This window comes from Hibiscus syriacus, unplaced genomic scaffold, assembly GCF_006381635.1.
Source record: "Hibiscus syriacus cultivar Baekdansim isolate YM2019G1 unplaced genomic scaffold, ASM638163v2 tig00112230_pilon, whole genome shotgun sequence".
NCBI lineage: Eukaryota > Viridiplantae > Streptophyta > Magnoliopsida > Malvales > Malvaceae > Hibiscus > Hibiscus syriacus.
Genome location: NW_024063275.1, coordinates 83260 through 155348, shown reverse-complemented (window position 1 = coordinate 155348; position 72089 = coordinate 83260). Strand labels below are relative to the sequence as shown.

At 34.7% G+C, this 72089-nt stretch overlaps 2 protein-coding genes and 1 pseudogene across 3 annotated transcripts; 1 reads left to right on the top strand and 2 right to left on the bottom strand.

The window, feature by feature from the left end:
* Positions 1 to 33292: 33292 nt before the first annotated feature.
* Positions 33293 to 44048, top strand: LOC120176135 (bidirectional sugar transporter SWEET7-like). The gene is made up of 8 exons (XM_039182634.1): positions 33293 to 33326; positions 33772 to 33808; positions 33890 to 34109; positions 34369 to 34527; positions 34610 to 34729; positions 34810 to 34944; positions 41401 to 41404; positions 44038 to 44048. The coding sequence occupies exons 1-8, from the start codon at positions 33293 to 33295 to the stop codon at positions 44040 to 44042; spliced, it is 714 nt and encodes a 237-aa protein (XP_039038565.1). The 3' UTR covers positions 44043 to 44048.
* On the bottom strand, positions 36106 to 53574 carry LOC120176133 (serine/threonine-protein kinase STY13-like). 2 transcript variants are annotated; one of them, XM_039182633.1, is made up of 8 exons: positions 53569 to 53574; positions 51016 to 51020; positions 38752 to 38903; positions 37445 to 37566; positions 36969 to 37165; positions 36667 to 36841; positions 36444 to 36578; positions 36106 to 36338 (listed from the first exon to the last, which is right to left on the bottom strand). In XM_039182633.1, exons 3-8 carry the CDS (start codon positions 38879 to 38881, stop codon positions 36132 to 36134), a joined length of 966 nt encoding a protein of 321 aa, XP_039038564.1. In that variant the 5' UTR covers positions 38882 to 38903; positions 51016 to 51020; positions 53569 to 53574; the 3' UTR covers positions 36106 to 36131. The 2 variants fall into 2 exon arrangements, with proteins under 2 accessions (XP_039038564.1, XP_039038563.1); XM_039182632.1 differs by lacking the exons at positions 51016 to 51020; positions 53569 to 53574 and having other exon boundaries at positions 38752 to 39100.
* Positions 53575 to 57091: 3517 nt separating this feature from the next.
* Positions 57092 to 62412, bottom strand: LOC120176136 (annotated as a pseudogene).
* Between the last annotated feature and the right edge of the window lie 9677 nt (positions 62413 to 72089).

Below are 72089 nucleotides of genomic sequence, written 5' to 3'. Positions count from 1 at the left end.
AACAAGTACCAATACCCTCTCATATTTTAGAATGTCATAGGGGTATCGATACCCCCAGTTGGGTACCGATACCTCCTTGACGAAAAAATTACAGAATGTTATGAGGGTACCGATACCCCAGTAGGATATCGATACTTCCTAAAGGAAAAATGAAACATTAATTCCTTAAATTTGTTTAAGCTATTATAAGTTAATTGTAAGGTTTTGGCATCTGATAATCATTTTGAAAATTATATTTATGTAGATTCAGAGCCTAAACAAGTTCCAGAATAATTGCTCAGTAAGATCGATCGAGGGAAAAGCAAAGAAATATAGGTGAGTGCATATGCATAACATGATTATAGTAGTGTATCCAGTTCTAGACTTGTGATAAGTCTAGATTCAATACATTGACGCATGATTCATTTTATATTATGAAATGTAATAGAAATTCATACTATGTGCATGGTGTAATATGTTTTAAATGAATTTGTATGTGAAGTTATATGTCTATGTGATATATTATATAAATTGAGAAAAGCCCATATTTTGTAGATGAGAACTATAGGTATAGTTGGCATGCCAAGAGTAGAGGATCTACGCGGTCCTTCGGGATATATATGTATTGTTTGGAACATGTATGAGGTCTTTTGAGAAACATATTTGGTCATTAGTATATGTATATAATTCTTAAGGAATTTTCTACGTGGTCCTTAGGGACATCTTATATGGCACTACGGTGCATTTCTACGCGACACTTCGATGCAATTCTATGTGGTACTTCGGTGCATTTAAACGAGCTGTGGTGATAGCATAGTGCACAACCTCACAGTACTCATATACCTTCGGTTCTCAGAATGGTATCATGAGCTAGTGAACTGATTAATATGAACTTACGAGTGTTAATGTGATAAGTCTATGTGTAGGAAACATGGTTATGGATATTGCTTCACTAAGTCGATGACTTAGCGTGTGAGTGTTTCACACGTAGGATCTGAGAAAGTAGACAAGACAAATTAAGCATTTGGACAACATTACTCCTGCAACTATCAGATCAGAAGCAACTTAATTAGTAGGTCATTTTGTTATGTAAATGAATGTTGGCATGAAATTAAACTGTTAAGTTTTGTATGCTCTGAGCATTTTGATGAATTTTGTATAAATCTATGTATATTATTGTATTTTAGTTATATAAATCCAAATGTTTTATTATTATTTTTTAGAATATTGTTTTTGATAGTCAATGTGACATCCTGGACTCGTATCCGGGTTGGGTATGGGTTAAGGGTGTTACATTTAATGGTATCAGAGGTATGGTTTAGCCGGTTCTAGGCATAAACCAGAGTCTATAGAGTCTAGACATAACCACTTCATCACTAACTCATTTATGTATTATATCATTTTATCCTTTATATCTAGAATAGACACAAGTTCTGGAATAGCCACACTTGTATAGTCCATATAATGTTTCTTGATATCTAGAGTAGACTAAAATTAAACAAACAACTTGTGATATCTTATATCAACTTGTTCGAGCATGGACATGCATTTTTAGTCTCACTCAATCAAGTAGCATGTGATATATTTCCTATAATGTAGAAAAGACAAATCATATCTTGATCATTTACACCTCACTACATATATTGTGATATGTTCAATATCAGTCTTTTTAGCTTAACCAGTTACGTATCATGTTTAATTGTATCAAAACATACAACAATATATGTTGAGATAGTAATTATCTCATGTATGAGGATCATACATATAATCATCACCATAAGATATGTTGTGATTGTCACATAATAATCCAAGACACATTCTTATAGCGGTTTAATCCAATATATCATTCTTTAACAACATACTCATCTATCGATTTTGACATCTCTATGTCAATGACAAGTCGTTGTCATCAATCAACTCCATGGTAGTCTTAAACGTATTATTATTATACATGCTCATATAATACTTAACTAAGGATCTTTAAAAATAATCATATTATTATATGGACTTTATTATCTTTCAATTTATGTTAGACATAGAAATACAATTGAAAATAATAATGGCAATGTATTTATTCAATAAAAACGATAAATAAAATGTATCATTACAATCATCTAATGATTAGTCTTTGTATCATTTATGTTTTACACATGATTTAGAGTCGGCCGTAGTCGAGTATTTTAAAAGATTTGATGTCATTAATTGTATAGTGGGTGGTGCTATAGTTGTGCTAATTACAAAAGTTGCATGCTGATTTAAAGAAAAAAGTAGTTAAGTAGCAATAAAGTGATAAAGTTTTTCTGAAAGTATCACTTTGGAAAGAAGTATTGAGGTTTGAACTGAGTTCCACAGTTATTGAACCCTAATAGATTTTATCAGTTAGCTTTTGTCTCTCGAAATAGACAAGACATATAATGTTTTCATGTGTCATTGCTTAGTATCGACCAATGAAATCAATTTCATGTTCTTACTTTGTGAAATGGAGATTCGATTAAATGTTAATTATGAAAAAAGAACCAATGTAGATTGGACTAGAGAAATCTAGAAAACGCGTAACAAAATGATTTCCTTACTTGAAGTATTATGGTAAACGCATAAAATCTTTAACTTCGAGGACGAATTTTATTAAGGGGGAGAATTGTAATACCTCAAATAGTAGGTTGATGACTAATTTGAAATGAATTAAAAATTGGAGGACTAAATTGAATAAAAGCTAAAGTATAAGAAATTACTTAAGTAAGACCAATGTGTAAGAGATGAATTAATGGAAGGGCATTTTGATCTTTTTAAGTGAAATGAATTTAAAACCTATTTAAATTCTAGGGATTTAATAAAATGGGAAAGTAAGTCAAAGAAGCTATTTTTCTTCTTCTTTCTTCTTTCCCATGGGTTTTGCTCTCCTCTATAGCTCCTAAGGTAAACTTTAATTAATCATTTTTTTCATTTCGATTATGGGTAGTTCTTGTAACCTTAAGTGATATATAAGCTTAAATAAAGGTTATATATGATTAAAATTATGAGATGGAAGAAATAATAGAAAATTCAGAAAATGGGTTTTGAAATGATATGTTAAAATATGAGTGTTTATTTAGGTTTATTAGTAGAATTGACTTGTCATAGAGGTAAATGAAAGATTGAAAGCATTGGATGAATGTAAAAACAAGCTAGAGATTTTGGTGTGATTCTTAGAATCAAATGCTCTTGAGGGATATTAGATGTTTTAAGTAATTAAATGAAGGAAAGTTAGTATGGATAAGTAGAGAAGAGTTACATAGCATTTTTGGGGTGTAAATATAAAGAAATTTGGCCCCATTTGGCTAATAATCGGGTTAAAAACTGGAAAATCTGGGCAAGGGTATCGGTACTGATAGAACAATACCGAAACTATAGACTAAAATAGGATGAATTAGCTAAGTAGTATCAATACTGATTCAATTAGCATCGATACCATGGTAAGGGTATCGATACCAAGCATCACCAAAGCTAAAATTGGTATCGATATCGGAAGGGGGTATTGGTACCATAGTATGGTAGTATCGATACCAGGGTAAGGTTATCGATACCAGACAACATCAAACCTAAAATTAGTATCGATACTGGAAGGACATGTCGGTACCATAGTATAGAAGTATCAGTACCAGATTAGTAGTATCGATACTATTGAGCTTGGAACAACCAATTAGGTTGAAATTGTTATAGAAATTGAAATAATGATATTTTGAATATTCTTAAAGTACAAGGTTAAGGAGTATACTAACATTGGTATGTTATGTGTACTTAATGGATACTTGTGTAGATCGGAACCAAGCTCTTGAATCTAGTAAGAAAAGGGAGAACGATAAAGATGTTGATTAGTCAGAAGTCTCTACACTTTATTAGTGGGGATTACTAGGTGAGTATCTTGTTGTAAGTATGTAAGTGGAAGAACATTCAAATTTGAAAGTTTAAATTTATATATGTTTTATAATATTGATTATGTTATTTCTATATGTATGGAAAAAATATTATGAATACGTTTTAGAGTATGAACTGCTATATAATGAATGAATAAAAGAATAATGCATATGGGTGCATTATTGGAATGAAATGATGCCATAGTTGAAATGCATATGGGTGCATTATCAACATAAAAGAATAATGCATATGGGTGCATTATTTGCATGAAAGGATGCCATAGCTGAAATGCATATGGGTGCATTGTCAGCATAAAATAATAATGCATATGGGTGCATTATTGGCATGAAAGGATTACATAGCTGAAATGCATATGGGTGCATTATCAGCATAAAAGAATAATGCATATGGGTGCATTATTGGCATGAAATAATGTCATAGCTGAAATGCATATGGGTGCATTATCAGCATAAAAGAATAATGCATATGGGTGCATTATTGACATGAAAGGATTCCATAGCTGAAATGCATATGGTTGCATTATCAGCATAAAAGAATAATGTATATGGGTGCATTATTGCCATGAAAGGATGCATTAAGGCATGAAATGATGCCATAACTAAAAATGCATGAAATGATGCATTAATGAATGAAAGGATGCCATAACTAAAAATTCATGAAAGGAAGGTTTAAGGCATGAAATGATGCCATAAATAAAATTACATGTATTTATAGTCTCTAGAGAACCCACTATTTTCGATTCCATTTAGACTCTTATTTAGACTCAAATGCTCATTTTTTTCCTGTTTTTGATGTGATTCTTATCCACGATGGTGTCGAAAATTTTGGGATATGGGGTTGTTAGATACGGATGGAACAGGTGGTGGGTTGTGGCTGGGATGAAAACTCTTTGAGCCATCTCGACTGTAGGATGACTTGTTGATCCGACGATCTAGGACATGCGTTGCTGAAGGAAAGGGGATGAAACCTTAGCTCCACTGGCAGGCTTCTCACGTGTTGGGCTTTGTCGGTTGGGCCTAGTGGGACTGCTTTTTTGGGTTAGGTCTGTAAATAAAACAAAAAGAAAAAATAAATATGTATGCGTGATAATGTACACATATAATGATGTAATATATATGTAATGGACACAATGTATATGCCCATCATAGTATATTATAGTATGTATATATATATGTATATAATATAAACGTAACACATATACTTATACAATACAAATAAATACTATATAATATAATTGACTAATATATTTAAATATAATAATAATAGATAAACAAAGTGGGACGAAAATATATGTCTACAGCTGCCCCTCTTTGTCCGTTTTCGTGTAACGAAAATAGGACAAAGATAAAAGAACACAAATTTTTGTTTGGTATGAAAGGGTCCCTGAGTCTAATATCCTCCCTTGTGGAGTTGAAAATTGACTCTGATATTGCATTTAGGAATAACTCCCTGTTAAATTGAGTTGTGGATGACTTCTCCGTCGCGAAGTTGAGTCTTTCTTGAAATGATATCCTTCTTCATGAAATTGAAATCGTAGTTCGAAATTTGAATCGGAAGGTGGCTTCTTGTTAACAAATCATAGTCAACCTTGGTATTCTTCTTGATTTAAAGACCTCAGTTTGAAAATTCAACCGAAAAGTAGTTCATCGACTTTACCATATGGTTGATATGCCCTCGAGCTGAATGGAATCGAACTCGAAGCTTTTTGTTGACAGATGGCCCTTTTCGCCTTGATCTATGTTGTAAATTTGCTTGGGATATAGCTTCTTGTTGCTAAATCGCATCCATCCCAGGTCTTCTTCTGGACTTAAAGACCTTGGTTTAAAATTCAACTGGAAAGTAGTTCATCGTTGCTACTATGTGATTGATATGTCATCGAGCTAAATGGAATATAACTTAAAGGTTTCTGTTGATAGATAGCCCTTCTCGCCTTGAGCTATGCTGTAAATGGCTGGGAGATAACCCCCTATTATTGCAGATGACTCATTTGCTATGAAACTAAGTTAATCCATTTGGGCACTTATCCTTATTCGTGAAGTTGAAATTGTGGATGGCTCATTCGCTGTGAAGTTGAGCTTTGAATTGGATGTCCTTCGTTGTGAAGCTAAAATTTGACCTGAATGAAATTGGTTTTTCATTGTTGTATCACATATGACTCATTTGTCGTGAAGTTGGTTCAATATTTAGGGTACAATATCCTTTATCGTGAAGTTAAAATCGTGGATGTCTAATTCACTGTGAAGTTGAGCTTTGAATTGGATGTCATTCGTTGTGAAGTTGAAATCCACTCTTTTAAATTGCATCGCTTTCGAGTTCAATATCTTTCGATGTGAAGTTGAAATTGACTCTGAATGAAACTGGTTTTTCATTGTTGTGTCACAAATGACTTATTCGTTGTGAAGTTGGGTCAATCTTTTGGGTACGATATCCTTCGTCGTGAAGGTGAAATCGTGGATGACTCCTTCGCTGTGAAGTTCAGCTTTGAATTAGATGCCCTTTGTTGTGAAGTTGAAATCCACTCTTGTAAATTGCATCATTTTCAAGTTTAATATATTTTGCTATAAAGTTGAAATTGACTCTGAATGAAACTGGCTTTTCATTGTTGTGTCATAGATGACTTATTCGTCATGAAGTTGGGTCAATCTTTTAGGTACGATATCCTTCGTCGTGAAGTTAAAATCGTGGATGGCTCATTCATTGTGAAGTTGAGCTTTGAATTGGATGTCCTTCATTGTGAAGCTGAAATTTGACCTGAATGAAATTGATTTTTCATTGTTGTGTCATAGATAACTCATTCGTCGTGAAGTTGGGTTAATCTTTTAGGTACGATATCCTTCGTCATGAAATTAAAATCATGGATGTCTAATTCGCTGTGAAGTTGAGCTTTGAATTGGATGTCATTCGTTGTGAAGTTGAAATCCACTCTTGTAAATTGTATCGTTTTCGAGTTCAATATCTTTCGCTGTGAAGTTGAAATTGACTCTGAATGAAACTGGTTTTTCATTGTTGTGTCACAGATGACTAATTCGTCGTGAAGTTATATCAATCTTTTGGGTACGATATCCTTCGTCGTGAAGTTGAAATCGTGGATGGCACATTCGCTGTGAAGTTGAGCTTTGAATTAGATGTCCTATGTTGTGAAGTTGAAATCCACTCTTGTAAATTGCATCACTTTCGAGTTCAATATCTTTCGCTGTGAAGTTGAAATTGACTCTGAATGAAACTGATTTTTCATTGTTGTGTCACAGATGACTCATTCACCATGAAGTTGGGTCAATCTTTTAGGTACGATATTCTTCATCGTGAAGTTGAAATCGTGGATGGCTCATTCACTGTAATGTTGAGCTTTGAATTAGATGTCTTTCATTGTGAAGTTGAACTCCACTCTTGTAAATTGCATCGCTTTCGAGTTCAATACCTTTCACTCTGAAGTTAAAATTTACTCTCAATGAAACTGGTTTTTCATTGTTGTGTCATAGATGACTAATTTGTTGTGAAGTTAGGTTAATCTTTTGGGTATGATATCCTTCATCGTGAAGTTGAAATCATGGATGGATCATTCGCTGTGAAATTGAGCTTTGAGTTAGATACCTCCATTGTGAAGTCAAAATCCAATCTCGAGTTATAGTGCTTTGCCAAATTGGCTTTGGGTTGGATATCTTTCGTTTTGAAGTTGAAATCCAATCTCGTATAAGTTGTGTCATTTCGAGTTCAATATATTTCGCTTTGAAGTTGAAATCTAGCTCGAAATCTGAACTGGAAAGTTGTTTGTTGATAGACATCTTTTCTCGACTTAAGTTATACTGTAAATTTCCTCTAAATGAAGGATGACCCCCTTCACGGGTCTAAGCCGATCATAATTCTTTAGATGACTCTCCTTCACAGGAAAGCCAAGTGGTATATTCTGTTAGCCGGATATCATCCGTAGTGGAGTTGAAATCTGGCTTGAAAATGTTAACTGGAAATTAGCCACTCGTCGTTGAGTTAAACTGAACTGAATCCGTTCTAAATTGGCTCTTGAACCTGTATGAAGTTAATTCTAAGATATGTCGATCTTTCAATAGGTCAAGTTGGTTTATGTGTAGCTCACTATCGCTAAGTTAAGCAACCACCATCGATCTTTTTTTAAGGTGCTTTTGAATCGAGTATCTTTCGTCTTGAAGTTGAAACTTGACTCTAAAGCTGCAAAAATTATGTATGCGAAAAAATGATAAATATAGTGCTCTTAAGTATGCAAAAATTATGTATGCAACATGAATTAGTTCTTGCTTTATCTCCTGGATGGAGCCTCTTTTTTGTCTGCTGGTCTTTTCTTTGGAATCGATCATGCCCCATTTTCTTCTCGGTTTACTGACAATGTTACAAGGGAGTGTTACAACTTCTACCTTAGACTATTTGCTTTCAATAATTTGAAATGCTCCATTAGTCTAGCATTGTTTATTTTTTCTTCAATAGAGGCAAAATGAGCCTCATCAGCTTCGAGGACCTTTCACATTTGAGACTGTCCTGATTGAAAATATTTTTCTCCTTTATTTTATTTTAGAAATCAAAGAATATGAGAATATAAGAATTTTGTAAAACATTTCCCCTTAATTCAGGCTCACAATTGATTCAAATCATAAACATGAGTTGACAGAAAATCAAAAGAATCAATACCTCTTTAATGCTTTCAGAGTTGTAGCTTTTTTGCCAAATATCCAAATTGATGAGTTGGCTTCAGGTTGGCTTCCTATTTTCTAAGGTTTCGGCCACCAAAATGTTATTTCTTTCTCGGTCCTTTTGAACATTGCAACATGCCCCTCTTTCTTGGCTTGGTATTTTAATCGGATGCGGACAAAATGACGCAACTAGCAAAATCAATTACTAGACCTTCTATTTTGGTTCTCTGAAATCTTCCATTTGTTCAAGCTTCGAAGACTCCTCTAACAAAGGCAGTGCCGAAATATCGATCTAAAAATGAAATTCCTGAGTGCTCGTATAAAATTGAATGTAAAAGGTGTTCCTTAACTCCCTTAGTCCATCTTTACCGAAACTCCTTATTTAGATAAATTTGATTTAATTTTCCATTGTATGGCTAGTTGAATTCATCTTTATTGTAATTTGCCTTTATCAGGCTAGCTGAAGGGTTCATCTCATCACAAAGTCTTCAATTTGACAATTACAATGGAGTAAACACTTAATTGCCAAGTACTCGAGCAATGTCATGGTTTGAATGCAATCTATTCATAAAGCCAGGGCTTTTGAGTTTCCTCTACAACCAATTGATTTAGTGGAATAACTCATCTTTATTCGTATACATATATAATTACATTCTAGGTATACAGATTCAATTTCTTAAGCTTGTTAAGAAGAACCTGTTATAGTCTAGGTGTTGTTGAAAGTCGAAAACTCTCATCTTTAAAATTCAATTTCCAAGCAACTGACCTAAACTAGATTCACCTACTCGACTATTCCATCTGTAAAGATCATGATCATCATTAAACGTCATCAACAAAAGTATGGTCTAGTTTGTTTTGTAATGCCATACGCAAAAGATGCTCCATGTTGTCCGCTACAATACATACCTGAATACCAAGCCTATTGTTCATCCCCTTATGAGAGGAGAAGGCTATATTGCTCTCTGTAAGCGAAGGATATGGTGTTCGAGTGGGAGATTGTTAGAGTATGCCCAAAGACCAATCATATGATGATTGTAATAATATATTTATTTACCGATTTTATAGAATAAAGGCATTGCCACTATTATTTTCAGTTATGTGCTTGTGTTTAACATAAACTGAAAGATAATAAAGTCCATATAATAACATTATTAAAAGATCCATAGTCAAGTATTATTCTGGGCATGGACAATAATAATACGCTTAAGATTAACATGTTATTGATTGATGACAAGGAGTTGTCATTGACATAGAGATGTCAGAATTGATACATGATTATATTGTTAGAGAACAATGTATTGGATTGACCCATCATGAGAATATGTCTTGGATTATTATGTAACGGTCATAACATTGCTCATGGTGATGATTATATGTATGATCCTCAGACTTGAGATCAATGTCATCCCAACATATATTGTTGTATGTTTTGATACAATTAAACATGCCCCGTAACTGGTTGCACTATAAAGACTGTTATTAAATGTATTTCGATATATGTATTGGGGCGTATATGGTTAAGATAGGATTTGTCCTTCCTACATAATAGGAAATATATCATAGGCCACTTGATTGAGAGAGACTAGAAATGCATGGCCATGCTCGAATAAGTTGATATGTGATATCATAAATTATTCGTTAATTATAGTCTACTATAGATATCAAGAAACAATAGATGGGCTATACAAGTGTGACTATTTTAAGACTTGTGCCTATTCTATATATAAAGGACAAAAGGATGTAATACATAAAAGATTTAATCATGAAGATGATATGTCGAATCATAATTTCTTGTAACTTAGGTTACAATGATATATTGCTAGATGTCACTCATTGTATGTAATATTAGAGTTGTTCTAATAATTACTACTAATGTTACAAGAACCTAAAGGGTCACACCCTAGGATTGGAATGTGCAAAAATGAACAATTTGTTGTATATTACTAAAATATATCTAGTGTAGACACCTCATTTTTCCACTATTTCCTACTACCCCAATTAAATACTATTTTTTTATTATTTAAAAACCTCACCATTTCCACTACCCCAATTAAATACTATTTCTTATTATTTAAAAACCCCATCATTTCCCACCATGCACTCATATTTGTTCTCCACGCCAAATACCACCATCACTTACTACTCCACTAAACAACTCATCTCCATTTACCGCTCCACTAAAATGTGTGGACAAGCTCACCACCATATCATGTTTCCACCTAGAACCATTTTTTTATTATATAACCAACCACTATCCCTTGTTTTCTGGGATAAATGTATCCCACTAGTTTATATTTTACCCCATAATTTAGGCTATAAAAGCCGGAATCAATGTGAAAAAGGAGGGGGTTCGAATCCTTGGATTTTCCAGAAAAATATTAAAGCAATAAAACGCACCTATTCGAAAGGTATATTACGTATTTATTTTTTTGTATTATTTGTTTATATTCGAAGTAAAATCGAACATGAAATTAAAAAAGTGAGATTTGTATGTAAAATAGCAAGAAAACCGAGAATATAAAAGAGAAGGAAATTTACCATAGTCGGGAAAATCGTCACGGTCGTCGGAGTGTATGAGAAGTCGAACGTTCGGGTACCTCTGAGGTTTGTTTTAGAGGTTTTTAGGGTCATTTTTGTCTAAGATAACTACCTAAGAGGTTAGATCTATAAAAAATGTTGGTTTTTGGGAATTTTAGGAATTTCGGCCACCATGGGTGGTGGTCGGAGCGGTGGTCGGACAGGATTCGACGGTGACTCGTGATGGCCGGCCAGTGACTCGTGGTGGCCGGCCGAGCCGTGTTGGGAGAGTTTCTCCCTAACACTCTCTCTTTTTTTTTGTGAAGTCTTGATGAAAATGAAAAAAAAAACTAAATGAATGATATTTATAGATGAAGTTTAAGGATTAACTACATCATAAATCCCTATAATTTGTGCGTGTTTTACATGTAACTTAAGGGACTGTTTCTATAATTTTCGTTTTTAGGCTGATTATAACTTTTTTAGAAATATTTTATTTATAGCCCTCTGTATTTTGATATATTTATATTTTGAGCACCAAAATATGTTTTCAGTTCTTTTAGTTCGGCCATAGAGTTTTAATTAATTTAAATTTAGCCCTATGTTTTATTTATATTCATTATTTGCAATTTTAGCCTTTAATATTGAAATTGTTTATTTGGTTTTATTTTAACTTTGGTATGAAATTTGATTATTTGTGATTTAGTCGTATTTTTAAGTTTATTTATAATTTTTTGCATGTTGCTTTCATTTTAGTCTTAATTAATTTCGTATGATAGCCTCATGTACATAACTTGACATAATTACATAAATTGATTAAGGGTAATATTCGAGCATTTTAATATTGTCGTAAAGTGACTCTCTTAATGTATAAGAAAGTTACTTTCGATAATTTTAAAATGAAAGTCTATCCTATAAATGACACCAATCAAAACATATTCATTTTTTAAAATTTGAGGACTGAGGAAAAGATCGTATTCTTTTAATTAAATTCATCGAGAAAAGACAGTTAGATCGAATCTATGGTCTCGTCTCTTGATATTTAATTAATTGAATACCTTTATTCTCATTAAATATTGGTAAATAAATAATTAATCAATTGCTTGATAGTTTTTTTTTTACTTTTGCATGTGTTTTTAAAGGGTTTTCAAAATAATAATGTTCGATCATAAATAATTAAATATTATTATTTTATCTCTAAAAATTATTTTGGGTGTTATTATTTTGAAATTTAGAATGAAATTTTAATATTTTTTATTTCGATTGGAGTAAGAATCGATTGCTTCAAGGTATGATAGATCATTTCTTCTCGATAGGAAATAATTAAATATTATTATTCTTTCATCCAAAATTTTGAAAAATATTATTTTAGGGGAGTATAAATCAAATTAATTTTAAACTTATACATTTTATTACAAAGATAATTAATTAATCGACTAGGTACCGATTTAGGGCACTGTGGGGGTGCTAATCCTTCCCCACGTGTAACAGACTCCCGAACTCATTTTCTGGTAACACGGACCTAAATTTGTTGTTTTAATTAAAATTAATTTTTATTTAAAATGACAAAACGTTTTTGGGTGCCCAATCACACCTTAATCAAAGATTGGTGCGACTCCTCGAACCGTATTTTTATCATAAAGGAATTTCCAAATTTTTGAAACGAGAGGTTTTTTAATCACATTCATTTTTAATTTAAATTTAATCTGAAGAGAATAATTAAAAATTGGTGTGGTTTCCAAAATCTCACCCGGGAAAAAACCGTTTCGACAGCTTGGCGACTCCGCTGGGGACTTTTTTTAGAGAGTCAGGCCGATAATTGATTAATTAATTGTCTTTGCAAATAAAAAATACAAGTTCGTTCTAATTTGGATTTTGATCCCTTGTTTTGTTTTAAATAAGTTTTGTTTGCTTTTTGACTCTTAATTTGCTTAACCACTAAATAGTTGTACTGATCTGTTTGCTAATGTTGTCAGATTAAATAATTGTTCAGGGTCTTGAGTTTTATGTTTAGTGTTGTTTGCTTTGTTTCGATTTTCCTCACACACTGCACAACTGCATTCGCATAACATGAGCTAAACCCCGCTTCGTCCTATTTAAGTAGGAGAAAGTAACTAATCCCTCGTGTGATTTTCACCTCCGTGAGGGATAGTGAAATGCTCCTTGGGCTCACGCCTTATGATCCTCGTGAGGTTTTCACCTCCGCAATGACATAAGGAAGTGTGTCCCCTCAAATTGAACTCAATTCGAAAGCCTGTGATGGGCCAGGATTGAGGGTTCGGTAGCCCAAAGGGGCACCGGCAAAGGACAATTCGAGGACCCTTTACTTTAGAACCGAACCCAACATATAGTGAACATAGAGCCCAAATTTAGGTCGAGCCTGACTTGAAACTTAGGAGTCCCGTGAGGAGGGTACACAAGGAAAAGTTTTTGAGTCATTTATTTTCACTTTTTGAATAAATGTATGCGAACTATAAATCAGGCGGTTAGGATTATTTTCCTGAACAAACATGTGAAATAGATATCATGCAGTTAGGATTTTTGTGAATAACAAAAGCATATGGGTAGAAATCATGACTGGGTAGGATCTACTAAAGCATGATTGGGTAGCTAACATGTAGGGTAGGTTTTATCGATAAATTGATTTATGTTTAGTCAATTCATTTATGATTACTGACCGATTTTCTTTCTTTTTGTTTACTTTATCCTCATCTTGCATTGCACTATTCATTTCATTGGTGTTGATCCATGACTGATGTCCATATAGAAGACTATTATTATGGAACGAATGATTCAAAAAGTAGAGGACAATGCAGACGTCTTGATATGGTCCGAGCAGTCTCAACTAACAAATGGAGACAGTTTATCACCAGGGTATATATCAGAGCTGAGAGGGTATACTCACATCAACGTTTGTCAGAATGATCTGAACGAACTGAAAGAGATTTGGGGAAGATGAGAAGCGTCCGATAAGCAATTGTTCTATCAACTCCATGGTGACATTTCATATCTCCTTGATATCCCGATTGATCAGAATTTGTTTAGAGCTCTAGCTCAGTTTTGGAATCCCGCTTATAGCTGTTTTACATTTGGCCGAGTAGACATGACACCTACTATAGAGGAGTATCGTGCCTTGATTCGCTGTCCGAGGTTCCAAGTAGACAAAGTATACACCAAACCCCTAAATACTCCTTCATTTAAGAAGAAACTTATTCTGATGACTGGCATGAGTGAAGAATGGGTTATGAGAGGCATAAAAAAGAAAGGAGACCGCGAATGCGTTACTTGGACCCTTATGAGAGATTTGATTGACTGTCATCCTGATCGAAGAAAAAAGATTGACTTCTTTGCTCTAGGTATCTATGGATTGGTTATTTTCCCGAGAGTTCTCGGGCATATTGATGTATCAGTGGTAGACCTGTTCGAAAGATTGGATAGACATGTGGATCCTGTTCCAGCTATTCTGGCAGAAACATTTCGTTCCCTGAGCTCTTGCCGAAGAGAAGGGGAAGGACGATTCATAGGTTGTGCACCATTATTGTTAACCTGGATCCTTAGTCATTTCAAACACGTCGAGAGAGCACCTGGTCGGGTCTTCTTAAATGGTTTTTCACCGTTGAAGGATTTCATTTCTCGGCAGTGGCCTGGGGGTTTTACTGAGTAAAAGTGGATGATCATTTTCAAAAGTATCCGAGACAGTGACATATTATGGCGTACTTCATGGAATGTCTCATCTGACATATTGTATCGATGTGGAGATAGAGATTGGGTTCCATTACCTGGTATTTGGGGATCTGTAGGGTATGCCCCATTATTGGTTTCCCGACAATTTGGGTCGAGACAGTTTATTCCGGCAACAAGGGAGTTATCTAAGTCTGAGTTCGTATTCAGGGGAGAACTGTATAAGAATAAAGTTAAAGGGGTCACTGATGCTTGGAGACACACCCATCGGGTAAATCTCTTTACTTTTGAGTCAAGGCTATCTCGAGGATACGAGGAGTGGAGAAGCAACCGAGTTAATGATAATATTCCAATAGGCAATCAAGAGAATATCCAATCTATGGAAGAACACCTCAGGGTGATCCCGTCTCCACTCGAGCAAGCCAGGCTTGATTTTGAGGCAGAAAGGAAACAATGGAGAGTAACTTTGTAAAAGCTAGAAGATGAAGTGTATTAGAAAGGGCTGGAGATTGACATCCAAAAGAGTCGGGCTGATCGGATTGAAAAAGTGGAGAAGCAACTTAGATTGGATTTCAATGACCTCCATTTATCACACCAGCGAATGATCAAAGATCAGGCATCTGCTAGCTCTAGTAAGTCTTCTACTGAATGGAGGCAAGAAGTGGCAGGACTGAAAAGAGAAGTTGGGGAAAGCAATGAAGAACTCAAACGGAGTAGACATCAGGCCAAATTACTCTTGAGAGACAAAAATGCCCTTGAACAACAATTGCAAGAGAATCAGACCCAGAATGAGAAATTAAAGAATAGGGTCTTGAGCTTAGAGACTGTTTTGCAACGATATCGAAGTCGAGAAAGTAGTTCACATGCTGAAGTGGAAAGATTGACGAAGCATGCGAATGAACTCGAGGCCTTAGTTCAAGATTTGCAAAGAAGAGCAAATGAACTTTCATTGGTCCCTTATGAAGGAGTTATGCAATGACGCTATCGTTGGGAGCAGGCTCAGCGGAGAGTTAAGCAAAGGGAGGATCTCATTGCAAGATACCTACAACAAGCTCAAGGAGTGGCTCAGCACTTGGTTGATCTGTCATAGGAAGCTGATAATGTGATTGAAGAACTAGATCCAGAGGCAGAAGAAAACCAGAAGATAGTGGAATTACTGGGACATATCCAACAATTAGGAGATATAGCTCTATTGTATCTGTGATCTGTTTAATCCTTGTAATTGAGCTTCGTTTCCTATATAAAAAGTTGTTCTAAGGAATCGTCCCAGAATCAACACCTTGTATTGCATTCATCTTGCATCTACATTGCATTTCCTTTTATGAATAACATTCTAATCACATTTTTCACACCTCATTAATAAAACACCATGATTAATAAAAAATATTGTGGCAGAATACTGGACACTTATAAGCATCCATACAACACGCGAAAAAGGCAATGGATGATAGAATTGTCAATATAGAGAAGGTTCAAGCTGAAATGCAAGAGAATTTAAAGAAAGCGCAAGAGGAAATACGCGAACAGATAATGAAGGCTCAAGACGACATGATGGCAAAGTTGGTTAGTTTGCTACAGGGAAATAGTGTGGTCCAAGGAGAGGCTCCAGTTATCGGTCCTGCTACTGAGGAACCTTTATATCCCCCTGGCTTCACACTACCGTATATCCACAAACAACAAGCCACGACCATCCAACCGAAAAAAATACAAGTAAACCTACCTGGTTCTTCCACGAACCCACAACCAATTGAAGATGTCCCTGATTTGGATGAGGAAGACAAAAAAGAACATGATTAGGAGATTAAGAAAGAATGGGAACAAATGAAGCATGAATTCCGAGCTATGAAAGAAGATGCTAGCTTATATGGAATTGACGCCTGAGAGCTAAGTCTGGTCCCTGATTTAGTGTTACCACCGAAGTTCAAAGTTCCAGACTTCAAGAAATTTGATGGCACCAGTTGTCCTTCTGCACACATTACCATGTTTTGCAAAAAAATGACAGGCTATGTGGGAAACGATCAGCTATTAATTCATTGTTTTCAAGAGAGCCTGGCAGGCTCAGCAATCCGTTAACACAATCAGCTAAGCCGAGCTCAAATTAAATCTTGGAAGGATTTGGCTAAGGCTTTTCTAGAGCAATATAAGCATGTAAAAGATGTGAGGTCGAACTGAATTTTGTTACAGAGTATGGAAAAAAGATCTAATGAGAGCTTCAGGCAATATGCCCAAAGGTGGAGAGATGTGGTTGTGCAAGTTCATCCACCATTAGAGGAGGAAGAAACCAATATGTTTTTTATAAATACTCTAAGGGCCCCGTTCTTTGGACATCTCTTTGGAAATTCATCCAAGAATTTTGCTAACATAGTTAATGCAGGAGAAATGATCGAGATGTCGATCAAAAGCGGGAAGCTAGACGGGGGAGAATCTAGCCGAAAGCCTCCAGTGAGAAGAAAAGATAATGAGATCAGTAATGTGAAGAAATATGATTCTAATAACATTACAGTATCTCGGCCACCGGCCACTGTGTCGTCAGCATCAAATCCTGTCCAACAAGGAGTGAAAGAACCAAGACAGGAAAGGGAAAGGGTTCAATTTGACCCTATCCTCATGACCTATAAAGAATTATTCCAGATCCTGTATGACAAACATGTGGTGTCACCTTACCACACTTCTCCAATACAACCTCCTTACCCAAAATGGTTTGACATCAATGCTCAATGTGAGTATCATGCGGGGGCATCGGGGCATTCAATTGAAAATTGCATGGCCTTCAAAAAGTTGGTGCATAGATTAAAACAAAGAAATGTTATCAACTTCGGTGATAGTGAGCAGCCTAATGTGGCTCAGAACCCACTAACGAACCATGCAGGAACAGGGGTTAATGTTGTTATTGAAGAAAAAGGGAATAAAGTCATAACCAAAGTCAATGAAGTGAATTCACCCATGCATTGGGTATGGATAGTAATGACATGGAATTTTACCATGAGGTTACGAAAGAGAAAGAGATTGAGATTTGCGCTTCTGAAGACACATCCAAGGGAGTTTACAATACTAACTACCCTTTAGTCATCACACCAAAAGCTCGGACTATAGAAAGGTTAATCCCAAAAGTGATGATCACGCCTCCGTCGTCCTTTCCTTATAAAGACAACAAGCAGGTCCCTTGGAGGTATGGATGCCAAATAGAGAATGTTGAGAGTTCAGAAGATGCTAAGAAAGAGGTGGATGAGGTAGGCCACTTCACCAGAAGTGGAAGATGTTATTCTCCTAACCAAATCAGTGAACCTGAGAAAAGAGTGGCCCCTGATAAAGGAAAAAGGGTCGAGATAATGATGAAAGATGATGAGTCAACAATCAATGAGCCAGTAACAGAGAACGATGCTGTAGAGTTTTTAAAATTTTTGAAGCATAGTGAGTACAGCATCGTCGAGCAACTACACAAGTTGCCAGCTCGTATCTCGATCCTGTCTCTACTATTAAGCTCTGAGGCACATCGAAATGCATTGTTGAATGTTTTGAATCAGACTTTCGTACCGAAAGATGTGCCAGTGGAAAAGATAGATCAACTGGTTGCAAATATTCAGGCGGATAATTTCATCTCTTTCTCTGATGACGAGATCCCATCCGGAATGATGGGCAATCCTAAAGCCCTTCACATTACCATCAGGTGCAAGGGACATGTGTTATCGCGAGTACTAATCGACAATGGATATGCCCTGAATGTGATGCCATTAGTGACATTGAAAAAACTGCCGGTTGATAGTACATACATGAGAAATTGCCAAAGCATCGTTCGAGCTTTTGACATAACAAAGAAGGAGGTGCTGGGGAAGATTGATATTCCTTTAACCATTGGCCCATCAACCTATGAGGTCGAATTCCTTGTAATGGATATAATGCCTTCCTATAACTGCTTGTTAGGAAGGCCTTGGATCCATCAGGCAGGAGTGGTGCCATCCACTTTGCATCAGAAACTCAAATTTGTAATTGAGGGGAGACTGGTATGCCTTAATGCTGAGGAAGATATCATTGCTTCCATATCTACTACCGCTCCATATGTCGAAATAAATGAAGATGCGGTCGAGTGCTCTTTCAGAGCCTTGGAATTCATTAATGCCACATTTGTTGCCGAAAGAACGAAAATTCCAAAGCCTAGGCTATCCATTTGTACCAAAATGGAACTGAAAATGACTATGGGAAGAGGAGCCAAGGTTGGAAGAGGACTGGGAAGCCGCCTACAGGGAAATATTAGTCCAGTTTTTCCTGTTATTAAGCGAGACCGTTTTGGTCTGGGATATCACCCGACCTTAAAAGAAAAGTTGAAAAATGTTCAAAAGAGACAGGAAAGGAGGAAAACCAGGTTAGTCGGGGAAGATATTAAGTGGGAACCCATGAATTTCCCATTGTTGCGTGACACCTTCATATCTGGGGGCCATATGTTTCAGGGCAGTCGATCATCAAAAGAGTCTATTATTGAAAATACCCTGAAGGATTTGGGCATAAATGTTATATCAGAGGAAGGAATCGAAGACAGAAGGGCTATGGGCATCTATCCCGCACCACCAGGCTTTGTGCTAAACAATTGGACTGCAGAAGAATTACCTGTAGTTTACAAAACTATTTCAGAGTAATGCACAAAAACTTTCCCTATTGTTTAAACCCTGAGGCAATAGGTGATCTCTTGTAAGGGGTTAATCTATCTATTTTTTTTAAATAAATGATGCATTCCTCTTAATTCATGAAATGGCAAATATCATCATTTCCACTGTTTTATTTATTTCTTTCTTTATTTCTTTTTTTATATATTATTATTTCATTCTATTTTGATATGGGATAGATTCTCCTGTATTTGTATATGTATATATCCTCCCGTTCGTTATTCTTTCAGGACCTCCGATATCAATAGTATGAATGCTGATGAGTCTGACCTGAAGATAGATTTCGAGTTGCCCATATGTTAAGGGGAAATTGAAGGTTATGATAGTGATGAGGGAAGCCACTTGTCTTCTGAACTACTAAAAATAGTAGAAAGAGAAGATAAACAAATTATACCTCATGAAGAGCCCTTTGAGATCTTGAATCTAGGATCAGAGGAGGATAAAAAGGAGACAAAGATTGGCACCATCATATCTGCTGAGGGACGACAAAGTCTGATTCAGCTGCTTCGAGAGTACAAAGATGTGTTCGCTTGGTCGTATGAGGACATGCCAGGGTTAGATACTGAATTAGTGGTACATAAATTGCCAATAAAGCCTTAATGTAAACTGGTACAACAAAAGCTCAGAAGGATGCGACCCGAAATGTTACTTAAAATTAAAGAAGAAGTAAAGAAACAATTTGATGCTGGGTTCCTAAAAGTAGCCAAGAATCCGGAATGGGTAGCGAATATTGTTCCAGTACCAAATAAAGATGGAAAAGTTCATATGTGTGTCGACTACAGAGATCTTAATCGGGCCAGTCCGAAAGATAATTTCCCGCTGCCACATATAGACACTCTGGTGGACAATACAGCTGGAAACTTTCTATTTTCATTTATGGATGGGTTTTCAGGATACAATCAAATAAAGATGCATCCAGATGATATGGAAAAAACTACATTTTTCACCATGTGGGGTACGTTCTGTTACAAGGTGATGCCGTTCGGACTAAAGAATGCAGGGGCAACTTATCAAAGGGCCATGGTAACACTATTCCATGACATGATGCATAAGGAAATAGAGGTCTATGTCGATGATATGATTATTAAAGCTAAAACGGAGGAAGAACACATCAATAATCTGAGGAAACTCTTCCAAAGATTAAGGAGCTGCCAGTTAAAACTCAATCCAAGCAAGTGTACCTTCGGGGTAACATCGGGAAAACTCTTAGGGTTTGTAGTAAGCAAAAAAGGGATTGAAGTAGATCCTGACAAGGTCAAAGCTATTCAGAATTTACCACCCCCAAAAACACAAAAAGAAGTTCGAGGATTTCTGGGAAGATTAAACTACATTGCTCGATTTATTTCACAATTAACTGAGAAGTGCGATCCTATTTTTCGCCTTCTCCGTAAAAATAACCAGGGGTATGGAATGATGATTGCTAGGGAGCTTTTGAAGCAATAAAAGGATATTTGTCGAATGCCCCAGTATTAATGCCACCAATATCCGGCAAACCATTAATCCTCTACTTATCAATCTTTGAGAATTCAATAGGGTGCGTATTAGGGCATCATGATCAAACTGAGAAAAGAGAAAGAGCAATTTACTACCTCAGCAAAATGTTTACTGATTGCGAGACAAGGTACTCACCAATAGAAAAGTTGTGTTCTGCTTTAGTTTGGACTACCCGAAGGCTCAGACAATATATGTTGTATCACTCTACTTGGCTCATATCTAAACTTGATCCTCTGAAATATCTAATGGATATACCTACTTTATCTGGAAGATTGGCTCGTTGGCAAATCTTATTGTCGGAATTTGATATCCAATATGTAAGCCAAAAAGCAGTTAAAGGAAGTGTTGTGGCCGATTTCATTTCAAGTAGGGTTTCTGAAGAGTATGAACCACTGAACTTTGATTTTCCAGATGAACATTTAATGGTTATTTCAACAGAGAATGCAGTTTCCTTTACTAATGAACAGTGGAAGATGAATTTCGATGGTGCCTCTAATGCTTTAGGGCACGGGATTGGGGCAATTCTCGTCTCACCTTGTGGAAAACACTATCCTTTCACCAGCCGATTGAATTTTGATTGCACAAATAACATGGCTGAATATGAAGCATGTATTCTGGGTCTGAAAGCTGCCATTGAGCGTAAAGTGAAAATACTCGAAGTATACGGAGATTCAGCCCTGGTAATTTATCAACTCAGAGGTGAATGGGAAACAAAAGATACAAAGTTGGTGGAATACCGAAAGTTGGTCTTAGAGCTCATTAAAGAATTCGAGAGGGTGACATTTCATTATCTCCCCAGAGAAGAGAATCAAATGGCGGATGCTCTGGCCACTTTGGCAGCAGCTTTCAAAGTCAATGAATATTCAAGCATGATGGCTATTACGATGGAAGCTTACGGGTACCATTGCTATAGCACAGAAGAGGAAGAAAATGGAAATCCCTGGTATTACGATATCCTGCAATATATTAAAAATCAAAGCTACCCTAAGCATACCATTGAGAATGATAAAAGAACTATTCGAAGAATGGCGGCAGGATATGTGCTTGATGGTGAGGTCTTGTACAAGAAAAGTCATGATCAAGTCTTGTTACGGTGTGTGGATGCCAAAGAAGCCAGAACAATCATTGAAGAGGTGCATGAAGGAGTATGTGGTACCCATGCTAATGGACATGTAATGGCTAAACAAATAATGAGATTTGGATATTATTGGTCAACTCTGGAAACTGATTGTATCAATTTCTCCAGAAAATGTCACAAATGCCAGATTTATGGAGATAAGCTCCACACCCCTCCTCATCCATTACATGTAATGACTTCTCCATGGCCATTCTCTGTGTGGGGCATGGATTTCATTGGGCAAATTTCACCCAAAGCTTCTAATGGCCATCGTTTCATATTTGTGGCAATAGACTATTTCACTAAGTGGGTAGAAGCGGCATCCTATGCAAATGTCACTCAGTCAACAGTTTGCAAGTTCTTGAAGAGAGAAATTATTTGTCGGTATGGGCTACCAGAAAGGATTGTCACTGACAATGCCTTGAATTTAAATAATAAGATGATGGAGTCAGTATGTAAACAATTCCAAATTAAACATCATAATTCCACCACTTATCACCCAAAGATGAATGGAGCAGTAGAGGCAGCCAATAAGAACATCAAGAGGCTCATACAGAAAATGACTGAGACTTATAGAGATTGGCATGAGAAGTTACCATTCGCTCTGTTTGCCTATCGAACTTCAGTGAGGACGTCTACTGGGGCAACTCCATTTTCTTTAGTTTTTGGTATGGAGGCTGTGTTACCCATCGAGGTTGAGATTTCGTCACTACGAGTGCTGTCAGAGGTTAAGTTAGATGAAGCAGAATGGGTGCAAGCTAGGTATGATCAATTGAACCTGATTGAGGAAAAAAGATTAAAAGCTATCTGTCATGGGCAAATGTACCAGAAACGTATGATAAGGGCACATAATAAAAAGGTTTATCCATGAGAGTTTCAAGAAGGAGACTTGGTGCTAAGAAAGATTTTGTCAATTCAGAAAGACTTTCGAGGAAAATGGATGCCAAATTGGGAAGGACCTTATGTGGTAAAGAAGGCCTTTTCTAGAGGAGCTTTGATCCTCTCCGAGATGGATGGACCAGAGTTATCTAACCCTGTGAATGCTGATGCAGTCAAGAAGTATTTCGCCTGAAAAAATGAATGGAAAATGAATGGAAAAAAATGAAAAAAAAAGAAAAAATGAGGAAAAAGGAAAAGAAAAATAAAAGAAAGGTTCAAGATAAAAACCTGTAAATGGCGTCTTGAAACCAGAAAAGGTCTCATGTTGAAAACCCGTAAAGGTTGGCTTGAGAATGGTGTAAATTCAGAATTCGTGCATGGTGGAGGTTCTGAATTAGTTTTGAAAGCTTGATATGATAGTCATGGGTTAGGGTTGGAAATTGAAAAGCTTGGATAACAAGAAAGTAAACGAGACTCAAACGCTGGCTTATGATATCCAACAGTAGGGAATTTGGCCGTACAGGGGGAACTTCACACCCTTACGCATTACCACAATCATCAAGATCCCCTTGATAGAAGCTACACTCAGGTCTTTTTACGGCGTATCATTTCAAAAGCATTCGTACTATTGATGTCTGAGGATGCCTACTGTGTTTTTTTTATTATTATTCCAATTAAAGTTTGCCATGTATTCATCCAAAAACTCTTTATTTATAAATAAAAAGATGTTTTTAACCACGTTGCAAGCATCTTGATTGAAAATAAAAACATGAAGATTAGCTCAGGAAACATGAGTTCATTGTACATTATTGTATAAAAAGTTTTGAAAAATACAGATATTCTGAAGCCGAAAATGGTTTTAGCATAAGGCTTGTGCAATGTCAGACCACAAGAAGTTAAAGCCTTGGGATATACGCGAATACTCAACAATGTGGGATAACTCAAGAGGTTTTGTCACTGATTAAATAGCGGGCAAAGAGTAAAGAGAATTAGCGTCAGGCTCAACCAAAAAATGTCCAACCAGGATTTTCGATCTTGATGAATTGCATTTGATGCCCAAATCAGTTTGAAGTACAAGGACTTTAACAAAAGAAAATTCTCGTTTGAAAAGAAAATACTCTCAAAATAACTGCATCATTGCACACATTTTAGGCATAAACAGGATCATGACATAAAATGCATAATAATGAGTGCTTGCAGGTTCTCTTAAATGAAAGGGCAGAGATGTAAAGACCCAACATAAAAATCACCAATTCCAATTCCATGTTTGGTCGTGGCGAGACAGGCTTCCACAAAAGAAATATCTTCCAAAAATTATTATCATAAGACTTTCAGGTATGTTGTTTTCAAATCCTCAAATATATACTAATAAAGGTTAATGTTTAATTTTCAGGTTTGATCCCAATTCAATGGATCAACTTCTCCATATTTGATATTCCCTTCAGAGTAAGTGGAATATGTCTCTCTTCTTCAAGATTTGATATTCCCTTCAGAGTAAGAGGAACATGTCTCTTTTCTTCAAGATTTGATATTCCCTTCAGAGTAAGTGGAACAAGTCTGCTTCGATTCAATGGATCAATTCCCCCAGATCTGATATTCCCTTTGGAGTAAGCGGAACAAGTCTCTCTTCTTTAAGATTTGATATTCCCTTCAGAGTAAGTGGAACAAGTCTGCTTTGATTCAATGGATCAACTCCCCCAGATCTGATATTCCCTTCAGAGTAAGTGGAATAGGTCTCTCTTCTTCAAGATTTGATATTCCCTTCAGAGTAAGTGGAACAAGTCTGCTTCGATTCAATGGATCAACTCCCCCAGATCTGATATTCTCTTCGTAGTAAGCGGAACAGGTCTCTTTTCTTCAAGATTTGATATTCCCTTCAGAGTAAGTGGAACAAGTCTGCTTCGATTCAATGGATCAATTCCCCCAGATCTAATATTCCCTTCAGAGTAAATGGAACAGGTCTCTCTTCTTCAAGATTTGATATTCCCTTCAGAGTAAGCGGAACAAGTCTCTTCTTCAAGATTTGATATTCCCTTCAGAGTAAGTGGAACAAGTCTGTTTCGATTCAATGGATTAACTCCCCCAGATCTGATATTCCCTTCGGAGTAAGTGGAACATGTCTCTTTTCTTCAAGATTTGATATTCCCTTCAGAGTAAGCGGAACAGATCTCTCTTCTCCAAGATTTGATATTCCCTTCGGAGTAAGCGGAACAAGTCTTTCTTCTTCAAGATTTGATATACCCTTCAGCAAAAGTGGAACAAATCCCTCTCATGCAAGATTTGATATTTCCTGAGTGACAGCGGAACAAGTCTACCCAGATTCAATTTTCCCTGAAGAACAGTGGAATGAATCAACATACTCAGATCTGATATTTCCTGAGTGATAGCGGAACAAATCCCTTATCATATTTCAAACTATGAAGTTGAAAAAGAGAAAAATGCATTGTCTCTTCGTCTTTGCCCTATTCTTGTTGACACAAGAATGAGCAAAGAGGGGCAGCTATAGACACCTCATTTTTCCACTATTTCCTACTACCCCAATTAAATACTATTTTTATTATTATTTAAAAACCTCACCATTTCCACTACCCCAATTAAATACTATTTCTTATTATTTAAAAACCCCATCATTTCCCACCATGCACTCATATTTGCTCTCCACGCCAAATACCACCATCATTTACTACTCCACTAAACAACTCATCTCCATTTACTGCTCCACTAAAACGTGTGGACAAGCTCACCACCATATCATGTTTCCACCTAGAACCATTTTTTTATTATATAACCAACCACTATCCCTTATTTTCTGGGATAAATGTATCCCACTAGTTTATATTTTACCCCATAATTTAGGTTATAAAAGTCGGAATCAATGTAAAAAAAGGAGGGGGTTCGAATCCTTGGATTTTCCAGAAAATATTAAAGCAATAAAATGCACCTATTCGAAAGGTATATTACGTATTTATTTTTTTGTATTATTTGTTTATATTCGAAGTAAAATCGAACATGAAATTAAAAAAGTGAGATTTGTACGTAAAATAGCAAGAAAACCGAGAATATAAAAGAGAAGGAAATTTACCATAGTCGGGAAAATCGTCACGGTCGTCGGAGTGTATGAGAAGTCGAACGTTCGGGTACCTTTGAGGTTCGTTTTAGAGGTTTTTAGGGTCGTTTTTGTCTAAGATAACTACCTAAGAGGTTAGATCTATAAAAAAATGTTGGTATTTGGGAATTTTAGAAATTTCGGCCACCATGGGTGGTGGTCGGAGCGGTGGTCGGACGGGATTCGACGGTGACTCGTGATGGCCGGCCAGTGACTCGTGGTGGCCGGCCAAGCCGTGTTGGGAGAGTTTCTCCCTAACACTCTCTCTCTCTTTTTCTGTGAAGTCTTGATGAAAATGAAAAAAAAAACTAAATGAATGGTAATTATAGATGAAGTTTAAGGGTTAATTACATCATAAATCTCTATAATTTGTGCGTGTTTTACATGTAACTTAAGGGACTGTTTCTGTAATTTTCGTTTTTAGGCTGATTATAATTTTTTTAGAAATATTTTATTTATAGCCCTCTGTATTTTGATATATTTATATTTTGAGCACCAAAATATGTTTTCAGATCTTTTAGTTCGGCCATAGAGTTTTAATTAATTTAAATTTAGCCCTATGTTTTATTTATTTTCATTATTTGCAATTTTAGCCTTTAATGTTGAAATTGTTTATTTTTAATCACTTGTTTATTTGGTTTTATTTTAACTTTGGTATGAAATTTGATTATTTGTGATTTAGTCATATTTTTAAGTTTATTTATAATTTTTTGCATGTTGCTTTCATTTTAGTCTTAATTAATTTCGTATGATAGCCTCATGTACATAACTTGACATAATTACATAAATTGATTAAGGGTAATATTCGAGCATTTTAATATTGTCGTAAAGTGACTGTCTTAACGTATAAGAAAGTTACTTTCGATAATTTTAAAATGAAAGTCTATCCTATAAATGACACCAATCAAAACATATTCATTTTTTAAAATTTGAGGACTGAGGAAAAGATCGTATTCTTTTAATTAAATTCATCGAGAAAAGACAGTTAGATCGAATCTATGGTCTCGTCTCTTGATATTTAATTAATAGAATACCCTTATTCTCATTAAATATTGGTAAATAAATAATTAATCAATTGCTTGATAGTTTTTTTTACTTTTGAATGTGTTTTTAAAGGGTTTTCAAAATAATAATGTTCGATCATAAATAATTAAATATTATTATTTTATCTCTAAAAATTATTTTGGCTGTTATTATTTTAAAATTTAGAATGAAATTTTAATATTTTTTTATTTCGATTGGAGTAAGAATCGATTACTTCAAGGTATGATAGATCATTTCTTCTCGATAGGAAATAATTAAATATTATTATTCTTTCATCCAAAATTTTGGAAAATATTATTTTAGGGGATCATAAATCAAATTAATTTTGAACTTATACATTTTATTACAAAGACAATTAATTAATCGACTAGGTACCGATTTAGGGCACTGTGGGGGTGCTAATCCTTCCCCACGTGTAACAGACTCCCGAACTCATTTTCTGGTAACACGAACCTAAATTTGTTGTTTTAATTAAAATTAATTTTTATTTAAAATGAAAAAACGTTTTTGGGTGCCCAATCACACCTTAATCAAAGATTGGTGGCGACTCCTCGAACTGTATTTTTATCATAAAGGAATTTCCAAATTTTTGAAACGAGAGGATTTTTAATCACATTCATTTTTAATTTAAATTTAATCTGAAAAGAATAATTAAAAATTGGTGTGGTTTCCAAAATCTAGCCCGGGAAAAAATTGTTTCGACATCTAGAGTTAAGATATGTATATTTGATATACATATGATTTTAATTATCCCAAATATAGTAAGTAAGCATTAAAAGAATGTAATTTAGATTACAACTCTTTTAATTGGTATATATAATTCGGAAAAATTAAATAAGTTATTTTTAAAATAAACATTAAAGATTATAATTCAGATTATAAGTCTTTAATGTATATTTAATTAAATTAATTGAAAAATAGTTTATTTATTAATTCGAAATAACTTCAAAAATCCTAAGATGTTAGGGTAATGGATATAAAAGGGTGTGTTAGGTATAGCGGCCGTTTTTTAACACACACATATAAACCTTCAGTCATTTTCTCTCAAAATAGTTTTGGGGAAAACAAATATTGCTCTCAATCGGGTGAACTGAGTAGAGGTCGAGACGTGATTTCGTAGAGGCTTATGATTCGAACCGATCTACACCACCAGCATTCACTGTTGTCCTTGCTGTTTTTCAAGGAACCCGCTGTAAGTATTCGCGTCCCTTCCTCCCGATTTTGGTTTTACGTACTTGGATCGCTGGTGAGACCGTCGAGTTTTGTTTTCGTTGCGTCATGGGGTGCGCCGATGGTCCCAACATCATCTGGGGTAAGGTCAAGGGTCGTTGTTTTACTAATTTTTAATCATGTCACTTTGTCAAAGATCTGTAACTCTAAATCATTTACAGAGTTTTTTAATTCAGTTGATATTCAAATAATTTCAAGTTGTAAATTTGATTCAATGCCCTCCATCTTTAAAGTATCATAAATTCATTTAAATATCCTTACAAAAAGAAATATGAGAAAGTTCAAAAAACAAGTTCAAACATGATGCTGCAAAATGGAATAAAACCTCATTAGGATGCCCCATTATTTCTAGAATGTTGAGTGCCTAATTGGATTAGAGCCTTCATCCACATTTGCTCCCCATTTCTCGATCATTCACTTGCCATGGATCCTTTTGATGTACCCTTAGACGTACAAATTTTTGCTTCGAGAGTGTACTTGCTTTCATCATTTTTATGAGACATCTCTTGTTAGTTAATGTGAATGTAATGAAAAAAAGAAAAATAATGTGAAATATGCAAGAATGCATGATGTATGAAGTTTCGAGGAACTGCTCCAAAAACGTGTATGTTATTATAAATAATCTTTATTGAGACAAAAGTGTTATTTCTTAAGAGCAAAAACATCCTAAAGGTACATTCTAACTAAGTCTTCTAGACCCTGAATAATTTCTAACAGGTTGATTAGTCTTCTGCCTTCGTCTTTCATCGGTTGAATACACTGTCAAACCACTCCAACTTCTCTCCCTAAATCGTGCAAGTGTCAAGCTTGTTCCAAGAAATCTCGAATGATTTCATTTCTAGCTTTCACCATTTGCTAAGCCTATTCCCTAACGGAAACGCCATTGGAGCCCTCCATCTATATGAACTATCAGGAACTCATTAACAATGGCCTCCAATTCAGCTATCATTTTGCCATCATGTTCTTGTTGTCTTTGAAGGGACTCTCCAGGTCAGTAACCTTTTTCTCATATGCCCCTGCAACCTTTACCAACCCATTTTTGAAAAGTTGATTTTTGATGTGCTTGGTGTAAACCCGGTCCATTCTAAGTCCTTCACAATGCAACAGAGTGGTATACTCTTCGATTGTTGGCACCATATCTTCTTGATTGAATTTGACACATAGTTTTCTTGCAGACTGTCTCCCTTTTCCTTCTGAGTCTTTCCTAACCATATTCAGACCTCTGCGTTTTCCACCTCTTGTATTACAACCCCTTTGACCATTAATGCAAACTATTTACATTTAACGAACACGTTTTTATGGATCAACACTTCTTTTGAATGATGTAAATGATAAAAAAATAAAATAAAAAAATAAAGAAAGAAAAAAAAATGAAAAAAGTTAGTGAGATAAAGATAATAATCAAAATAATGATGAAAAAAGTCATACCCCACATGCTTATCATTCCTACCCAAATATGATCTCTATCCCACATGTTAATTTTGAACAAGTCCTAACTTCATATCTTTCTAGTTCACATGCTTTGAACAGAAAGTAAAACAGGAAATAATTCAAGCATCATAGGTTTTGAAATGGAGTTTCGGGGTGGGCTCTAATTCCTTGCAGTCTTTCGATTTAGGTTCTAAAGAAGGTACCCGAGTTCTCCTTTCTGGTGCCCCCTTGGGCTTGTCAGACCCTCAGTCCTAAGTCCATTACAAGCCTATGTGGACCAAGTTAAATTCGTGAGGATACATTCACTTATGTCTATACAGAGAATAAATTCACACGAAGACACAAGGTATATGAATCCCAAAGGTTACTTGCTAGGCCTATACGGAGAATAAATTCCCACGAAGGCGTCGCTTTCACCTCCACTTAAAAGGGTTTGGAGCTCGGGTCTAGAGCCTGATATGAAAATTTTAAAAATTTAAAATCATTGAAAAAACGTTAGTACAACTATTTATTTGAAAAATAACCAAAGATAAACAATGAGAATCGAATAAATAAATTAAAATTTAAACTTGTTATTTTCGCTTAAAAAGACAACCGAAAATTAATTCTGGCCGACTCACTTACATGTCCCCAAAAGAGTCACCAATATGTCGTAACCGTCTTTCGGGTGGGCCCAGAATTGGGCTTGTATTAAATAAAACACGTTAGAGTCGCCACCGATCATTTTAAAAATATTTAGGTTGATCGAACACCATCTTACCTGATTTGCGTTTTACCAGAAATATGACGGATTCGGGAGTTGGTTACACTCAAGGAAGGATTAGCAACCTTGAACTGTCCTTTTGGTACCATTTTAATTTGTCGATTGTCTTAATTGTGAAAATTAAAATTTCCATTGAAATTTAAAAATTCAATTCAAACTTATTACCAAAATAAAAATAAAAAAAATAAAATGAAATAAAAATATAAAAACCCTAAAAAATAGCTAAATTAAAAAGTAAAAATAAATAAAAATGGCTAATATTAAAAAGGAAAATAAATGAAATTAAAAAAAAAGTAAAAACCTAAAAAGTTAGCTAAATTTAAAAAAGGAAAATAAATAAAACCAAAAAATAAACAAAATAAACAAAGAACATTATATAAAAAATGTCGGATTAAAAATACAATGATCTTAAACATATAAAAATTAGATGAAAAATGACCAAATTAAAAAAAAAGAAGTAAATCGAATGGTAGAATTAAAAGGAAAAATGAATGAAATTAACTTAAAATTAAAAGCGCAAAAAAGGGTTTAAAAATAACCAATGGTCTAGCTTTGTAATTAACCCCTATCCAGGTGAAAACACGCGGATCCCGTAGGGGATCCGGTCGGGTCATCGGGTCGTATATATGCCAAAATAAAGAAACAATTCTTCATTTCTTCTCTCCCCCCTCAACAGATCAAATAAAAAATTTCAAAACGCTCTGGAGTGTTCTTCGCAAATGAAGAACTCACGGCCAGTGTTCATGGTGAACCCATAATCCAACCGGCCACCGTTCACAGCGATGAATATTTTTTTTTTTTTACATTTTTTGAAAGCCTTTTCCACCCTCTCTTCAAAAATGATTTTGGTTTTTACAAAAGGGTATCGGGGAGGGCTAGATCTGAGAAAAACTTCTCGAGTACCCTCCCCCTCCGATCATCGGCCGTTCGATTTATGAGGTTTCTTCGAACCAAAAAAAAAAGAAAAAAAGAAAAAAAAAACCCAAACTAGTAAGCAAAACAAGCATGCAAGCCGAAGAAGGAAAAGAAAATACGTTTTTTATTTCGAAGGTTACAAGTTTTCTTTGGCTCCGATTTCTCACTTTTCTTTTCATGTTTACAAGTATGTTTCTTGCTTGATTCTCTCCCTTTTCCTTAGAATAACATTACATGTATTTATAGTCTCTAGAGAACCCAGTATTTTCGGTTCGATTTAGACTCCTATTTAGACTCAAATGATCATTTTTCCTGTTTTTGACGTGATTCTTATCCACGATGGTGTCGAAAATTTTGGGATATGGGGTTGTTGGATACGGCTGGAACGGGTGGTGGGTTGCGGCTGGGATGAAAACTCTTCAAGCCATCTCGACCGTCGGATGGCCCGTTAATCCGATGGTCCAGGACATGCGGCGTTGAAGGAAAAGGGATGGAACCCTAGCTCCACTGGCAGACTTCTCACGTGTTGGGCTTGGTCGGTTGAGCCTAGTGGGATTGCTTTTTCGGGTTTGGCCTGTAAATAAAAACAAAAAGAAAAAAAATATGTATGCGTTATAATGTACACATATAATGATGTAATATATATGTAATGTACACATATAATGATGTAATATATATGTAATGGACACAATGTATATGGCCACCATAGTATATTATAGTATATAGTATAATTTGTATATGTATATAATATAAACGTAACACATATACTTATACAATACGAATAAATACTATATAATATAATAAACTAATATATTTAAATATAACTCGGACGAAAATATATGTCTACATGATCCAAAACCCAATTCGTCTTTTTCGATAAAACTTGAATATGATCTGGCATGATCCGACATAAATATATTTATAAAAAAAATCTTAATTTTATTTGATATGAATATAATTGAAAAAAAATAATATAGAGAGGTATTATTATAATTATATATAAATATATAATATATAATTATATTATTTTCGGATCAAGTCAAGTATACAACCGACTCTTGCAATATTGCATGCACAAAAAAGATATTACATTAATTTTATTATTATATATACGTAAATATATAATATATAGATGTATTATTATAATTATCTCTAAATTGAGGTATTATATTATTTTTATTTTATCTCTAAAATATCTATTAAAAGATATGAGCCTGCCATATCGTGGTTTTTTTTTTTTAAAAAAAAGAATCCAATTCAATAAACTCGGATCAAATCAAAACTCGTAAATTCGAGTCCTTGCTGTTAGTCATTGGATTAGAATGAAGCACTTGCTAGTGGATTTCCGTAATGGGGAAACCGCGTAATCTTTACTTGCTAATTGGGCACTCGAGGAAAGACGAAATCTTCTCGTCGCATGATACAGTGTTTTAGGCATTCCGGTAATGGCAGTGATCGTTATTTCACACAACTCCGACGTCAATATAATATCCTCTAACAACAAACACTCAAACGATTTAAGCGCCGCGTCTCACTGTCCCCAATTATACAAAGCCACGACGCCATGCATATTGCATGCACAAGAAAGATACTAAGCGAGATTTCGAAAACAAGAATTGTGATTTTAATTAGAATTAATGGATAATTAAAATTCCAAAAAAAAACAGAAATTCTGATTTTAATTAGGATTAGTGGATAATTAAAGTATCGTGTTTGAAAAATTATTATTATTTTGTTTAAAAGAGTAAAATCTTATCTCCAAGTATTTCTACTCCAACTAAAAATCTCTCTCCCCCTCTATCTCTATCTCAAATCTATATATATCTTTCAAATCCATTTGCAGCCTTCATCCCTAACATCTTCTGCCTTTCTTCTCTCGCTCGCTGCTAACCTTAAGCTTTTAACATGGGACTTGCTCGCAATGTCATCGGCATTATCGGTAATTAATGCTTCTCTCCTTGAGTTTTTAGGGGATTTGGTTGATTTCGATCATATGATTAGAAGCGAATGCTTTTTGATTTTCAACGAGTTTTAGAAGCTTTTATCAATGGAGATCGCTTTTTTTCTCTAATCATTTCTCCTTTCTTTTTGCTTCAATGAAACTAGAAATATTTATTTTTCCCTTTTTTTGTTGAAGTAAATATGAACTAAAATATTTATATTTATTCGTTAAAAGATGTCGTTTCTTTTTAGCTTTGATCAATGGAGATTTCGTTCTCCCTTTTTTTTTTATGATTCTCATGAGGTTTAAGGTTTTACGTCAATTAATAAATCTATGTAGATGAAAAGACTGTACAGATTTTCTTTCTTACTTTTTTACTCGGTTTATATTTATTTAGTATGAGTATGGAGTATTTGTTTATTTATATTCATTTCTTTTACAGGCAATGTCATCTCTTTTGGCCTCTTTCTTTCGCCAGTGTAATTACAATCTCCCCATGGTATTTTTTTCCTTTTGAATATAGAATCGACTCTAAAAAATTGTTTGATTATTGTGAATAGACCAACTTTCTATCGGATCTATAAGAAGAAGGCAGTGGAGGAGTTTCAGGCGATCCCATACTTGGTCACAGTCATGAACTGCATCGCTTGGTGTTTCTATGGCCTCCCCTTTGTTAAAAAGGACAACATTTTAGTGTTGACCATCAACGCCTTCGGTCTTGTCGTTGAATTGACGTACCTAACCATTTATGTCATTTATGCCAATGATCGGAAGAAGAGGGTATGTATAAATGAACCATTCTCTCCGTAATTATATCGAACAATTTTTGATGTCCTTCACATTTATATGGATTGAACGTAAGCATCGATATTGGTAGAATTTTAGGATGAGAACACATGTTAGATTGAACGTAGGCATCAATATTCGGTAAGGTTTTGGATGTTGGGTTTTCGTTTTCTTACCATCTTTAACAACAGTCTAGCTGATCTAATTCCATTTAGTTTAGCATTTATATTGATTTGTTTGATCAAATTTTCAGCTTACTGTTGCCTATGTCCTCCTTGGTGAAGCGGCATTGACAGTAGTCATTGCTCTGGTGGCAATGCTGGCCTTTCACGGCAGCCACAGAACTCTTTTCGTTGGAGTTATATCTGATATTTTCAACATCTTTATGTACGCCTCACCTCTGGCCATCTGGGTAATATCTCCTCCAAATCCATTGTTCATTCACTTGATTCACTTTTTGTTTTTCATATTAACAATCTTGTTTACATTAAAAGAGAAAAGTGATCACAACAAAGAGTGTGGAGTACATGCCCTTTTGGCTCTCATTGGCTGGATTCTCTAATGGTGTCTGCTGGACCATTTATGGCCTCCTTCCACCTGACATCTTCATCCTGGTATGATGTTCAAAACTGAAATAATATTACAAGCAATGGAAAGAGTGAGAGTTACAATTACAATAATGTGAAAATTGCAGGTATCGAATGGACTAGGAGCAATCTTTGGGTTTATGCAGCTGGTTTTATATGGATACTATTACTTCAAAGGGAAGGACAGTAAAAAGGACAAAAGGCAAGCAGCAGAGGTTCAGCTCTCTAATCAGCCTGCTGGAACGGCCTAAATTCTTTTTACATTTTGAGTTCCAAAGGGGACATAGACTTTACTCTCAATTTTGCTTTATTCTACAATTAGGACAGAGGTTTCTTAGTTTATGGTTTTATGCTTTATGAATTGGTTAGTCTGCCTATCGGCAATGGATATTGGGTTCAATTCATTTTTCCTCGTATGCTTTGTTTGGTAAATCAAAATTTTCGATATGATTTAATGCCAAAAAAATCGATTTGATTTGATTTATAAAATACTAACAAAACTTAAATAATTCAAAATCTTAATAATTAATGAATTAATTTTTAGGTTTGAATTGAGTCTATCAATTCTCTCTCTATTTATATAGCACAAGATCTAATTATATTATGTAAAACTCTTTTAATTTTACATATTTTTAGGATCATTGGATAAGAGAAATTAAAAGTTTAAATTAACAGTAGAAAATAAAAAATATTTACTGGAAAAAAATAAGTCAGGTATAGAACCACCAAGAGCTCGGGAGGGGCTGTGCCTCTTCCCCCAACTCAGCCAAAAATTTGTTTCTTTACCTTTAATTTATATATAAAATTTAAATATTTATAAGATAATTATGAAATTGTCCCCTCAATTTTAGAAAAATTATACTCTTCCCCCCTCAAGTTAACATTCTGGCTCCGTCCTAAAATGAGTTAATCTCAATCTTTGATTTTCATCAATCTACCGACCCTAAAAAGATGTAAAACTATATTAACTTTAAATTTTTTAAAAGAGTTATGATAAATATATGTACATATCGATTAAAAACATTCAGATTAAAATGAATAGTATAATAATATTACAAATATTTATAATTAAATTTAAATAATAAAAATTTAAACAATTTGACTTGAAAAAAATTTAACTTTACATTTTTTAAGCTGATCCGATAAAAACACAGTGCTATTAAAAACCAGTTGCTCACATAAATATTGAGCGTGATTTTGGTTGTTACTTGAAACATACATGGCTTGAATTGCGTGAGTGGAGACCATTTCCTATTGAATCTGAGTACATGATCCATCTGGTTAATAGCATTAATAGAATGGGTGAATGAATGTCCAAATCAGATTGACAGTATTCTCAATCAAAAAAGGAAACATTACATCTATACAAAATGCATAGCTGATCCAATTCAACGAAAACTTGGACTACTATTTGCCTCTGGTATCGATATCAAGGTCCTCGATATCTTCGGAAACACAAACAACCCTGGGGTTGATCCTGCGGGATCATGCCTCCACCTTTTGATGTGTCGATGGCCTCCATCATCGACACCACTTCATCCATCTCCGGCCGTTTGTCGGGGTTTGCGTCCCAGCATCGCTTCATTACATTTGCAAGAGAACTCGGACAGCAACGAGGTATCTCCGGCCTCAGATTCTGTAGTTTAAAGTTTATGTTATGACAATATTTACAATCCATGTGGAATCCTCGTGGCCATAGTTTTGCAAACATAGAATACATCGTCGAAGATGGCACATTTACCTGACGGACGACAGCCGATGTCACCTCCGAGAAGCTGAGATCGGGATACGGCATGTCACAGCAATATATCTCCCACAAACAGATACCGAAACTATACACATCGCACTTTCTATTGTAGGGATTGCCATTAAGGACCTGTAGCAAATTTACGGCATTTTAACTCATCAAGAGAGAGAGAGACAGGACAGCTCAACTCGGAACAAAAGAATATGTTGTATCATACCTCCGGTGCCATATAACCAAGGGTTCCGGTCTCTCCGGTCATGTCGTTCGGATTTGAAGCCTCGAGTCGAGCCACCCCGAAATCAGATATTTTGACCGTAAACGTCTTGTCCAAAAGCATGTTTTCGGTTTTGACATCTCTATGGACAATCTTTTGGGAGTGAAGATAGCTCAACCTAAAAAGTGTCGAAAGCAACAACATCAACACGCACTCTCATATGAACTTCGGTTTAAATTACAATTTATAATTTCACATGCTATATAATTAAAAGAAATTATATCGACAGGGCATAAGAATCCGACCCTCGTGCAAGATTTAGTGCCAGTTGAACAACTACTTTAAAAGCCAACTTCCTTCTCCGATTCTTTATCAGGTATGATTTCAGTGCACCCCCGGGACAATATTCAACAATAACACAACAAACATTACTCGGCATACCGATGTGACCATTTTCCGTTTGTATGTTCAGCTCTGACGACCCCATTGTCGCCCCTATAAACTGCATGGAAATTTTTGGACAAAGATTAAAGACAAATAGGCATAATGCCAAAAAGACCATCTTGCAAACCAATGCACATACAGAGTTACAGACTTTTGTCAACATCCCCAATTACCGAGTTGACATATTTGAACAAGTAAAATAAGAGAAATAAACAGACTAAAAGCTTATGCATTGTCCAAACTAGCAAGCTTTTTAGTAGATGAAACAAATGCAGGTTTTGCAGTTCCGGTCAAGAAGAGTAAAGATACAAGATAAGAATGCGGAAAAGATTGTTACCTTTGTTACATTAGGATGATCAAGCTTATGCCACACTGCAACTTCTTGTGTAAAAGCTGCTCGAAGTGAAGATAGTTCGGCCTCGGATCTGTGGCCCTCTTCTCCCCAGTCAAGAAGTTTAACTAAGCATGACGGAAGAAACAAGAAAAGAAAGCAAACAGTTACTATAAGGTAAAAAAAATAAACCACACGATAGACCATATTTTTCATACATGATTTAACTGATAGGAAACTGAACATCATGGAAAACATACCAAAACATCGCCCTTATGATCAATCAAAGCACTATCTAAAGGTCAAAAACCTTGTTATAGATTAATGTGGCAGTTAAATCCGTGTAGATGACCGGAAATAATCGGGGTCCAGTGGATGATATGGTCCATTTGGCAGTTATAGATTAATGAAGCTCTTTAAATCTTCTAGCTTCTTATCTCCAAAAAGTAGAGATAAAAAGTGCATACCAACAATAAATTAAGACACATGAAAGCCTAACAAATAGAAGAATAACATCATTTAAGTCACTGCAGCAGTGCAACTCACTGCCAGCTCGAAAGATCTCGTGAATCACGGATTCGGTTTCCAGAAGATAGATCCACAAGTTTGATCACAAACTGCTTAGTGAAAAATCAACGGATTCACAATGGAAAAACAAATTCAAGCAATGGGTGGGTTGTTGTTGTTCTAATAACTCTGGTTTCCCCTCTTTACTCGGATATTCCCAGCAGCAGCAAAACAAACGGAACAGTTGTAATAAGATTTTCAAGAGCCCCTTAAAAAACACTTAAAGTTCAACACCATCACTGCAAACCTGAGGCATTAGCTTTGATATAGATAATAATACTACTAATATTGGGAAACCAGTGTTGCTCGGACTCTTCATTTTTCTTGAAATATCCATGTTCGATAACGGTCCCAAACACATTTTCGGACATAAATATTATGCATATGACCCTCTATGGGGGTACATACTCATATTTTACAATCACACAAGAAACATAGAAGAACACTAACAAAATCAGGCCATGGACAGTTTATCAACACTGCTTTAGTGCCTAATGTATAGCAACACTTTCATCTGGCCTAGAAAGTTAATTTTCAAAGAAAACCAAATGAAGAAAAGGGAAAAAATAGCTAAAATCTATATCACAAACCAAGTGAACACTCTTTCAGTACATATAAAAAAAATGTCATTTACAGAAAAAGCTGAGTGTTCCAACAACAAATGGGTACTCAGAAGCAAATCATAAGGCCAGAAATAAGACTGGAAAAAGAAGAATAGAAAAGAAAGGTGAATAATATATATATACCAGCAACATCTTGGCCATCATAAACACCACGATGAACAGTGCCAAAAGTGCCACGAGCTATAACAGTCTTGATGATAAGCTTAGAAGGATCAATCTCCCACTCTTGTCTTCTTACAGTGTTGCTTGACATCAGCTGTGCTCCGCCGCCGCCGCTAGCTGCACCGCCTTCGTCTCCCTCGTCTTTCTTGTTCTTGTTCTTGTTCTTCTCCATCGTCCATGATCTACTAAGGTGCCTTTGAAGTTGCTCATCTAAGCTCTTCAGATCTATTTGATCTGCTCTTACATACCCTCCACCACCACTCTCACTTTTCTCCTTCATTTTTTCTTTCAACCCCAACTTTACTCCTCGAATACCAACAAACAGTCAGAAAAGGAAAGAAAGCAACAACCCCTGAAAGCTAGTAGCTTTTCTTCTTCTTGTGTTGTAGGGTTTCTGATTCTGGGTCTCTCTCAAAAATTGACACTAAAACTAGAACTCAATGACAATCTTAAATAATATATATATGGGAAAAGAGTAGTGTGGGTGTTTGTTTCAAACTCGCAAACAGGCATGTGGGCACATGTATTTTGCCTGGAAATGTCCCTCTTGTGGTGGTTTCTGCTGCTGCTGACTCTGTATATAATTTTTGTTTTTTTGTATGGATTTCACGGTCTTCTGTACCTTTTTCTTTCCTTTTTAAATGTTTTGTGAAACTTGAAACTGTAAGCATAAATCAACATTCATTATTATTTTTTAAGATTTTAAATTTGAATATCATATATTTATCAAATGAATATAGTTGACAATCTTTCACAATGTACGTACTACTCTGCCATTCTTCACTTCACATTCATCATAAGAATACTTGTTGGACAAAATTGTACGAAATTATCAGAACTTGGATCAATATGGGTAAAACAAATTTTAGTTGTAAGAATTTGTAAAATTCAATGATAAATATTAGTAGTTCATAACTTTCCTTGTTACACAAGACATTCAACACTTCTGTCTTGTTCTATATACTTCGTCTTTAAGCAAATTTATTAAACAGTTTGTAGTATATTTAATAATAGTCAATTGTTTGAATTTCATATAAATTTTATTACATAACAATTTATAAATAATAATAATTAAAGTTTAATAGTCATAATTCTTATAGATGTAAAATAGGATGTTTCTTTCATGGTCGATAAGCGGAGATGAGTACCATTAATGATAAACACCGATAAATTAATTTATAAACGTTAAAATTCTAAAATACTCAATATATAAATTATAAATTAGTTCAAAATTTAAAGGTAAATTATTTAAAAATAAAAGGTAAATTATATCAGTGACCACCTAACTATTGTCCCTTTTTATTTTGACCATTATTTTTGAAATTTATCAATCAGGTCACTAAAGTACTATTTAAATGCATTCAATAAAATCACTTGTAGTTAATATTTTAAAAAATGATGTGGTAGTTAAAATATTTGATATTATTACACATTTAATCACTATTACTTATATATTCTATCAACTTAATCATAATTTTAATAAATTAAAATAAATTTAATCCTCAAATATGCCAAAGTAATTAATTGGATAGGAATCCAATTGTACAAATTTTCTTTTCTCTTTATCGGCTTTTATTATTTCTAATAATAAAGTTAAACAAACATGCCAATGTTTTGTGGTTAGACGTGCCAACATTTATTCATGTTCTTCGTTTTTAGCTTAAAATACTATATTTTACATAGATACACGCAACACAATTAGTGTGACAAATTCATGTGTTTAAATTATATCTTTCAATGATTTTAGGAGTTTAAATTAGATGTTTTATTTTATTTTGTAATTACTTTTAGACTGTTTGTTTAAAAATATTTTTTTATTACTCAACTATCCAAGTATTATAACTTTACTTTCACCTAATTTGTCGCATTATAAGTATAATCTAATTGTTTTTGATTAATTTTTAAGAGTTTAAATTTTGATTTTACTTAATATAGATGCATTTTTGAAATCAAAGTGTTTGATATATTTTTTAAATTTCTCAAAAATGAAATCAATTTTTGTAAGTTTTCTTTTCTTTATTGTTTGTTTTCCTACAAATTGAAAGAATAAGATGAATAAAGGCTACTTTGGCACTATTTGATTTTAGGGTTAAGTTTGTTTTAATTTATTAAAATTCCTTCGATCCAAGAACAAAGTTGAAATGTTTACAAACATGTACATGAAATGCCAAATTGACAGAAAGGACCCGTAAGGCTCTTGAAACTTATGACAATAAGCCACCTTCGAATGTCTAGAAGTATGTTCTTGATGAATGCCGAAAATAGAATCTGGTATGGGTTGGAAGGAATAAAGTTATTCCACTTGAACCTGATGAGGTGGAAATGCTTCTAGGTTTCCCTAAAAACTATACACGAGGAAGAGGATCTGCTAGAGACATGTTCTCTGGTGGTATCAATGTCTTGTCTCTCTTTTCTCTGGTATCAGTGATACAGAGGTTGCCTTCTACTGTCTTGGCATACCTTTGAAAATAGATGCGCAAAAACTGAATGGTGATCAGTTGGAGCAATTGATGAGTAGATTTGGCGAATTTGACCTTGTTATCGGTGGTCTCCAGTGTAACAACCTAACAGGAAGAAATAAACATCATCAGGATGAACTAGAAGATTTTTGTTGGTGTCTTTCCTTGCAATGACTGCTACAGTGACTGTCTCTTCTGCTGCTTCAAGATAGACATCTCCATATCCTACTCTTCCCGAACCATGGAAATGTTTAGTTGAAATGGGCTATAAGTGTAGAATCTGTTCCAATGTCTTATTTTGTGCCATAAGTTCTCAATTTCAAGTTCAGCAATCTTCTGAAGGATATAATGAATATAATCCTGACAAGGAAAATGATCGGATATGGAAGAAGCTATGATGTACCAAGACTTGACCAGTATCACAGTATAACCAGAGTGCAAGTGGTGACTTGTTCATTCCCATAATACACTTAATGAGACTTATGACTCTGTGATTGGAGAATCTGCTAGAGACATGGATTGATGGCTGGGGAAAATAATTTGTCTGGTGATGTTTATCGCCCTTAGCATGAGATAAGTGATAATCTTTCTTGATGGATTATTAATGATGTCACAGGAGAGCGTTACAAGTTCAATTCTCCAGAATTTCTGGCTTTTTGGACCACTTGCTTTCAAGAAAGTGCAATGCTTCATCATTCTAGTCTCGTTTTTTTTCTATAATAGAGGTAGAATAAATAACAACTTGCTTCAAGGACCTACCTTATTTGAGACTGCCATATTTGAAAATGTTTTTCCTTCTTTCTTTATCGAAGAATGACATAATTTTGTAAAATGTTGCCTATCACAGGTTCACAATAAAATCAAATCATAAGCATGAATTCACTGAATATCAAAAGAATAAATAATTCTTTAATGTTTGAGAATTATAGTTCTTTGACAAGTATCAAGATTTGGTTTGGTTTCAGGATGGCTTTCCTATTTTCTATGGTACATCTATTTAAGATCACTAATCTCTCGCTCTTTGTGAACTTTGTCACATGCCTCACTTTGAGGACTTGGTATTTTAACCGATACGTATAAAATGACAACTAGGATTGCCAATTACTAGACCTTCTAGAGTCCTTCCATTTCAATTCTCTAGAATCTTTCATTAGACTCATCTAATCAAAGTAGTGTGAAATATCAATCTAAAAATAAAATTTCTGAGTGCTTGTGTGAAGTTAACTATAACAGGTGTTTCGTAACTCCCTTAGTCAATTTGTTAACACATTTGCCATTTTGGCTAGTGAATTCAGTTTTATTGTATAATATAATCACCTTTATTAGGTTAATTGAAACTTATCCATAAAGCTGAGGCAATTAACCAATTTCTCTAGAGGGACATTTTATTCCATATAATAGTATAATAGATTAGCTGAATATTATCCATAAGCCGTGGCGATTAACCATTTGCTCTAGTGGGACAACTCAAGCTTTATTGTATATAATAATATAACATGGGTATCCAAATCCATTTCTTAAGCTTGTTAAGAAGAACATGTTATAGTCTAGGTGTTTTGGTGGAGTTCAGAAAATCTCTTCGTTAGAGTTCAATTCCCAAGCAACTGACTTAAACTAGATTTACCTATTTGTAAAATTATGTTCATCATCGAACGTCATCAATAGAAAAATATTCTAATGGTTTTGTAATGTAATACACCAACGATGCCCCACGTTGTACGCTCTATATATAAATACCAAGCCTTTTGTAATTTCTTTCAATAGGAGTAGGCTATCTCATATTTGTAATAGGATAGTGTTTGGGTGTATTTCTTCTGAGGTAAGGTCAATGGTCCTTGTTTTTCTGGTTTTCAATCCTGATATTTTGTCAAAGATTATAACTCTAATTATAAAAAGCTTTTTAATCCAGTTGATATTCAAAGAACTACAAGATTACAAAATTGACTCAATGCTCATAACCTTAATAAGCAACACAAATTTATTTATTGTACAAAAGGCGGAGAAAGGAACAAAAAACAAGTTAAACAGGATGTTGAAATAGAAAGTAATACAGTGGTAGATAACAACTTCCACTTGTTTATTTAGCTTGCGTCTATCATTCCTCGAATGTTGGGTGTGTACTTGGCCCAAGATTTTCATCTTTATTTGCCTCTCATTCCTTGATCATTTCTTGTGTCAAGACTCCCTTGTCAACGAGTGTCTATTTCTTTTAACAATGACCAACAATTCCTTATGAATGCCTAGATACCCAGGTGAAAATTATAAAATCTATTTCACCATCTTGGTGTAATGTATTGGCCTTTAACCAAATGAGGGTACAAATTTGAGATAGATTCCTAAAACTCTTCAGAGTTTTTCTGCTCGAGAGATTATCACTTTCTTTGATCGTTCTGAACGACAAAATGTTCTCCTGTGATCAAGGGGGGAAATGCTCATTTCAGCTGCAACTGGGGTAGTATTAACCAGATTCCTTAAGTTGCCCCTTTCCTTACTGGTTTTCGGAAAATCTGATATAGGTATCTGAGGTGTCTTTTGGGTTATATCTGCCCCATTCTTTCTTAGACCTATAGGCCAATCTCGAGTTACCTCCATAGGAGCCTTTTGATTTTCTTGCGCCCGATATTCTTCACATGATTTGGTCATATTAGTCTCTGTTGAAACAACAGTTTCTGAACATTGAACCTTAACCCCTTCTTTATCTTGCATTTTTGAATTGCTTGCTCTAAAGGATCTTGGAAATTTCCATCAAGGTTACCAGGAACCTTAGCTGAACAATTTGGAATTCCAGTCTGATTTATCCAAGGAACTTCCTTATAGGTCCAATTCTCATTTGGAGGCCACTATGGTTGATCAAGTTGTGGAGTAGTTAATCTGGTTGAGAGCATTTTTGATGCAATTTTTCACTCGAACAGTGGAAGGGAGGAAATTGAAAACCTTGCACATTTTTCTTCTTCTTGATCACTCTATAAGGTTCGGCGCCATGTTTAACTGAATAAGGCCTCACTGTATTAACCTCAACTTCTTTCTCGACATCAGTATTGTCAGAGCCTCTTATCCTGCCATTCTTGATAGCCATTTCGATCATTTCTCCACTCATGATGATATTAGAGAAATTATTAGAGACAAACCCTATCATGTGATTAATATAGGGAAATTTTAGTGTACTGATGAACAAAGTAGTGAACTCCTTTCAGTCAATGGTGGATGTACTTTAGAAGCAACATCCTTCCATTGTTGTGAATATTGTCGAAAGCTTTCATTACACTTCATATTCATGTTTTGTAACATTGTTCGATTAGGGGCCATATCAATCATATGCTTGTATTGACCCAAAAAAACTTGAGCTAAATCTCCAAGAACGTATTTGAGTATTTTAGTTGATTATACCATTTGGATGCAGACCCAGATAAATTGTCTTGCAAACAGTGGATTAACAATTTTTCATTCTCCATATAGCCAGTCATACGAAGATAGTACATAATGATATGATATGAATGGCACGTGGTCCCATTATATTTCTCAAAATCTGGGACTTTGAAATTTGGTGGGAGAACTAATTCGAGGACCAAACTCAGCTCTTTGCCGTCAAACCCATAAAATGACTCAACCGTCTCTCTAGAAGCAGTACAAAATTCATTTGGCTTCAACCCAGAAGCAGTAGAACAATCAGTGGGGAACGACGCTCCAGCTTGATATTTCTTAACAGCAAAGTGAACTGGTGATTGGATTTCCTGATGTACAAAGGTGTGTCAGGAATGTGAACAAGTGTAACACCCAGAGGATTTGTGGGGTTTTCAACTAGACTTTTCCCAGTGGTCAAATGTTTACCAATCATTTCTTCCATCTTGTTCAGTAGATTGATCTGATAATTTGTGATATTAGCTTCAATTTGTGCCAACTTGATCCTCAATTCTTCTTGTGTCTCTTTTTGCTCTATCTCAAATTTGGCTAGCATATCCTCAGTTTCTTTAGACATTTTTCTTGTATCTTGCTAAGCGTTCTTGCTTCAAGGAATAACCAAGATCACTTCGGTTGAAATCCTTATTTTAATGATTGAATATTTTAATGATATAAGTTTGAAACTATAGATGTAACTATGCAACGATGCAAATGCAAATACAACGATACAAATGCAAATACAACGATGCAAAAATAAGAATGTAAATTGTGCAATACAAAAGCAAACAACAAATGTAAAATGAAAATGCAAAGATTCAAATGCATGTATGAAGAGGTGTTACTCAAGAGTGATCATCTTAGAACAGATTTCATTAAACACAAAAGTTTCCGTGCATCAACAAAACTTTTACATAAAGGACATATTTCAGTCCTAACTTCAGCAAAACTTTACATATAGGGGATAACCTTTCCCTCCTAAAGACAAGTTATTCTATCAGCTTGTGGGCCATATTGCTTGTCTGGATTACAGCTTCTTCCATAACATTCTCTTTCATCTTGTATTAATTCTTGTGTGCAATACAAAAGCAAACAACAATGTAAATGAAAATGCAAGATTCAAATGCAGTATGAAGAGGTGTTACTCAAGAGTGATCATCTTAAACAGATTTCATTAACACAAAAGTTTCCGTGCATCAAACAAAACTTTTACTATTAAAGGACATATTTTCAGTCCTAACTTCAGCAAAACTTTACATATAGGGGATAACCTTTCCCTCCTAAAGACAAGTTATTCTATCAGCTTGTGGGCCATATTGCTTGTCTGGATTACAGCTTCTTCCATAACATTCTCTTTCATCTTGTGTATTAATTCTTGTAATTGTCATTTTCCTTGTAAGAGAACCTTTCTGTCCAAGAAGTTATTGGATAAGATCTTCGTATATGTTGCAGTTCTTTTTAGTTGGTGACCCCTTTTATCCACTCTTCTAGGGTGTTCCTATGCCAGTACTTTGAAAGGCTCGACTCATCTTCTAGAAATCTTCATGCATGGTTTCCACTTCTGAGCTCAATTTCTTATTTTGGTCCTTCAAATAACATGCTTGAGCTTCATAAAAGCCTCATTTATTCTGAATTCCCCGACTGATGCTCTTACCGTAGACTGCTTTTGGTATCAATCTGGAAGGATCTCTGTGGAGTACTTTTGGTATTAATATAACAGGATCTGTGTGTGCATTGCTTGCTTCTATCCTCGGAGTTTCCTCAAGATGTATTTCCTTGGCCGCATCATATTTGTTTGATCATACAACTTTTGTCCATTTACGATTTCTTTCCAATTTGATGAACAGTCTTTCAAGTAAACACCTTTTGGTTATGCCATGATCATGCAATGCAGACAAAAGAATATAAACAAATTAGAGCAATGTAACATGCATGGAAAAAATAAGAAAAAAATAGAATAGTTAGTATCAACTAATGGAAAGAAAAATTCTATCTATCAAGGTATAAATCATGACATCATGCTTTCTAGTTCCATGCTTTGTTTGGAAAAATTAACATAACTGCATAATTTCTAGTTCGCATGCATTTATTCAGGAAAAAATAAAATAAATTAAATTAAAAGCTAGAGTTTATTTCTCCTTTGTGTACACCTACGGACAGGGTTTAAGTATGTCTTAAATCAGGAGAATCTCTAGGGTTTGTTATATGCAAGGTTTTGGTTCTAAAAGTAAAGGTACTCGAATTGTCCTTGTTGAGCCCCTTTGGGCTACCATCCCTCAATCCTAGTTCCACTACAGACTTAAATGGATCGAGTTCAATTCGAGGGGACACATTTCTCTATGCCTGACACGGAGAATAAATTCCCATGAAGACATAGAGCTATAACCCCGAAAGCTACTTGCTAGGTCTAACACGGAGAATAAATTCTCACGAAGACGTCGCTTTCACTCCCACTTAAAGGGACAAGCTTGATTAAAAAAGCTTATGTTATGTGTATGTGTTGTGTGTGAGGAGAAATATTCAAACCTCTGACAGACAAATAAATAATAAAATTTAATACATTAAAAATAAAATAAAACATTAATAAAATAATATATATAAATATTAGGAAAATAATAAGTATATATAAAAATTTTGAAAAGAAAGAATTATAAATTAAATATATGAATTTTTAATTTCTAATTAATAGAGACAATTTGTAATTGATTTTAAAGTTTGACCCTTCCCCAGCGAAGTCGCCAAGCTGTCGTAACCGGTTTTTGCCCTGGCACAAAATTTTACTTGGCGGGAAAGTGATGTGAATAAGGTTTTTTTGGTTTAAGGAGTCCCATCGACCTTTTGGGTCAGGTAGGTCCAATAGCTAAAAAAATTTAATGAGTTTTTAAGAAAACATCAGTTAAAAAATAAATTGATCTGCGTTTTAACCAAAAATTCGTTCTTTTTAATAATAAAAAGATATTCGTGGTCGATTATGTTTGGAAAGGATTAACACCCCCACAACGCCCAAAATTGGTACTTATTAATTATAAATTGTCTCTATTATTAGAAATATAAAAATTCAAAGATATATTTAATTTATCTTGTTATTTTACATTTATTACTATAATTAAAAAATCTATTAATATAAAATAAGATATTTATTTATTTAGAAATATCAGAAAATGGCTTCTAGGTGCTTTAAGAGTTCTTTTTATATTAAAAAATAAATAAATAATAAAACTATATCTATAAATAATTAAATATTTTAATTTAAAATATTTTTTATTTTAATATATATATAAATTTATTTATTTAAAAATATCAAAAAATAGACATCTAGTGCTTTAAGACTGTCATTTCTTAATATTGAAAATAAATATTAATAAAATATTTATCTAAAATAATTATAAAAATAAGATATTTATGTATTTAAAAATATCAGAAAATGAACATTAATTGCTTTAAGACTGCCCTTTATTATATTGAAAAAATAAATACATATTAAATATTGAAAATGTGATGATTTTTAATAAAATAATTTAAATAAATAAAAATAAAATATAATATAATAAAAAAATAAATAAATATTCTTATTTAAACAAATATATATATGACTAAGATATAATAAAATAATAATGGAAGTAATAATTTAATATATTGAGAAATAAAGAACAATAATAAAAATAAATACAAATAAATAGTACTTAAATAAAATTAAATAACAAGATTAAAATGTAAAATATAAAAATTGATGAACAATTCGAAATATTTACTAATACTGTAATTATCCCTTAATTATTATAGGTGATTAAAAAAAAAATATTAAAATTATTAGGGACAATAAATAAAATTAAAAATAACAAAAATGAAATATAAATATCTAAAATAGTGTACATAAATCGAATCATTATGGAAATATAATTACTCATAGTGTTATTAACCCATAATTATTATTCAGATTAAAATAAATATTATTAAATTATTTAAGGGACTAAGTAAGTTATTTACCTTAAATATATATAAACATGACAATGACTAAATTATAAAGAAATAAAAGTAAACGACCGAATTAAAGCTTTCAGTGATTGATTTCAGTGACCAAATTATAAGTTTACAAAGTTATAGGTATCACGGAAAGGGTTTGCTCTTAGGTGTAAATTACGCATATACCCCCTACCCAAAACGACATCGTTTGGGAGGGTATATGATCCTCAAAGGGTCGGCCCTTCGGGCCAATCTTTTATTTCTCTTCTTCTCATTCTCTCTCTAATTAAGAGAGAAGAAAAAAACGCTCTGCCTTTCTTAAGGTTTCCCTCACCGGAGGGAGACCAGACACCGGCCGGCCGCTTTACTCCGCCACCCACCACCAACGCCAGCCATCGCGAGTGGTGGCCGGATCTCCCAAATTACCCCAAAATTTTCTTTTTCAACCTAGATACCACATATGGCCTCATTTTGTTCTAAAACTACCTTGATTGATCTAGATCTAAAGGAAACCGATGGCTTTACCTTCGATATAGGGTGGTTTTAGCAACGTTTGGGCTTCCGATGGTAGAAAAGGCTTCAAGGTAAGTCTTTTCTTCTCTTTCCTTTCAGTTTGCTGTTGTGGGTTTTGTTTTCGTTGATGTTGTTTGCTTCTGTTTGTGTCTTCCTCTCTGTATCTCCGTGGCTCTATTCTTGCCCGCCTCTTTTTTTTTGCAGGTTCGGTGGCCATATTTATAGGCCACCGTATACGCCCTTCGGACCAATAATGGAGCGATCTTCGGTGAGTCACCAAGCTATGGCGGTGACTCACCATAGAGCTTCAACGTGGGTGGCCATCTGGGTCTTCTGGAGGTTTCGAAGAGGGTGGCAGAAGCTGGCTGAGGCACCTGGCAATGGCATCGTCGACAGTGGCGGTTGGAGAACTTGGCAGCAAAGGTTGAAGCGTCTGGAAGCTTGGAGCGTGGCGACGCTAGGGTTAGAAACCCTAGCAACATGATACAAACCCTAGAGGGTTTGGGTTGTCTATACTGGATCGGGGTCTGGGCCTCTGATGGTAATTGAGCTCCGGGATTTGTAATTGTAAATGAGTCTGTTTGTAATAATAATATTATTAATAATAAAAATAAATAATAATATAATAGTAATAATAATAATAAATTGAAAAAATGAAAAAAACTAGTGTCTTCACATATATTGTAAAAAAAAGTCTAAAGAAAAAACACAAGGTCGAGCAGAATCTTAAACACCCCCAAAACCTACTCAAGTTTTTTTTAATTTGTATTAATGAAATAGACAATCTGTTTTAATAAAAAAAATTACCATTTGAATTTATGTTCATCTTAACCCTGACTTCACCGCTAATCATACTCTCGTGTTCTAATACCCGATATAGTACGGATACTTTAAGAAAAGTGCAAAAAGGTCCGAATAGCATAATGCATTGGAGATTAACCAAATTCAAAATATTAGGTTTGGGTTTGCCAGATTTAACGTTACTTTATAGTCTTATATATATAGTTTAAGCCCCCGCCCCACTAATATGTAGCCCTTGAAGAGGAGATAAAGCCAAAAGAAACACTGCACATGAAAGTGATCCCTAAACCATCACCTTCCCCATGAGTTCAACCCTATTCACTGCTTTACCCAAACATCATCAACCACGTGAGCTTCTGCCTTTATTGACTCAATGCACAAAGCCACAGAAGAGGTTGTTTTATAGGGGCTGTCACGGGACCACACTAGACGAGACCAGACGCCCCCAATTGTTTCACCACTTTTTCCTCACGGGAACTGGGATTTAAATAGAGAAGAAGTAAAAAATGCCCGTGATATTGACCATCAAGGAGGCTGGCTGGCTCAATGTCAAGCCTCTATGGCCCTACCTTTCTCTTCCCACGGACCCAAGACTTGTTTTTTTTATATAAAGATGCATATTACATAGCTATGCAAAATAACACTTCGAGGCTCCTCCAAAAACATTAAATTTTCAAAAAAGTTAAACTATGTGTACGAAATATACCCAAATCCAAATCCCACATAAATTAAATCCCAGTAACATAGCTTATTTTACCAGATGTATGTAAATATCGCCCCAAAAGATTAAAATATGCACAACAAATAAAGGAGAACAAGATAATAACGAAAGCCTTACCATATGCCCTAGTCAAGCTCCTTGAATGACAGCTCTCAACCAAAGTGTGCATATGTAGTAAAACAGAGTGCTCCAATCTGCAGAAACTATACACGTAACATGTTGGAATTCTAAGCATACATCATACAGAAATTAATGAAGAACTAAACGAGATTCACAATAAAAATAGATTTTTTTTGTCAACACCGTTTGCTATATACTCTAATCTGGCAAAAGAAAGAAACCAACTGACCTCTGCTGTACACTGTGGCTTACTCTTCCTCAGTTGCTTGTTTCCTGTAAATTGGAGTCCATTGATTCTCCTTGATTTGTTTATTACACTTCCTCTACCACCGGATGTTGCTTATATTTTATATTTGTTGAGCTCAAGTTCTCAATGGAAAATAAGGCCAAATTCTAAAAAATATAGTGTGATAACTTCCTTTACAAAGCACAGGTAAAGTACACAGTGCGACAAAACTCATTCCTGAACATAAAACACTCATCATATTAGGCAAACAGAAAGTTCAAATGCCTGGAAACATACAACTTTCCTGATGGTAAAAACAGTGATGAATAGGGTTCAACTGTTCACTTAGACTGATAGTTGATACGAAACAGCTAATAACAAATGACCAACTATACAAAATGGCCCATTTACTGTCCAAACGAGTCTTTTTTCGAGCTCGAGGGAATGACCCATTGATAGGGAAGGTGGCGGGTTAATGAACGTTGCTCTTGTTGAAGAATCAAACCTATAAAAGATTTAGACTCGATGAAGAACAATAAGGGATGAATCGGAAGGTGGCGGCAATAGATAGGGTTTCTTTTTGGTGCTGAAACAAGATAAAAATAAGATTAAACAAGATAAAGAAAAGATAAATGAATTGCAAATAAAATAAGATAGCCAAGAAATCAAAAGATCTCCCTTATGAAGGTGAACGATAAAGATAATTGATGACGTAGATGGATATGTGGAAAATGATGGATAATGTCCTATCGAGCCCTCCTAGTCGCAATGAAAAGGCAAACACGATAATATGGCTCTAACCAACCCTCCTAGTCGCGATGAAAAGGAAATTGGAGTGTGAAGATTAATCTCCCTCACAAGAACTTGAAAGAACTCAAGGAGAAGAAGCTTCGAAGGACAAGGCAATCATCACTTGCAAAAACGAACTCTCGTTGTATTATTAATCAAAGAAATCTTGAATTACAAAGTTTAATGAAGCCTCCTTTATAGGGTTGAGTTCTAAAGATCCTAAATAACTAATGGATAAAATAATAATAAACTAAACATATTTTAACTCTAATTCTTAAAAAAATAATAATAACTAAAGATAATACTTTTAACCCAACCTTAATTCCTAATAAAATAATAAATCTAATCCTAAAAGATAATGCACCATCCTATATTAAGTTATATTACAAATAATCAATAAAAATATTGAAAATTCGTAATATTTACAAAAATTAATCCCGTATAGGATTTTCAGCATGCACCGTCTTCAGTAAAATAGCCATATCTTGAGTTCTCAATATCGGATTGATGCGATTCAAGAACAGTTGGAAAGATAAGAGACAGAAAATCATATCTCCAGAAGACATCTCGACTAAATAAGATCAGTATCCCATTCAAAAAGTCATCGTAAGTCTGCTTCTGTTCTGATCTTCTTTTCCAATGCTTGGACGAGTGGATCATTTGGAAGAGTTATTACTTCTTCCTTTGATGTGAGCCTTGTGATGCATGTATCATCCTCTCTTTATTAAAAAAGATTCGACCTAGAATCTGAAACATTAAAGGGAGCAACATTAGAATCGTTTAATGATTCATTCACATTATACTTACCGAATATATATGCTTTGAATCTTTGAGACTTTGTTCTTCTAATAGGTTCGAGTAGAAACATTAGTCCAAAGAAGCATGTATTATGGACTCTGGTGCATGTATCATTCCCCCACTCCTCAAAAGGATTCATCCTCGAATCTGAAAATCCAAGAGAAAGAGACTTAGATGTGTTGAAAGGAAAACTTGTGAAACATTTACCAGGATCAATGTGATGTGTCTTTATGCGTTTCAGTCGAGGTTTCTTCTTTGTAGGAACTGATTTCTTGTAGTCTTGAAATCCTCTTTTGTATACAAGCCTTGTAATCTGATGTTTAGGTTGAAGTTCAACATGGCGCCGACCACTGTTGACTTTCTGTATGATTGCTTCAGATAATTTCTCCATGGTTTTATTCGTGTGTGGTGAGAATGAGTGTTTAAAACCCATGTCAATTGGTTTGTTAAAGTAATCCCTTAAGTCTCCTAAGTGTGGTTCATGAATTAAGAATTCTCGGGAGGAGATTTGTGGACTGTAGAACCTGTTTAGTTGGCAAGGAAACTCATATACAAGATAAAGCTCATTAAAAGCACTTTTAAAAGTATGGGTAAATATCAGAAATATCCGAGTTATTGTGATATGCATCTTTGATATGTTCAATTCTCGGAATAGTAGTATGCGTTTGATAGGTAAGAGTATACCTTCGTGGTAGTGCATTGTCTACTGTGTTTTGCTTTCCTCGGTATGTTACGTACTTAAAGGAGTTGTGTTTAGTATGGATGACAACTTCACGAGCCTTACCTTGTAAGAAGGAGAAGAAGTACGTTACAATGTCATTAGAATGAGTAATAAAATACTTACCTTTGGACTCTTGTAAATCGTTATTCTTCATTGATATGACACAGTGATTAGGGCTTTCAGGTGGTAACCCGTCAGGAGGGTCACCTAGCACTATTCGACAACTCATGGCGATGGAAGATGGTGTGGTCCAGTCTCGTGTTGCTTTTACTTTCTCATCATTTACATGGATTCCCTGTGCACGAACTATAAAGCATGCGGAGTTGTTCAAGTCATGTTTCTTCATTAAGATGGCGTAACGACTAAGGCTTTCCTGGATGTAGCCTTTTTGTAACAAATCTAACTCTTTGGTTTCTTCGAGATTGTATGTTTGACGAGGTATGATGAACCTTGAATTAGATTGGTTTGGTGTTGTTTTTCTCTTTTCGGTGGTAATTTGTTAGGTGGATCACCTAATACTTCTCGAAAATCCTGTAACAAAGATGAAAAACATTAGGCAAATCCTTGTTAATGTTAGAAATCGAAACAATTGATTCTCTAAAGCGAACAAGGATGGAAGGTTGTTTCTAAAGAAGGTTCTCTCTCAATTCTTTTGTGCTCACACATAGATTTTGAGTCACTCTTTTCTTCTCACAATTAGGTTTACTCACCTCCCATGGGTCATTATTCTTTTGGCTTTTGTAACTAGTGACCTTTTTTTTTGGCCACTTTCTCAGCTTTTTCTTTTTTTGCTTTCCTTACCTCCTCACAAATTATCATTTGATCTATAGGGGCTGGAAGTGTGTCATTTATTGCTGGTCGTTCTTTATCCTTGTCAGGTTTGTCATCTCTTAGCTTTTTCAGAGAAGATGGAGTAGAAGATGAGGAAGGATTTGAAGGATTACCTTGGTAAGAGGATGAAATACCTTGGTAATTTTCTTTGAATCGGAATCTCCTTTGGATTTGTGCTTCGATTGTCATTGCTTTCTTTAGTGTATCTTCAAGGTTTTCGTACCCATGTAGATCAAGAAGATCAGTGATGTTTGAGTTTAAGCCGACGAGAATCTTGACACGTGACCTCTTCTTTTTCGGTTATGTTAGCCCTATTGAGTAAGACTGCATCTCCTTATAGTAGTCTTCAACTGAACTTCTACCTTGTCGAAGTCGGTGTAGTCTTAGTTTAACTTCTCTGTATAATGTGTCGATATGAATCGCTTCCTCATGGTTTGTTTGAGGTCGGTCCAAGAAGTGATTGTTGGAATTTGGAAGTTCTGGATCTTTTTCCTTGTTTGCATCCACTAAGTTCGAGCATATCCTTCGAATTGCATGGTGATGAGGGGAACTTGTTTAGCTTGGGGGCAGTCATGGTATGCGAACATGAGATCAACTTTTCCTTCCCAATCGATGTACCTGTCCGGATCATTGTCTCCTTTAAAAGACGGGATCGTGAACTTTGGTTTTGCAAAGAGTTTGGGTGCTTGAAAACGTGGTTGTTCTCATCCGGGTACCACAAGTTCAGCATTGTTTGGTCTTGGATTCTGGTTTGGTAGATCCAGTTGTGGTTTTTGTCGTCCTCTCACGATTTCATCAAATCTTTCAACTTGAGTCGTGAGTCGGGTAAGTGTGGCTAAGATAGCCGTAAGTGTCTTGTTGTTATTGTCGCCCATCCTGAAATCATAACACTCAAAAGAAAATTTTAAAGTAAAATAAAAATAAAAGGAAGAAAATTCAACAAAGCAAGAAACCTCAAAAGTCACTCCAAGAAAGTAACACAACGAGATGCAAGTAAGCCGATCTTGTACTCTTTAAAACTCACTTTACCAAGTAGTCTTCCACAGTTCGTATAGGAGTTTGATTACTAGCAAAGGCGATAAGAAAAAACTTAAAAGTTCTAAGAGGCCAAACAAGGGTTAGACTCTAAGAGAACGAGAATGCAAAGAAGGAAGAAGTATGCAAACTCTTTAGTCCTACTAACACAAGGAATATAATGTGTTAGATAATGCAAAAGAACAATAACAAGGAAAAACAAAAGAACCTAAAGCACTAAGAGTCAAAGAAAAAGGAACCAAACCAGAAAACCTAGAAAACGCTGGATCAACTTGAGCAACGTTTTTGAGGGGGTTACCGGTGTCCAAAATTTCTGGAAAAATTCTTGAATGTCTTTAGATGCGTCAAGAAACCACCTGTAAAATTTCAGAACCAAATACCTTCAGTAGTATCCAGTGGACTCTGTTGAACGGTGAGTCCTCAAACAATCTATTTTTCTTGATTGCTTTGTTCGAAGATGTTCTTGATCTCCAAATATTCTATTTTTTTGTGTAAATGATCTTCAATATGTGAAGTTTCAATCTGGAAATTTTCACCACGAAATTCCTCGTGTAGAATTTTCAAGAAATTCGACAAGATCCTAGACCGAATCTGCCGATGAAACTTGATGAACGTATTTGAAGGCTCTAATGAACTCCGATTTGGGTGAATTTCATACTGGAGATTTATATTAGGATGAATATGATATATGGAGAAAATCAGTCCTAAAAACCTTCATTTACAATTTTTTTAAAATTTTGGCTTTTTTGTTTTTTTTTTTGCCTTTTTTGGTTTTTAAAAAAATAGCAAACTAACAAGAAGGATTTGAATCTAAATTAAAATTAAATAAAAAGAACCTGAAACGATGAATCTTTTCTAGACTAGCTCCGTTGGGATACCTTGACGGTTTTGTGTGCAAGAACAAACAAGATTGCTTGCTTCTTTCCAAGAATCGACCTAAATCTGATACCAATTGATAGAGAAGCGGTGGCAGGTAAATGAACGTTGCTCTTGTTGAAGAATCAAACCTAGAAAAGATCTAGACTCATGAAGAACAATAAGGGATGAATCGGAAGGTGGTGCAATAGATAGGTTTCTTTTGGTGCTGGAAAAGATAAAAATAAGATTAAAACAAGATAAATGAATTGCAAATAAAATAAGATAACCAAGAAATCAAAAGATCTCCCTTATGAAGGTGAACGATAAAGATGATTGATGACGTGATGGATATGTGAAAATTGATGGATAATGTCCTATCGAGCCCTCCTAGTCGCAATGAAAAGGCAAACACGATAATATGACTCTAATCAACCCTCCTAGTCGCGATGAAAAGGCAAATTGGAGTGTGAAATTAATCTCCCTCACAAGAACTTAAAGAACTCAGGAGAAAAACTCGAAGACACAAGGCAATCACACTTGCAAAAACGAACTCTCGTTATATTATTAATAAAAAAATCTTGAATTACAAAGTTTAATGAAGCCTCCTTTATATAGGGGTTGAGTTCTAAAATCTAAATAACTAATGGATAAAATAATAATAAACTAAACATATCTTAACTCTAATTCCTAATAAAATAAAAATAACTAAAGATAATACTTTTAACCCAACCTTAATTCCTAATAAAATAATAAATCTAATCCTAAAAGATAATGCACCATCCTATATTAAGTTATATTACAAATAATCAATAAAAATATTGAAAATTCGTAATATTTACAAAATCTCGTATTAATCCGTATAGGATTTTCTGCATGCACCGTCTTCAGTAAAATAACCATATCTTGAGTTCCGATATCGATTGATGCGATTCAAGAACCGTTGGAAAGATAAGAGACAAACGGTCGTATCTCCAGAAGACATCTTGACTAAATAAGATCAGTATCCCATTCAAAAAGTCGTCGTAAGTCTGCTTCTGTTCTGATCTTCTTTTCCAATGCTTGGACGAGTGGATCATTTGGAAGAGTTATTACTTCTTCCTTTAATGTGAGCCTTGTGATGCATGTATCACCCATGTCATTTACTTGACAACCATCTAGTGTATAACTTGTGAGCAGTATTTACTTTTTGAGGAAAATGAAAACATGCTCTATAATTTTGGGAGAAAAGGGGAATAACAAGGAGAACCAATCAACAAAATGTACCCTCACAAACACGTGTCTTCTTCTTCGGTGTAGCATGCACTTGAGTTTTAAGACCATACATTTTTAGTTGAAAATGTTCAAATGCCTCCGAGACAGCTGCTACCTGTCCATTAGCACATCAAAAGATAATAAAACATTATTGAGAAGAATAATGAGAAAAGTGAAAACAAGCAATCAATAATTTCATTGCATTCACAGACCAATTCAGGCTTTTTAGCGTACACCCTCACAATCATATCCTGATAAGATGTAGGCAGCAAGTGACTGATGCGATCATCTGGTATGGGGAACTTTTCCTCACTCTCGAAACCCTGTAAGAATTTGCACATCTAAAGAAAATGGCTAAATGATACAAGGATCCAGACTGCATAATATTAGGAATATCATGTCTGTTAACCAGCCACTATAGGCCACTTATGTTTTGCATAGCCATTGAATGAGTAGAACATTTTAATTGTATATATTCATAACATCTCCTGGGAATTTACTAAAGCCCCAACCATTGAGATATTATGAAGTAATATAACTAGCACCAGGTGGTTAAATACCATAAGTAGGTTTTCTTTTTCTATGTTAATCAGACTCTGGCACAAGTGCCTATATGGGTAATGTTTTGACGGAGGTAGATAAATTATGTTCTAAGCTTTTCCTTGTATTTAGACTCCTTGGGGAGTCATATGTTCATACTCATGTTAAAAAAATATGATGGACATGGTCGATGGTACTTTAAGAAAATATGAAAAGTGCAACACAGGTTTGTTTACAATGCAATAAATATTACCCCATGTTCTAGTGGAAGATATAAGATAAAACCATGATTGACATAATTCACATAGAAATTTCAAATGTCAATAACTATCCAGCCTAGTGTTTTCTTCTTTGGTTTAGAAGATGAAAGTTAAATTGAGAGTTTGAGCCTAGGTGTTACTGTAGACTGCTTAGAGGATAAGGTTAGGAGTATGTTACACTGTAAGCGAGAAATGAATAAAACAGGGCAACTTGAAAATAGAATCAGGGTGAGTTTCAGTACCTTGAAAAAGTTTATACTGCAAGTGTAGACATCCAACAAAATGAACAGAAAAATAAAAAAGTGTCAAAGACTATATAGTCAAAGATGAAACCAAGAAAAATAAGGAAAATATTTGCCTCCTAAAAATTGAGCATAAAGGCCATATGATACCTTTCAAGGGGATTTTTGCCTTCCGCGAGTCAAATCAATTCTTACATTGCTAACAGCAATATCTTCTTCTTTTAGCATTGCTCCACCATTTTTCTGTTAAAATGAGAATACCTTAAATATAAAAAATAGGAGATTTTACTCCTCTTTTGCTAAGAGCAGATGCATAAGATCATTTCAATAGAAAATATAAAAAATGAACCTGCGAGCAAGCAATATCCTTAGCAGTGACATTTTTGAAATGTTCTAGTTTGTCTTTTGGAACTGAATACTCATTACAGAACTGCAACAGTAGATAAATCATCTATCATAAGCCTCTGATAATGAAAAGTCAAAGAGAGATCGTGAACAGAATAGCATGCTTATTTGCATGCATTCATTGTTAATAACATAAAGAAGGATTGAATGTAAGCAAAGCTTTTCAACCTGATACAAATTTCTCCTGCGAATGCGCAGAATCAAATCTCTAGAATCTTGAAGCTCTTCGTCTGGAGCTGTCTCAATTGTTTTGATTATTGTGTCATCTAGCTGGAATCAAAGAAGAGAGCACATTCTGTTGTTCATTTCTGAGCAAAATTATTAGTAACTTAAAAGAATGCTAAGCACGTTCTCCAACCTTCCAGAACTCGGAAGGATCTTGAATGGAAGAAGAAATTTCCAGATAACTGTTTGCTTTCAGCAGTGCATCTACTACCATAAGCTCAACTGCCTGAAATAAGAATGAAATGAGATGTTTCTTCTTGACGTACAAAGCCAGCCTCCATAAGTAGATGGTAAAATCAATGTTGTAAAAAAATTGTTTGAAGTTTATGTAGAACCTATAGGGTGAATTCTCCAAATACCTTAACTTTAGGATGGGTGTAGACTGTTCGGTATAGATCAGCTCAAGTAGCAAATAACTTGTGGATGCTAAGATCTAGCAAAAGCACCCATTACACAATATGAAGCAGGGTATTTAACATAGATAAATAAAAAAAAATTCATAGTTGCCTTTTGCAAGTGAATAAAACATAAAAGAATAACAATCTTTAGCTCGATAGCAGATCTCGTCACCCGCAACACGCATAGTCACCATCAACCTGCAGGTGGTGTAGCATGTGAAATTGTGATGGAAAAAATTACTCAAATTTTTTAATATAATTTCTTCTTTTTAACCATCTATTGGTAACAGAGACTGTTAGCTAGATGTCTAGAATTAAAGGAAAAAAGCCTGTGGATATCAAAGCTACATCCCAAGCCACAAGCTCGGCTATCACGGACAATGTAGTCAAACCTACACAAATAGAATTTCCAGCTGTTGTAATCTTGTATGTAAATTGGAATTTGAACTCGAAGGCAGATGTGATGGACAAATAATTGAAATGCACTTACTTATCCATATCAATTCCGTTCCGACCATTTGCGACAATATCATATAAGAACTGCTTCTCCTTTACACTCTTCAAAATAAGCACAAATAATAATTGTGCTGATAATAAAGGAAAGAAAGAAACACAATTCACGCTTTTTCCTAATACTAGAGCTAAAAAACTCAGGGATTAACATATGCCTATTAATTGGATCATAGAAATGAACACTTACCTTTGGTAGTGCAAACTCTGAGCTAGCTAGTATCATTTCCTGTAAAACAAATAAAAGAATATGGATGAACATCAATTCTGGAATCAGGAAATCAAAATTGTAGCTCATTTCCATATACAGAGTTCTAAACTTTGTTCCGTTTAATTAGGCCTCAATTCAAACTTTAATATATAAGAATCAAAGCAAAGTCAGAAACAATTGAAAAGTTGCAAGCCAAAATTCAAAGGAAATGAGGAAGAAAATAAACAGATAGACATCCAGAATGTGTCTGATTCCACAGTCACTAGCAAATAAAAAAGCTTTATATTAGCCTTCTGTCCACAGTTTCCAACATTTCAACTGTAAATTTGAGTTAGACAAGTCAAATGGAAAATTAAAAGGAAAAAAAATTGGAGTGGTTAAGAATAGTTGAATGTTCAAAACCAAAGGATTTAGTCCCATCTAAGTCCCTCATACACTCCGAGTTTATTTGGTGTATCATCAACACCAAAGCAAATGATTCTACATATAAAACTAATAATTGTAAGGACTATAGAAATGCCATAGTAAAGAGAATCATACAGAACCAGAAAAGAAAGAAAGACTATGTTTGCAATATATTCCTGAAAAGAACAATTTACCTCGACTCTTTTAATCATCTCAGATTCAACATCAATATGGTGCACATCAACAATGTGATCAATCAAATTTGCTGACATTTGCTCATGAGTCCTAGAAAGTACAGATGACATAAAATGGATGAAAAACATAAATTTTACAAACAAACCCTAACATAACCCAAAAGAATATGAGAAGTGATGCACTGATTAAATTTGGAAATATCATTTAAAGCAAAACACATTGGAGTGATACGCACGAGATCACTGCTTGATCATTTTTTAAGATTAGGACTAAAAACAGTAGAAATAGTGAATCCTATAATATTATTTAACATATACCATTTGAAGCCATTTAGAATTTTGGGGAGAAACTCGACTCAAACAAGTGACTAAACGGTCCATGGCCTATATCATGTAGAAGACCTGCAATTGCGGGAACAAAATCCATAAAGGAACCAATTGAAGTGAAAAAATGAATAGAACTATAGGTAGCACAAATAGTTACCCGCAATTTTCACTGTTTGAACATCAAATGGATCAATACCAAGCTCCAAACCCTATACAAATGGTTATCTTAGATATATATATATATATATAAAGAGAGAACATAGTAGGATCAGAACACATGAGAAAAGGTTCTATGACTGATAGGTTTTGAGCTTTTAGATAGCTTCACCAGCAAGCCAATACACCCCAAGAGAATGCTCAAACCTGGAATGCAGAGCCCCTGGATAAACCAGGTAGGTCATTCCTAAAAACAAGTTAAAAGTTAAGTCACATAAGGAAATTACAGCCTGCCATGTATGCTATGCTACCCAGACCCAAATATTTGTATTAGATAGGAGTAATGTGACAGAGACAAGTGTTGGACGTGAATACTTTAGTTAAAAGGAAGAATCTGAGTAACATAGCAGTGAGCTACGTGAATTATTGAAAACTAAATACTTCAAATAATCAAACCAAAATCCCATGCTTAAAGATATAATACTGACAGCTAATCCATTCCATAAGATAAACAAATGCAAATGAAGAAAATAAACAACTCAAAAATCAATTCTACAGAAAACCATTATTTCTTCACCATGAAAAATGGGAACCATCATTTGGTGGTTTATCCTTCTATGAAGCATGTGATGTATTCATCATTAAAAAAATGAAAAATTAATGGAAACTGAAAGCGCAAATTTCATATCCAAATCATATATCCCTACTTTTCCATGTGAAAAAGATAATAATACATTGGCATCTCAAATAAAAAAAATAAATAAAACGTCCATTCTAAAAGAAGGGCGGGAGGGAACAGAACTTTACCGTGTTGTTTCAGATCGCGAAGCCTGTATCATAAAAATAATAAAAATCGATACGTGATATTTGAAACGAAAATGAAGCAAAACTAATAATGAAATAAAAGTCGTCATGCCTTTGAAATTGCTCCGCATCAATGAATTTCAACGAAAGCTGCGGCCAAACATAAAATACTCAGATTGAATAAAAAAATGATTTGCCAGGCCGAAACAGTGAACAGAATCACACTCCAATCAGTTAAATAGTACTAAACTAAACATTTCTCGTGAACTTTTTCTACTCGCATAACATTCAATTCACCAAATCAACACATAAAACGGAAAAAATTGAGAGGAAATGAAATACAGGATCGAGGTAAATGTTGCCGTGAACGTTGCCATGGACGTGTTTGGAAAGCCTGAGATCGTGCGAAGGAGACGAGTTACAAGCATAGGAGAAAGGGATTTTCATTGCAATAAGCTCCCATTTCTAGAGGCAGATTTGGGGGAGAGAGAGAGAGAGAGAGAGAGAGAGAAAATGAAGAGTTTTGGAGGGATTTCAGGGAATAGTGGCACTGTGGCAAGAGTGTCGTAATGTATGGGATTTTGCGTACAACTGAAGCGGGAAAAATATATAGAATATGGAAGAGTATACAGTTACTAAAACGATATATTGAAACATACAATAAGTAAATTTATCTTTATTATATAAATATTACAAAATATAAAAATTTATTTAAAATTAATTCTTAGTTAAAATTTAATTTTACTTTTAATAGATTTATAATTTAATTTAATTTTACTTTTAATAGAATTATAATTTAATTTAATTTTTATTAAAATATAATAATTAATTTAAGTGATTGAATTTGTTAGAATTAGATTTTTTTATATTATTTAAAGGTTGAGGGTAGGGATGGGTATAGGACGAGTTGGGTCAGATTTTTTGTCTATCCGATCCGATCCGAGAATAATGACTTTTCCATCCGAAATCCAATCCGACCCGCATAATATATACCCTCCACCGGCCCGACTTTTTGAAATAAAATATGAATCCGACCTGATCCGAAATAATAAAAAATATTATTTTTCAATAAAAAAGTGATTTAATTGAAAAAATAATATATAAAGAGATATTATTGTAATTATTCCTAAATATATAAGGTAAAATTATATTTGTTTGGGTCATGTTAGGTATTTTTTACACTAAATCCGAATCCGACCTGACCGAAATACTATCTTTAAAATACTAGCCCAAACCCTAATTAAAAAAATCGACCCAACTCCCACGGATCGAAATCTATCACGTTCGGATCCCATGCCCGTTCGCTATTGACTAGATTATTGTCGTCTGGTTCGCCGTCGCGAAGGAGCAGTAGAATCGACCATCTACCCGCACTGTTTCCATTGTTTTTACTTTTGTTGACCTTCGAAAAATCAACCCGTGACTGTCGCCCGCCCGTCTCTAACCGCCGACAACCACCACGACAGCCTATCATTATTAATTCCCAAGCGCTATCGCGTGTAAATTCCTCTGCAAGGAACTTGTTGATCGTCTCCTTTCTTTTCCTTTACACGATTGCAGATTGCAGGTTAGTTTTAATTTAGTTTTAGTTTTGAATGGTTAATTACATTCCAAGCCCCCTTATTTGTGTGTTATTTAGAAAGGTTAAATTGAATAGAAAACCCCTCATAGTTTCTCCCATTTACATTATATGGACAAAATTGTTTGTGTATGTTTCGATACGTTGTTTTAGTGGTACGTTGCGATATGCGAGAATTACTGTAGAATTTTCCATAGAATATTTTCTATTATAAAAAAATCATTTTACCCAACCTATGCAAAATTATATGGGATTAGTATCAACATAAATTTTGAATTTAAAATTAATTATATTGATTATTTAATTTTTTAAAATTAATTTATTTAAATATTATATTTTTAGGGTTTAGATTAATTTAACTTTTTATATTTTAAATAATAAAAATTGATTAATAATTTAATATATGTAAACACTTATTTTCGTCCGAGATTTTATCTCGAGTTTTAGTCATTTTATAAGTCTTTTTTTTAAAAAAAAGTGTATATATTTAAATATACATATATATATATATATATAGTGTGTGTATATATTTGAAAATATATATAATTTTTAGAAAGCGTATATATATATATAGTAAAGCATATATTATATATATATATATTATAAAAATATATATTTGTATATAGTTTTTAAATATATATATTATACATTAAAGTATATATTTTTAATAATATATATTATTTTTTATTATTATTTGTTTTGTTTTTCAGGTCCGATAAAAGCTCCTTTTAGAAAAAAAATCTAACGAAGTCCGAGAAGCAATCCAGCAATTGGGTCCAATTGCCTGACTCAGCAAAGGGGAACATAGCACGGAACATGCTAATCTAGTATGACCCGTAGATCGACAGACCAAGGCGTCAGACGAGATCACAGAATGGCTAACCCAAAATTTTCTTTTTAGAATAGTTAAATCATCCATTGTAATAAAAACAAAATAAAATCATGATATTTGATTTACAAAATACAGGAGCCCCAAAATATATCCCAATTAAGTTAAACAATATTTCAAAATACAGTTACGACTTAAATACAAGAACGTCCATATACATTACATGCCCTCTAAAAATATACTCAAGACGTACTAAAAAAGATGGAGCCAGTCTGGAAGGCGGAATATGTGGTGGCTCCTCGAATGCTACTCCTAAGAACCTGCGCACGGGAACCAATTCCGAATGCTAAGCTCACAAGCTAGTGCCATACTAATAATCAAACTATACTACATGCACATGCTAGTAAATATAACTATTAACATACAAAAATGCTAAACCAAACATACATACAGAGGTAGACATCATGGTGTGATCGGAGGATTTTGCTATATCTCAGAGAAACACACCCCTCTAGCCTACCTAGGGTAAGATCCAGAATTTCTACATCGAAAACGTTCACCCAACCAACCAACTCCTTACGAGTACTTGGGGCATCTACGCCCAATCGGTAAAGAAGTGCCTTGTGCATTAATTGAGATTTGTCCAGACATTCATATCAAACAAACGTTAATCCTGCTGCTTGTGGACACTAATTTTCGACGGCTATATATATGTATTTATTTTATTATTATTATGGTATAATATATATATATGTTATATTTATTTTATGTTTTTATTTATTTACATGCCCAATAACATTTACAACACAGCAGGCCTAACAATGGCCCGAATCAACTACCCAATTGCTCCAACCAAACCCTCAGCGCCGCATCCCTCGCTCAGTCAAACCAACAACTAGCCCCCCGACCAACATTACCACCAACAAACGTGGTTTTCATGGACTCCAAACAACCAACAACATTTCAGTTCGATTAGGACTCTATAACCGAGTCTAAAAATAGGATGTTTACTACTATAAATAAGAGAAGCAATTGCATACGAAAGGGGATCTACACACTGGAAAACACGAATATTCTACACAAGAGAGACCAGAAAAAGAAGGTTCGACCGAGAAAATACAGAGTATTCGGGGGGTTCGATCGAGCAAAAGCCAAAGTATTCGGAGGGGGATTTCGAAAAAAAATCAAAATCTTCGAACAAGGAAATAAAGAAAAATAGAGAGAAGCCTTACCTTGCATCGCCGGCGGTAGTCGTAGTATTTATCGGCCGACGTTGGTTCCTAGCCTAGGTGGTTCTTGGCTGAACCATGGAAGGGAGATGGAGAGAATGGAAATGAAATGAGAAAGGGGGCTGGATTTTTGTGTTTATCGTGTTACTGGAAGATAAAGGGTGGGGTTGTTTGCTTTTAATTTTTGGGTAAAATTGGCTCTAGGTCCCTAGGTTCTAGGATGCTTCATGCTTTTGTCACCCAAAATTAAGGATAAATCATCCCTTAGGTCCTTAAACGTTAGAAACACATGCTATTCTGGTCACTAAGTTAAGGCTAAATCACTACTTGGGTCACTGTCTTTAGTATAAATAGCACTTTGGGCAGACGTTAGTGGGTAAATCCCATCCTCGGTCCCTGTAAGTTGTACCCTTTATATTTTGGTCACTGTAGTTTATTTTCATTATTTTTAATTTCGATTTCCAATTTTATGCATACTTTATTTTGGTCACTAGTGAAATTTAATTTTTTCTTTTTATCTTCGGTCTTTTAATTTTATAATAATTACATTTTAATCACTAATTTTGTGCATTTGACATTGAGTTTAATTACCAGGTGATCATTTAACATTTTTTTTAGAATTTAACCTTTTGTTATTATTTCTTTTTTTCATTTTCATTTTATTTCGTTTTTTATTTACTATTTTTTTATTTGTTTTATTTATTTTTTCCATTTTTATTATTTTCTTTTTACTAAAGTTGTTTATCTTTATTTATCTATTTTTTATTTATTTTTATTATTGTTATATTAACATTTTTCCTTTCTTCTTTTTTTTATTTTTTTTATTTTTTTCTCTAACATATTTTTTTCAGTAGTAATTCCAATCGATTAAAGGTAAACAATTCGAATGAATGTTTTAAATTTTAATTTTAACTTTTAATTTTAACTTTTAATTTTCGCAATTAAAGACAACTGACAAATTAATTGGTATTGAAAGGGCAGTATAAGGCTGCTAATCCTTCATTGGCTGTAACCGACTCCCGAACCTGACACATTTATGGTAAAACGCAGATCATATAAGATGGTGTCCGATCCACCTAAATGCTTTTAAAGTGATCGGTGGTGACTCTAACCTAATTATTCAAGTCAAAGCCCAATTCCGAGCCCAACCGAAAGACGATCGCGACAGCTTGGCAACTCCGCTGGGGACAGGTAAGTGAGTCAGGCTGAAATTAATTTCCAGTTATCTTTTTCAGCGAAAATTGCAAGTTTAAATTTTAATTTATTTATTCAATTCCAATTATTTATTTTTGATTATTTTTCAAATAAATAGTTGTACTGACGTTTTTCTCAATGATTTCAGATTTTCAAAATTTTCATCTCAAGCTCTATACCCGAGCTTTGAGCCCTTTTAAGTGGGGGCGAAAGCGACGCCTTCGTGAGAATTTATTCTCCGCACAGGCCTAACAAGTAACCTTCAGGATTCATATACCTTATGACTTCGTGTGAATTTATTCACCATGCGGGCATAAGGGAATGTATCCTCTCAAGTTTAACTTAGTCCACATAAGCTTGTAATGGACTTAGGGTTAAGGGTTTGACAAGCCCAAGGGGGCACCAACAAGAAGAACTCGGGTACCTTTTTAGAACCTAAATCGGGAGACTACAAGGAGTTAGAGCCTACCCCTAAACCTCGTTTCAAAGCCTAGGCTACTTTGAGATTATTTCCTACTTTTTTCCTGTTCAAAGCATGTGAACTAGAAATTTTTGCAGTTAGGACTGGTTCAAAATTAACATGTGGGATAGAGATCATGTCCGGGTAGGAATAATAAGCATGTGGGGTAGATATCATATGGGGTAGGACTTTTTATTTTCATTATTGTTTTGATTTACCTCACTAACTATTTTTCATTTTTGTTCGCTTTCATATTTTTGTCATTCGCATCATTCAAAAGAGGTGTTGATCCACCAAAAACATGTTCGTTAAATGTAAATAACCTGCATTAATGGACAAAGGGGTTATAATATAAGAAATGAAAAGCTTAGAAGTCCAACTATGGTCAGAGAATACTCAGAATGGATTGAGATTTACACTGTGCACACCAAAAGCCAACTTTTTTGAGCTGGAAAATGTTGCAGGGGTAGATGAAAAAGGTTACTGACCTGGAGTGTCCCTTCAAAGACAATAAAGAACAAGATGGCGAAACCCTAGCTAAGCTGAAGGCCATTGTTGATGAATTCAAGAAATTGAACTTCAGATATCTCTTAACGATGGAGGATTCCAATGGCGTTTTCGTTAAGGAATAGACTCAGCAGAGAGTAAAAACCAGAGATGCAACCATTCGAGACTTCTTGGGACAAGTACAAAAAGCAACTCATTACTTGCACGGTTTAGCCAGAGAAGTCGGAGTGGTTCGACAGGGTATTCAACCAGTGACAGACGAAGGGAAAAGACTAGTCAACCTGTCAGAAGTTGTTCGGAGTCTAGAAGACATAATGGTTTTTTGTGTCTTAAGAAATAACACTTTTGTCCCCAATAAAATATTATTTATAATAATAGACACATTTTTGGATCAATGCCTCGAACATTTCATGCATCATGCATTCTTGCATATTTCGCATTATTATTTTTTCATTACATTAACTAACAAGAGACATCGCATAAAAAAGTATGAAAGCAAGGACACTCCCGAAGCAGAAATTCGTGCGTCTGAGGGTATTTCAAAAGAAGCCATGACAAGTGAAACAATTGAGAAATGGGGAGAAAGCGCAGATTAAGGCCCTAATCCAACTAATAGGGCATCTTAATGAGGCTTTATTCCATTTTGCAACATCCTGTTTGAACTTTGTTTTTTACTTTCTCATATTTCTTTTTGTAACTTGCTTTTGAACTTTCTCATATTTCATTTTGTAAGGATATTTCAATGATTTTATGTTGAGCATTGCATCAAATATACAACTTGAAATTTTTTGAATATCAACTGAATTGAGTTTGCAAATGATCGGAGTTACATACCTTTGACAAAGTGACATGATTCAAAAGTGGTAAAACAAGGACTTTGACCTTACCCCAGAAGATACAATCAAACACCGTACCCTTCTCTTGCAAAGAATCAATATAACATTCTTATCTCATAGGGGAATGAACAAGAGGCTTGGTATACATAGGAGCGGACAACATAGGACATCTTTTGCGTATGACGTTGCTATACTCTTCTTTTTAGGACGTTCAGTGATGATAATGATCTTCACATATGGAATAACCGAGTAGGTGAATCTAATTCAGACCAGTTGCTTGAAAATTGAACTATAAAGATGAGATTTCTTGACTTTCAACAACACCTAGACTATAACAGTTTCTTCTTGACAAACTTAAGAAGTTGAATTCATATACCCAAATTATAATTATATATATACAATAAAGCTTGAGCTGTCCCTCTAGAGCAATTGGTTAAACACCCCGTCTTTATGGATAAGATTCAGCTAGCCTGATAAAGGCGATTATAATATATAATAAAGCTTGAGTTGTCCCTCTAAATCAATTGGTTAAACACCCTGGCTTTATGGATAATATTCAGTTAGCCTGATAAAGGTGATTACAATGACATTAAGTTATCCCTCTAGAGTAATTAGTTCAACGCCCCGACTTTATGGATCCAGCTAGTCAGACAATGGCAAATTAAATAAGGAGTTTTGGTAAAGATGGACTAAGGGAGTTAAGTAACACTTGTTATAGTCAATTTCACACGAGCACTCAGGAATTTCATTTTTAGACCGATATTTTTGCACTACCTTTGTTAGAGGAGTCTACAATGCTTGAACAAATGGAAGATTTCAGGGATCGAAATAGAAGGTCTAGTAATTGATTATGCTAGTTGCATCATTTTTTCCGCATCCGATTAAAATGCCAAGCCAAGAAATGGGGGCATATTGCGATGTTCAAAATGACTGAGAAAGAAACAACATTTTGGTGGCCAAAACCTTAGATGATAGGAAGCCAACCTAAAACCAACTCATCAATTTTGGACATTTGTCAAAGATCTATAACTCTGAAAGCGATAAAGAGCTGTTGATTCTTTTGATATCCTTTGACTCATGTTTATGATTTGATTCGATTGTTAGCATGGATTAATGGGTAATGTTTTTCACAATTCTTACATTTTTATCTTTTTTCTTCTCTCATAAAATAAGAGAAATGAGAAAAACATTTTCAAACAGGGCAGTCTCAAATGTGAAAAGTCCTGGAAGGTTGAGGCCTATTTTACCTCTATTGAAGAAAGAACGAACAATGCCAAATTTCGAGCATTTCACATTCTTGAAAACAATTAGTCCGAGAGACCAGCTAGAACTTGTGACATTGCCAACAACTTGAGAAGAAAATGGGGCACGATCGATTACGAGGACCAGATCGGCAGACAAAGCACGAGACTCCACCCAGGAGATAAAACAAGAGCTAATTCATATTGCATGCATCTTAGACATACTTAAGAGCATCACATTCATCATTTTTTGCATACATAATTTTGCAGGTTTTATAGTCAATTTTAACTTCACAACGAAGGATATTGAACTCAACAAACAACTTTCCAGTTTCATTCAGAGTCAATTTCAACTTCACAACGAAGGATATTGGACTCAACAAATAACTTTCCAATTTCATTCAGAGTCAATTTCAACTTCACAATGATGGATATTGGACTCAACAATAAACTTTCAAGTTTCATCCATGATTTCAACTTCATGAGGAAGGATATCGTGCCCACAAGCAGCAATGCAACCCTTACATTTCAACTTCATGACGAAGGATATCGTGCTTACAAGCATAATGCAACCCTTGGATTTTAACTTCACGACTAAAGATATCCAATTCAAAGCTCAACTTCACAACGAATGAGCCATCCACAATTTCAACTTCATGACAAAGGATATTGTGCCCACAAGAAGCAATGCAACCCTTGTATTTCAACTTCACGACGAAGGATATCCAATTCAAAGCTCAACTTCACAACGAAGGAGCCATCCACGATTTCAACTTCATGACGAAGGATATGTGCCCACAAGCAGCAATACAACCCTTGGATTTCAGTTCACGACGAAGGATATCTAATTTAAAGCTCAACTTCACAATAAAGGAGCCATCCACGATTTCAACTTCATGACGAAGGATATCGTGCCTGACGGATATCATAAAGTCATCTGCAACAATAGAGACTCATTCCCCAACCCAGTGCAGCATAACTCAAGGCGAGAAGGGTTATCTGTCATCAAAGACCTTCGAGTTCGATTACACTCAGCTCAAAGGCATATCAAATTTACATCATAACTCAAGGCGAGAAGAGTTATATGTCAACAAAAGACCTTCGAGTTTGATTACAATCAGCTCAAAGGCATACTAAATTTATAGCATAACTCAAGACGAGAAGGGTTATCTGTCAACAAAAGACCTTCGAGTTCGATTACACTCAGCTCAAATTCACATCCAATTTATAGCATAACTCAAGGCGAGAAGGGTTATCTGTCAACAAAAGACCTTCGAGTTCGATTACACTCAGCTCAAAGGCATACCAAATTTACAACATAACTCAAGGCGAGAAGGGTTATCTGCCAACAAAAGATCTTCGAGTTCGATTACACTCAGCTCAAAGGCACATCCAATTTACAACATAGCTCTAGGCGAAAAGGGCTATCTGTCATCAAAATCCTTAGAGTTCAATTATATTCAGCTCAAAGGCATAGCAAATTTACAGCATAAATCAAGGTAAGAAGGGTTATTTGTCATCAAAGAAATTCGAGTTCGATTTCATTAAGCGTAGAGGCATATCAAATTTACAGCTTAACTCAAGGCGAGAAGGGCTATCTGACAAAAACAATTGACGAGTTTGATTCCATTCGGCTAAACGACACATCAACCGTAGAGTAGCAGCAAGGAACTACTTTCTGGTCAAATTTTTCACACCGAGGTCTTTAGGTCTAGAAGAAGACCAAGGTCAAGAAAGGCAACGAGAAGCCACATTTTGATTCAAATTCCGAACTACGACTTCAATTCCATTTCAAGATGGACTCGACTTCGTAATGGAGGAGTCATCCACAACTCAATTCGACAGAGAGTTATTCTTAATTGAAATATCAGAGTCAATTATCAACTCCACTGAACGAAAATTTGTGTCATTTTATCTTTGTCCTATTTTTTGTTCCACGAAAAGGGACAAAGAGGGGCAGCTGTGGACACTAATTTTCGACCGGCCATATATATATGTATTTATTTTATTATTATTGTGGTATAATATATATATGTATATATGTTATATTTATTTTATGTTTTTATTTATTTACATGCCCAATAACATCTATAACACAACAGGTCTAACAATGGCCCGAATCAACTACCCAGCTACTCCTACCAAACCCTCAGCGTCACATCCCTCGCTCAGTCAAACCAACAGGCAGCCCCTCTGATTCTCACGGTACCGACATCACCATCAACAAACGTGGTTTTCATGGACTCCAAACAACCAACAAACATG

Excerpts from the sequence above, each read along its gene's own strand:
- LOC120176135 (XM_039182634.1), top strand. The coding sequence starts at position 33,293 with ATGGGACTTGCTCGCAATGTCATCGGCATTATCG. Across the intron at positions 34,110-34,368 it reads CCAATGATCGGAAGAAGAGG|CTTACTGTTGCCTATGTCCT; the intron begins GTATGTATAAAT and ends TCAAATTTTCAG. Across the intron at positions 34,730-34,809 it reads CACCTGACATCTTCATCCTG|GTATCGAATGGACTAGGAGC; the intron begins GTATGATGTTCA and ends TGAAAATTGCAG.
- LOC120176133 (XM_039182632.1), bottom strand. The coding sequence starts at position 39,070 with ATGAAGGAGAAAAGTGAGAGTGGTGGTGGAGGGTATGTAAGAGCAGAT. Across the intron at positions 37,166-37,444 it reads ATCATCCTAATGTAACAAAG|TTTATAGGGGCGACAATGGG; the intron begins GTAACAATCTTT and ends ATTTCCATGCAG. Across the intron at positions 36,579-36,666 it reads TTGGTTATATGGCACCGGAG|GTCCTTAATGGCAATCCCTA; the intron begins GTATGATACAAC and ends AATTTGCTACAG.